The following is a 55376-nucleotide window of genomic DNA, read 5'->3' on the forward strand; positions in this document are numbered from 1 at the left end:
ACGATTTCCTGTGTATAAAAATGGATAAGGACTAATGTGTGCTGATTTTGGCGTCATAAACAGGGCAATACTTACGTCTATAGGTGTACTTTCGACCAGTCGCGGAGAGACGCGATCGAGAGGAAGAGCGTCAACGGAAGTCGTAAATTCCCGTTACGATTATAAGAATCGACACCACGAACAGATCGATCCCCATATTTCTTTTGGGATAATAGGGGTGATTGATGCGGTATAACACTGTTAACGTGTTATCATATTTATATTTCCAACAACTTATTACAATGAAGACTTACGCCGTTACATGTGATATAAATGTTGTAGACGATTGTTTGACAGATGAAAATCCGATAAAGATACGTTAACTGATCTGTAGGTGAGATCAAGTACGAGTAGATGTGTTGATGACTTGGCAGTTTTCAACTTGATGCCGGAGCATTGACAGAACTAATCTCGGAGAAACAGTTGAGTAAACTCTCCTTGTGTCGTAGAAGAAGTAGTTGACCCTCCTGGTGTAATAAAAGAAGTAGTTGACTCTCCTGGTGTAATAGAAGAAGTAGTTGAGTTTCCTAGTGCAGTAGAAGAAGTAGTTGACTTTCCTAGTATAGTAAAAGAAGAAGTTGACTTTCCTAGTGTAGTAGAAGAAGAAGTTGACTTTCCTAATGTAGTAGAAGAAGTAGTTGAGTTTCCTAGTGTAGTAGAAAAAGTAGTTGAATTTCCTATTATAGTAGAATAAGTAAAGTCCGTTCTCGTGTTATTACGGGGGAGAGCTCGCTGTGGGAGTGCCTTTTGAACTAAGAAAGCGGATTTATTGCTCAGACTTTTCGTTAGTAAAGTGAAAGTAACAATCTGCGATGCTCATTGGTTACAGTCAATGTTAATGAATGATGATAGGAGGAGGAAACCTCCTACCAACGTTGCTAATAGGTGTCATTGTTCATGGGAAAAACCGGCTTTTCCGTTAGATAAATATCCACCATTTTCGTTAGGTAACTATCCGCTTTCTCCGTAATTTTTAAGATCGCCTAATAAACCTAAGGACTTTTCTAAGAATCAGCCATAAACCGAAAACACTTCTTGGATTAGAAAATCCTTCAGGACAAACAGTGTTTATTAACTTGAAAAACATGAGTTAAAAAGTTAAAGTTTATGGTGGGTCCTTAGGTTTATTGAGGGTCGGAATGACGGTACGTGGACCGTAGGCTGCCAGGTAATGAAGGACGTCGTGCGGACCAGCTCACGCGATATAACATAGGATTGTCGGAGGTGTAGTTGCTACCAGGTGAAAAGAGAATTCGCGTTTCGTCCCGGGACTACCGGTGGACTCGTTAGTAAGGTTATGCCCGGTGGTCCCTGCCTTAGACGTAGAGGAAGTCTCGCTAGGTGCGGTATTTGTATTGTGACACCGCATATTCGATCGCTAGTGAGACAGACAGACTCGTTGTCGTCGTAGTAGCCCTCTGGTATTGACGGTTGGTACCCGCGGATCGCCCAGGAGGTGTTACGACCGCGTTGATGCCTCGACCTGTCGGCGTCCTGTTGGTACCGATCCGCCACAGGATCTTTACCTACAACTAGTTTATTTACAATAAATGGATTAAACAGATGTTGGTTAAACAGGAAATGATGGTTGTTTAACGTGAACTAATCACAATAACGTATTATTATTCAGATAACTAGATAGTTAATTTGCAACTCTCATTACCACGGATCACACTCTCCACAACTCTCTCAACAATGCTAGCAACACACTCTCGACAATGCACTCTCCGACTTGTCAACTCACAATTCGTCTTTGTTCCTTAGCATCCCCTTATCTTTTGTCTCAGTCTCACGTCTTTTGTCTTAGCCCCATCACGCATATGTTTCGCAACCGCTTGTTTATAATTCGCCCGACACCCCCAGATCCCTCATCCACGATACTACATTGTAATTACAATTTAGGTAATCGTAAGCCAAGATATCAGATTGTGAAGAAGAATTAAGTTAGATTCAAGAACAGAATTGGATGCGTTTGATTGTTTCGAAACTACGGGAGCTCGTTGGAATGAAACATTTTAAAATTGTATTTCATGAATTTTTGCGGAAACTTATGCATGTACTTTACGTGTTTTTGGTCCTGTTTGAGATGTCGTAACATATAGACGCGCGTTTTACTCCGTCTCGAACGCTACACGCAGTGCCCATTAGATTTTCTACATAACTATGCGAAGGACTTATGTAAATCAAATCTTTTAGAATGTTTCATTGAAATATGCGATTTCACCTATTTTCGCCATATTTTGGGTTGTCGCGACAAATAAATGCACGTTTTACTCCGTCTTGAATGCCCAATGTAGCGCTCAGTAGACTTTCTACATGACCATATGAAGGACTTACTTATGGAAATAAATTCTTTTAGAATGCCCCATTGAAATACATGATCTTAAGTATTTCCGCATCTTTTTGAAAATTCGTGACTAACAAACTCTTTTTCTACACCGTGCTCAACGCCAAGAGTGGCGCAAACATTTCTGTTTATTTGTTTATACGCAATGTTTACTCAATACTGTGTTTATTCATACTTCTAGAATGCCTCTTTAAATTTGAGTTTTTACACATTTTCGTGTGAAGTTTGGAACATCATGACGGATGAACGCCCATTTTACTTCGTTTTTCGCACCAAATTCAGCGCACACCGTCCTTCAGTTCTGCTTGAGCAGCCGAGCTAGACAGACGTGAGAAACTGTGCTTCAGTGAAAGTGCGACAAGCAGTGAATTTAGGTGAACGAAAAGACATCAAATACTGCCAAATGGTAAAGCTCTAAAATGCAACAGCAAATACCACTAATCAAAATAACAAACAAAGGTGAAATATATTACATAAATAAAGCTACAAATACGTTAAGTAGAAAACAACCAATAAACAAAGAACAGGAAAGCTCATCTACAAAAGAAATGGAAACGATGCAAAACCAAGAAGAAAACAGCTACAATGACGAACTATCATATCAAGATAAACACTGGAGGATAACAACAGCGCACAAAAAGTGTAAAATAATACCAGGCACAAGTTCCATGAAAACTGCAGATACAGAAAGGCAACAATGATTACGACACAACCCACTCCGAAATTCATTCGGTTCACTAATAGAAGCAATAGATACGGACCCAAAAGAAAAGGTTACAACTTATATCGTTAAACCACCACCGATCTACATAGATGCCCAAATAATAGATCCCCTAATCGAATTATTGAACAAGACTGCTGGAAAAGAAAACTTCAGTATAAAGCAATTAAAAGTAGAACAAGTAAAAGTACAAACAAAAACTCCAGAACCAGTTCTGCCCGAGCAGCCGAACTAAACGGGCGTATGAAACAGTGCTCCAGAGAAAGTGCGGCAAGTGGGGAAGAGGAAACTACTAACGGTTACGCCTACAGCCAAACGGTGGAAACCCGTGTCCTATATTAAGAAGACTAGCAAACCTACTATGGAAAATATTCCACCGATAAGAATTATAAACAAACAAGATCAATACTACATACACAAAACAACAGATACATTAAAAACAAGTCAACCAACACACCAAGGACAGGACTGCTCAGCCACAATAGAAGTTGACATGGAAAACAACAAAGCAACAACTCAACAGGACGAAAGCTGGAAGATAGCCAGCTATAACAAAAAAAGAAAAATAACAGGCAACCTAGATATGGGAAAGCAGCGATGGCTGCAGGAATTACCGCTAAGAAACTCCTTCAGCTCGCTAACAGAAGAATTAGACGACGACCCAACAAGCAACACCACAACCCAATCAACACACATCACAAAACCTCCACCAATATTTGTTGAGGCGCAAATAATAGACCCGCTTATTGATCAACTTAACAATATTGTTGGAAACGATAGTTACACAATAAAACAAACAAAATTAGAACAGGTAAAAATCCAAACAAACACACCAGAAAATTACAGAAAAGTTATAAAAGAATTAAGAGGAAAAATGCCATATACCACGCGTACCAGCTCAAAACGGAAAGAAGCTACAAAGTAGTTATAAGAGGACTGCACCCAAAAATTAACACAAAAAAACTAAGTGACGAATTAGCAAAGATGGGCCACCAAACAAGAACTATAAACAATATTACAAGGTACGATACGAAGCAACCACTACCGCTATTCTTAATAGAATTAGAACCTAAAAATAACAACAAGAAAATTTTCGATATTAAAAAAATCTTAAACACACTAACCACAGTCGAGCCACCCAGGCACAAAAAAGACATACCACAATGCATCAGGTGTCAACAATATGGACATACTAAAAATTACTGCAACAGGAATCCGGCGTGTGTCAAATGCGCAGAAAAGCACCTAACAGCGAACTGCCCACACACGGGAAAAATAAATGACGTAAAATGTTACAATTGCGGTGGAAATCACCCAGCGAGTTACAAAGGCTGTCTAGTAAGAAAGCAACTTCAAGGTAAACTTTTTCCGCCGCTTCGTAACAGGACACATAACAATTTCCACACGCAACAGGACAACACAGAACCTACGTCAACACCAAATACACAGCACGCAAGGAACAATAACCACACTAACATCAACACCGCTAGAAACCGAAGCTATGCGCAAGTAGTCAACCGGTCGTCACCCTTAGACAATCATGAACAGAACAACCACAGCAACGACGCTACACAAATCAAAGAGTTAATAAAACATTCCATAAAAAACACCAAAATTCTCACAAAAATGATAAGCGAACAAAACGAACTCCTCAGACAGCAAACACAGCAGATAACAGTCATGTTACAATTACTTACTAACATGATGAGCAAAAAATAAAAATAGACACGCTTAAAATAGCAGCCTGGAACTCAAACGGTCTACAACAAAGGGCCCTAGAAACTAAAACATTCCTGTATAGCAACAACATCGATATACTACTCGTCTCAGAAACACACCTCACAATAAAAAGCTATATAAAAATACCGCACTACACCATATACGACACCAAGCACCCTTCAGGGAAAGCACACGGAGGGACGGCAGTAGTAATAAAAAACGACATTAAACATCACTTACACAGCCAGGTCAGTAAGGAACATATACAAGCAACCACCGTTACCGTACAGACTAACAGCAACCAACTGCAGTTGTCAGCAGTATACGTACCGCCGCGACACAAAATTACATCGCAAATATAGGAAGACTACTTCCGACACTTAGGTGACAAATATATTGCAGCGGAAGACTATAACTCAAAGCACACACTATGGGGATCAAGAATCACCACACCTCGAGGCAGAACCTTGGAAAAATACATTAGAAATAGTAACCTCAATATATTATCCACAGGAAGACCGACTTACTGGCCGACAGACCTGAGCAAAATACCTGACCTACTAGATTTTGCAGTTACGAAAGGACTAAACGCAAATAAACTAAACATAGCACCCAGCCTCGAGCTTACCCCCGACCATACGCCCATAATAATTATATACAAGAACAAACCAATACTTTACAGCAGCACAGAGAAGCTATGCAATAAAACCACCAAATGGCAAATATTCAAAGAAATAATAGAGAACAAAATCAATTGTAACATCCCATTGAACACCTGAACACATCGAACAAGCAGTAACAACACTCACAGAAACTATCCAAGAAGCAGCAAAGGCAACCACTATACCTGAAACAACCAACAGACAAACAAAAACAGTTCCACTAGACATCCTCGAAAAAATTAGAGAAAAAAGAAAAGCGAAAGCAAAATGGCAAAAACACAGAACAAAAGAAAACAAAAAACACCTAAACAAACTCACAAAAGAAATAAAAAACAAAATAAAAGAGCACAACAACAACGAGTTCACAAAGTTCGTCGAGTCACTATCTGCTCACGAGAACTACAACTACTCCCAATGGAAAGCCACAAAAAAAATAAAGAAGACAACAAAAATGGTACCAGCAATCAGAAGAGCAGACAACACATGGGCAAGAAGCAACGAAGAGCAAGCTGAAGGATTTTCCAACCACCTATGCAACACATTCACCCCACATAACATCAACAACAGCAACCACAATACAGCATACGGACGAGGATGCGCTAACTACTAGTACACCAACTGACAATCACTACATCATACCCAAAGCGACAGCACAAGAAATCAGAAACATAATTGAGAAAACATAAAATAATAAAGCACCAGGAATCGACCTATTAACGGCAAACTCTTGAAAAACCTTCCGCCAGAAGCGATAAGACAATTCACAATAATAGTAAATGCAATACTAAGAATACAATACTTTCCAAAAGCTTGGAAACTGGCACAAATCATAATGATACCCAAACCAGGCAAGGACCCACACGAAACCAAATCCTACAGACCAATCTCATTACTTCCTGTGTTCTCTAAGATACTAGAGAATGTAATTTACGACCGCATAAAACCTATAATAGAGAAGAATCAACTAATACCGGATCACCAATTCGGATTCAGAAACAAACACTCCACAATAGAACAAATGCACAGACTCGTCAATGAAATCTTACAGGCGCTGGAAACAAAACAATATTGCACGGCACTCTTTATGGACATCGAAAAAGCATTCGATAAAATAAACCACACTAGCCTACTTCAATCAATCAGAAAACAGTTCCCGGAGCAAATATACCAATTAATCAAATCATACTTAAGCAGCAGAACCTTCTGAGTAAAAATCAAAGACACATACTCTGAAGTCAAAGACATCAAGGCAGGGGTTCCGCAAGGAAACGTCCTAGGATCAATTTTATACACGTTATACACGGCCAACATACCAACAACTAACGATAGCAAAATACTGACATTCGCGGATGACACAGCTGTACTAGCCAGGCACACTAAACCTGCAACAGCAGTTACATTATTACAAGAACATATCACAAAAATAGAAAAGTGGCTCCAAGCAAAACAAATTAAAGCAAACCCCGAAAAATGCAAACACATTACATTCACACTGCGAAAACAGAAACCACCAAACATTGTACTAAACGTCACACACATAATACAAACAAGGCAAGTCAAATACCTAAGACTCCACTTAGATACACGACTCACATGGAAACAGCATATTAAAGCAACAATAGACAAAATACAGATGGCAAGGAGACAAATGTACTGGCTAACAAGTCGAAAATCCAAACTAAGCATAGAAAACAAACTAAAAATATATAAAATGGTCATAAAACCAATCTGGATGTATGAAATAGCACTATGGGGAACAGCAGCAATGAGCCATATAACCAAAATAGAGGCAACGCAATCTAAAATACTCAGAACAATAGTAGACGCGCCATGGTACGTTAAAAACGAGGACATTCGGAAAGACCTGGGAATACCAACGGTCAAGGAGGAGATTAACAAAACTGCAAGAAGATACGGAGTAAGAATAGCAACGCAACCAAACCGGCTGGCGGCGGAAACGGTCGACACATTAAGCATAAAAAGAAGATTAAAAAGGAAACACCCAACGGATCTCACAAAGGACATAACCCAACAAACACGATGATGGTACCCCGCTGGGGGTAGCCACCCACATGTTATACTAGTATACAGCTACAACATTTTACCAAATGTCCTACTGGACAAATTGTAAAATTCAAATAAATAAATAAAAAAAAAAAACTCCAGAAATCTTTAGAAAAGTGACGCAAGCTTTAAAGGAGAAAAACGTTAGGTATCATACATACCAGCTCAAAACAAAAAAAAGCTACAAAATGGTAATTAGAGGGCTACACCCAAGGACAAACAAAAAATATATCTGAGAAATTGGCAAAAGTCGGACACCAAGCAAGAACAATAAATAATATAACCAAATATGATACGAAACAGCCATTGCCACTGTTTCTAATAGAACTTAAAGCCAAAGCTAATAACAAAGAAACCGTTGACATTAAAAAAATCCCGCTACCCCGTTATGAGAAGGGCATACTGCAATGGTATAACTGTAATGGAAACCACTCAGCGAGCTATAAAGGCTACGAAGTCAGAAAACAACTGCAACGAAAACTGTTTCCATCGCTTCGAAGCAGAACATACAGCAACTATCCCTAACAACAAGAAATTGCAGAATCAGAGTCAACACCAAATGTACAAAATGTATCGAACACTAACCATAGAAACATCAACACCTTTGGTAGCCGAAGTTATGCATAAGTAACTAACCAAACATCACCCTTAAACAACCAAAACAACAACAATAACGACGCTACAGAAATCGAGGAACTGCTCAAGCAGTCCATCAAAAACATCGAAATGCTAACAAAAATGATAAGTGAGCAAAATGCAGTACTCAGAGAGCAAACACAACAAGTTACAACTACTTACAAACTACTTAAGTAAAAAATACAAATGGACACGCTGAAAATAGCAGCTTGGAACTCCAATGGTCTACTGCAACTGGCACTCGAAACTAAAACATTTTTGTATAACAATAATATTGACATATTACTTGTTTCAGAAACACATTCCACAAAAAGAAGCTACATGAAAATACCATATTACACCATCTATAATATCAAATACCCCTCAGGAAAAGCACACGGAGGGGTCGCAGTGATAATAAGAAACGATATTAAACACCATTTACATAGTCAAATTAGTCAGGGACACGTTCAAGCAACCACCGTTACAATACAAACTAACAACAATTACAGTAGCGGACAAAAGTTTAAGACGATGATTTGTAAACCGGTTTACAAGCATCTTATACGCATATTATTCTTCTATCCGGTTTGTCTCTTTGAAATAACATACCTGTATGTTTGACCTTCGTAACCTCAGACCGTCAGTTGTCAAATACAAACGATGTAGGAGTTAAAGCTGCGAAAACAAAGTAAAATCTTCACCGAAATAGCAAATACAGTGAACAGGTCAGAAAGGGCTTGTACACAAGCTTGATATAAATTTTTAAAGGCAGGCATGTATTGTGATCAACCGAAAAACGGATTCATCGATTGAGCGAAAAGGATCGTTTTCGTAGTGCAAATAGTATTGCTGCGGAGACCTTAACTTAAAAGGACGAAAACCCCAAAAGAAACCACTGCTGAGTTTTAAGAATCGAAAAAGACGACTTGCATTCGCTAAAGCTCATAAGCATTGGACAAGCGAAGATTGACAAAGGTATTGTTTTCAGACGAATCGAAATTCAATCGCGTCTCCTCTGACGGGATACGGTATGTTAAACGTCGAATTGGCGAAAGTTTGAAAACACAGTGCGTTTTAAAAACTCTTAAACATGGTGGTCGGAACGTTATGGTGTGGGCGTGCTTTTCTCGAGGCGGCCGATATGTCGTATCAATGGAATTACGGGCCGTTTTTAATACATGAACATACTCAAGAACACAATGTTACCTTTTGCACGCAACAATATGAGTGATGATTTTATTTTTCAAAATGATAATGATCCGAAGCACACGGCTCGGGTTGTGAAACAGTTTTTTGAAGAAGAAAATATTACTGTGCTACTGTCACGTAAAATTAATGATAAAAAAAGGAGTAGCTGAGTGTTACGTTGCATGGAACATCTGCACTCCAGCCGACGCTACCTGGCAGCCAGCGGCCCACCTACATTCCTCCCGACCCTCAATAAACTCAAGGACCCACCATAAAACATCAACTTTTAGAATCATTGTTTCCACATGTTTGTCAGTCAAACTGTTTGTCTAGAAGTATTTTCGGTTTATGTCCGGGTTTCGGAAAAGTCCTTGAGTTTATTAGGGTCTTAAAAATCACGGAGAAAGCGGGTAATCACCGAATGGGAAAACCAAGCACATGTCTACCGAGAAAGACTGGTTTTCCCCAGGAACGAAGTCACCCCCCCCCCATCTACGTTGGTGGGAGACTTCCTCATATCCTTTTTTATTAGCATGGGTCATATCCAATCGGAATCGCGGATGGTTACCCTCACTTCCTTGACGAAAAGTGTGAACAACGAATCCGCGTTCTTCGTTCAAAGGACACACCCACACCAAGCTTTCCTCCGGAAAAACATAAGAGCGAATAGTCAGTCCAGCAATTCTAGTCTCTCAAGTGGGTCAGTACATCAACTCAAGATTCTAGTCCATCAACTCAAGTCAGTCTATCATCACAAGCAGTTCAAGCATCCTCAAGAAGTCAACAAGTCGAATACAGTCAGTCGACAAATACATTATCATACGCGACAACACGAACAGAGTCTCAGGTCGTACTCATTCGTAGTCATCTTGTATCAAACATTCATTTTGTATTACACCGAAGTTGTTGGATCGTGCAAATATATATAATAACCTGTTAATACCAGCGTTATCTTCAATTTAACTACCCTTATTATCCCAAAAGAAATAAGGGATCGAACGATTCGTGGCGTCGATTAGTCAATCATAACGGGAATTTACGACTCCCGTTGGCGCGCTTCTTCGGGATCGCGTCTCTTCGCGAACGGTCGAACATTGTTATTTAAATAAAATAATCCATTCGAAATATTCATTCTAATTTCCGTATAAGGAAATTAATAATATTGGATATTTATAAAGAGAAAATATATAAACGAACCGTTTGCTGTTGTATTCTTTGACCCTGCTGCGGTTGTAAAATCACAACGGATTACGGTATCTTCAATAACTGAAGACGTCTACAAGTTTTGCGCAATTCTCCTTCCACTGTTAACGGTTAACTGTCTGCTCATCTTTGAGCAAGATTTGTGAAGCCACATCGGTTCCCGTAAAGAATACTGTTATAAATAACCTTTCGTTTGTATTCGTTTCGTTGGTTGAAACGACTGCTAGCCGCCGAAATTAAAAGAGAGGAAGGGAGACTACGTAAAGAACTAGCAAGATTACGAGATCAAAGTGAAATTAAATTTTCACCTTCGAACATTGCCATATTTGGGCGCGAGAATATTCTTTGACCCGAAGAGTTGCACCCATTTTCAAGGGCTGCACCGACCGTAGGTTACAACAACGACGAACAATCATATTCCATAAACTTCATTTAATGTAGAATAGTAAATAAATATCAGCATTTGTTAAAAGCATATAACTAATAAGAATCAAATAACTACCAATTTAAGAAAATATTGAGTATATTTATTTTTCGAAAGCAACTCTAATCCTTCCCGCGATAGTACTCTTGCCCATAGCAGGTAAGGCAAAACGTGGAATTTATTTGCCAGTCGTACTAATACAGTAGTCAACGCTATTTACACGTATATATTAACGAATTTTCATATCAAGAACACGACCGTTTGGGATATTCAAAATAGTAGCGCGCTTTTTGTAGGCGAGTCAACTTTTTGAATTTATTCCATTCAGTAGTCTTAAGTATTCGCCTTTGTTTGGGAGTAACGAACTAGAGTTGAACCACCCGAAATAGGCTAACAACTATTTCTGGTGGCAGCAACTACCGTTTTAGGGATGATATTGGTTTAACACGTTGACTGCCATGCGTGTTTTCACTGAAATCTCCGTCAGGCCACGTTAGGTATTCCCATCGATATTTTAGTAATGCGAGTCGCTCAAGTGGTGGTCTCAAGAATGATTTCTCGTTTCGTTTGTTCGCAACATTAAAACCACTGGCTGTTGTCGAATATAATGCAGGAAAGTGTGGTATAGATTATTCCGACTAAATGGTTTCTTATGCCACCACAATTAGAAAAGGAATCAAATGGTACAGAAAACTTGAAATTCAACTCCTTCTGGGAATTTCTGTTGTAAACGCTTTGACGGTTTACAAAATTGCAACAAGGAAGAATATAAATATTAGAATATGTCGAGTCAAAGTCCGAATCTGGGCCCGAGTCGTCCTCGTGGCGGGGGCTTGGGACAGGTAAGAATTCTTCACTGAAGCTATCCATTTTCTTACACTGAAGTTACTTTTATTGACACACACAAAAATGTTACAGAGTTGACACAAACTCACAATGACCACACACTCGCGACAATGGTCTTAGATTCGATAACGAATCCGCGGACAACGGGATGGTAGTCGTACGCACTCGCAAAATCTAAGTCGGATTCTTTGTTAATATTCACTGACCGTAAGGCGTTAATCTTTTTGTCGATGAGATCGCAAGAGAGAATGACTTTCCGTCCCGGTGATACCTCAGAGGAAAACTTTGATGGGGTGTGTCTAAGGACACGAGATCATCGGATTCGTCGGGAATAGCCTACGTTCGGAAAGTAAGGGAAATTGACGTTGCTGCTAATTGGTCAATCTCCATATCGGTAGTTAGAAAAGGATGCTAGCCGCCCTCGAGGGAAGGTTGCTAGTGGGAGACGTCGTTCGTGGAAAAATAGGTCTCCTCTATTTTCCTCAAGTAGTTGGGACAAAGACTGTTTGTCTGTTTGAAGGACTTTAGTTGATTAAATCTTAAGATTTATAACGGGCCCTCGAGCTAGCTGAACATGTACTGTGTCACAGACGAAATTCGAGCAACTGTATATAACAAACCGAAATTCCGAACGCCTTATCGCGTGTGACCGTCCGGTCAGCACCCGTTCTCAGCCGCCTGAGTGGCATTCGATCACTCCAGCCGTTCTCCGAATTTTACACTAAGTATAAACAAAACCTTCTCCCACTCCAACGAATGGAAGAATATAAATGCTCCCTTCAAAATCATCCAGTCAGTCTAATAAAAAAATTCTTAACTAATCTAAGTATCGAAAGTGTATCATCGCGAACCGAAAAAATTGTATAAATTGAGTAAAAAATAAAAAGAACTTAATCTCCTTTTCGGAAATTAACAAGTTCCTTATTTTTACCTTAATTTTACACGACAACTGCGAAGACGTATCGACATCTGGCAATCATCTTACTCGAAGAATAGGGTCTGCGTGTGGCGAGCTACGGGACAGAGGCCGTTGGAATGTTTACTGTCGAGTGTTACAACTATTTTCTTTTTAAGGAGAGCTATAGAATTATTCCATGCCTTTGTTAGACAAAGCGTTCATCCCGTGAGCGCGGCTACGTTCGGCGACTGACTGTCGCCTCGAGCCCAAGCTCATTATCACAACTCTCGAACAATTACAATCGGATTGAATAACTACAATTGTTCAATTACAGCTATAGTAGACTCTAGGTTACAATGTTGCGGGATTATCCAAAATTCCAAGGGCTCCGGTGTTCTTTCATCTCCGACATATATAATATTGTTATATCAGTAAATACGTTATTTCCGTTGGTTTGTAGGCATGTTTTTGGATTGGCAGCTGCAATAATTAAAGATATGTTTGAAACTATATATGAAGCATGTCCATCAGCACTATTGAATTCTCTAAATGATGATGTTACACCACTTTGCATTGCTGCTATGAAAGATGATAAAAATTTATTTTTCAGATTGATAGAATCAGGATTTAATGTTTCAATATATAGTAAGATATTACATTTTGTTTAAAATCGATACGATTACGATGCATGATTAATGCATGCATTAATTTTCAAATAGATGACTATACTTACAGTATGATAACGCTGTCAATAGTACTAGAAATAAAAAACTTGGCAAAATATTTTAACACAGAAGATTATTGGAATGGTAACTCAGATAATATTCTTATAGAAAATGAACCAGATAACAAGGACTGTTTAAGTCTTTCCAAACTTGTAAATGAAAATAATAGTAATAAGTCTCCTTTAAATGTTCATAAGATACCGATAGTTACATTTGATACTACAATGTGCAATAATGTCAACTGTAACAACAATGTCATAAAAGATCCAAATGAACTTTCAAAACCTTGTGCACTAAGTTTAGAGACAAATCATTCAGAAGGTGTTCGGAGTTGTTTAATTTCGCTCACCTTGACTTGCAATCTGAACGAACTATTACCTACTTCTCCAAATATATATGTTTCACAAAATAAACATAATGAGGGAATGAATTTGAATATAGAAGATGAAACAAAAGATAAACAATTATTTGTAAATGAAGATGAAGATGTAATAATGCTAACTTGTTCAAAAAGTAGTAAGAATGTAAGCGAATTACCTTTGCAGAGGTATGTTAGTTATTACTCTATATTATATAGAAAACAAATATGATATTTTATTGTAACTGTTTTTATTTTAATTCAACTATTTTATTTTAATTGTTTGCAAAGATTACAGTCCATTCGGCCACAAGATTTAAATATTCAACACAAAAAAGATCTTGATACTACTTTTGAATATGTGCCTGAATTTAGTCCATTGCGTCAGCAAAACATTCCTCCAAATATGAATGATGAAAATGTATTTGGAGAAATTACACCAACACCGCCACGTTACAGGACACCTCCAAGAGGAGTAATTTTAAATTCAGAAGAAGCAAAGATGTTTGTTTTACTAAAACATTACGGATTAGGTGATAATGCTAAAGCATTAGCGGATGAGGACTGGCTGACGCCACAAAAATCATGCCGCTTGCGGCTTGATGAAACATAAAAGCAGAGCGCAGAAATTGCTAAACGTAGTTAACGATCGTTTTAATGAACAGAGCAAGGGAAAAACAGTATGACAGGAAAAGGGGATGAATTCTTATCTGTAAAAAAATTTCTTAAAGTAAACGATAAAAAAAGACAAAAAAAATCTTTAAACGAGAAAGAAAACTAGCTGGTACCGTTAACAAGTCGGAGGTATCCTCTCGTCCAGTCTGTAGGGTAATGTAGTGTCTCTCTCGGCTTGAATTAATAGATAGCGCTGCCGTCACAGTAGTGTCAAAAGCTTCAGTAATGAAACACGAATTCCGGCATACGCGGACCACCATGTGATCATCAATGACAGTTTGTAGCGTAAACAACCAATATTTTGTGTGTTGTATCGTCCAAAAAGGACTGATTACGGAAGACACGAACGAGTTGACGCATGTGGAACAAGCTCGTGATTTGCACCTTCCGCCATTTAATTGACGTTAAACTCCTTTATCGACGATAAACTCCTAAAAAGAGAAAAAAAGGAGCGAAAGAAAAGATTCATTATTTTTGTAGTTTGCGCTTAACAGTGAAAATTAATAAGTCGAAAACGTAAAAAGAAACTGTAAACGCGTTACTCGCAGCGCGGACCAGCGACCATCGAGTAATCGTGCTGTATAAATGATAAATAAGAGATATCGATAAACACGTGCACATTCGTGAAGATTATATAAAGTAAATTTAACAGAAAAAAAGTTATTATAAACGAAATTCAACAATTAGCTAGTTAGGTAGGTATGTTATAACAAAAAGTTACTCGAGAACGATTCGAAATTCGGCGGCAAGGCGAAAACAGACCTTCAGAAATTCAACGATTCCGCGTTCCAGAGCAACTGTTTACTCGACTATCGTGAACCACGGAACTGAAAGATCCACGTGTCTTAATCCATTTTCCGCCACTGCGACGACTTCTTCCTTCGGTTATTATATTTATTATCAGACTCGAGGCCAAAAGACAAATCATGCAGATATTTTTATAAAAGATCAGCCGTATGCGCCGAGGGGTGTCGACCGATGCTGTTGGCGTGCCGATCTCGCGATTAAGATAAAACAAACGTAACACACGATACAATAAAAAAAGCAAGATAAAAGAATATGAAGGGATGTAAGGAAGCGACGACTGGACAAAGCGTCATCCAGCAATCGATCGACTCCAATCAATCGTGTCGGGTCTACCGTGGTTTTTAACTTATACCTTAGATTTTTATATAATACGAATACCATAGAACCAAAGGGAAAAATCTCGACTTTAAGACGCTTAAGCAATAAATCACTAAGCTTAGGAAAGCGAAGAAACAAACCGTTTATCCCTGCGTCTCTCTACTGTAACTCGCTCTCAGCTATTCAGCTTGTGAGCCACGAATTCGTAACAACGAAGGGGTACGTAGATCGGAGAGAAGGGACACGACGCGAGTTTTAAGAAATCGATAAGAGAAAAAGAAAAGATGGAATGAATCGGTAAATGGTCTGTCCGACGTCCCGAATTTCGACTTGGTCAATCTAACGAAACAAAAGAAATAAAAAAAAAAAAGAACGAAATTGAAACAAGTGTAAGCAAGAAACAAGCGTAAGCATGTGTGGATACGCTCGCGCGTACGAACGAGAGAATGTTAGGAAGAGAGAACGAAGGTGAGCGAACGAGAGTCTGCGAATAATGAGAAATTATACAACAAGCGAGAGACGAGAAAAACAGATTAAACAATTCGTAGATAGACACATTGCACAAACAGCACGAAAGTTAGATTAGAGATCCGTCGAGTTCCCTCCTAGCGAACGCGTGTCCTGTCCTCCGATTGAATCTTTCAAAGGTTATCTCTCTTTGTGTAATTCCGTCGGAATCGGAAAACAAAATCCCTCAGCCTTTAAACCGTTGCTATATATGTGTCGGAGAAGGGTCAGGAATAAGGTTGTGGGCGTTTGATAAATTTTCATTGGAATTGGCCATCGTCGTGTTATAACGAAGGTACGGTCTGTTAATACGAGTATGGATACTACCGACTCGACAATCAACAGCGGCGGTTGGACACTCGCGATACTAGTGATGTTGGTCTTAGGTTCAATAACGAATCCGCGGTCAACGGGATGATAGATGTACGTGCTCACAAAAATCTAAGTCGGACTCTTTGCGAAAACGTGGAATATCCACCGAGCGTACAGACACTAAGTAACTCGTTAATACGACCTCACGAGAGAATGACTCTCCGTCGCGATGATGCTGCAGAGGAAAGCTATGATGGAGTGTGTTTGAGGACACGAGATCATCGAATTCGTCGAGGATAGCCTTCGTTCAGAAGGTGAGGGAATTTGGCGTTGCTGCTAATTGGTCAATCTCCATATTGGTGGTTAGAAAAAGATGCTAGCCGCCCTGGAGGGAAAGTTGCTAGTGGGAGACGCCGTTCGTTGAAAAATAGGTCTCTGCTATCTTCCCGTAGTTGAGACAAAGACTGTTTGTCTGTTTGAAGGACTTTAGTCAACTAAATCCTAAGATTTATGACTGGCCCTCAGGCTAGCTGAACATGTACTGCGGAGACGCATCGACATCTGGCAATCATCTTGCTCGAAGAATAGGGTCTGCGTGTGGCAAGCCAGGGGACAGAAACCGTTGGAATGTTTACTGTCGCGTGCCGCCAGAAATATTTCTTTTAAGGAGAGCTATAGAATTACTCCATTACCTTTGTTAGACAAAGCGTTCATTCCGTGACCACGGCCACGTTCGGCGACTGGCTGTCGCCTCGAGCCCAAGCTCATTATTACAACTCGCGAACAATTACAATCGGATTGAATAACTACAATTGTTTAATTACAGCTATAGTAGATTCTAGGTTACAATGTTGCGGGATTATCCAAAATTCCAAAGGCTCCGGTGTTCTTTCATCTCCGACATATGTATATAGTAGCGAACAAAGAAACGAGAGAAGAGATCGTTAGAAAAGAAACAGGTTAGGGATTAAGAAAAAATGAACGCGAAGACTGACGGCGGTTTAACAAGTATAACGAGGACGAAGTAATCCCATCTGATTTGCCTATCTATGATCCCCGCTTTAGACCTTCGTAACTTGTCCATACTTACTCCATGCTTCGTCTCTTTCAGTTTTAAGCACGATCCGATGCTTCCGTATCGTACTTCTTCTGTTTCGCCGTCGACCGTTCGAACTCACCCTTTGATAGACGCCCACTCTCTCTCTCCCTCTCTCTCTCTTTCTTCCTTGATAACAGGAGGTTTGACAACAGAAAAATAAAAGAGAACAAGAATTTATAGCGTTATAATTTGTATTCAAAGTGTTAGTTGCATTCTGTGAGTTACCAGTCAGACCGTAATGACACGACAGATCATTTTCGATTTCGTACCCTGATGAATCTCAGTTTATTGGATCTCCCACAATCTTTCTTCCTTCAATTCGATTTGCAATCTTGCGTCACTAAGGTTCTGTTCTATGGCAAACTACTTCGCGATCGCGATTTCTTGTTCTCTAGCTAATCTTTTACGTAGCGCTTTCTCTTACCGTAGATCGTTCATTAAATTCTGGGTTTCTGAATCGAATTTGCGCTGTTTCTTTTCCAGAAGATTATTCCTAGCTGTCTGCTCTTCCAACAGTAGTCACAAGTTGTGCATCTCGCCATTCAGTTTTTGCACGGATCGTTTCCATTGTCCAACAACCTGACATTGTTCCTCGACCTCTTCGTAAGCATCAGTTAACTTTTTCTCCAATTGCTTCTTAAGTCCAACCAGTTGCTCAAGATCATCCTCATGTTGCTGAGTACTTACTACATTCCCAAATTCATTCTACAGCGCCTTTTTTGCTTTGCCCAGGACTTCGTGCATCGTTCTAGTCGCACGAAGGATTGAGCGGAGCCTGCGAGCAATTTCTTGGCATAGACCACCACGTGGGCGCCTGACCAACCCCACACTTCTGCCATTCCTTCAAAGTCTTCTACCCACTGATTTACACTCAGCAGATCATCCCCGCTGAATTTCTCTAATAAATTCTCTACGACTTCAATATTTGCCATTTTTATTCTTTTCCTTTCTACTCCAGCACAAATAGCTCCGTTAAAAGGTGTCGTTCTCTGTCTTATTCAATCCCGGACGAGCCCCCACTTGTAGTATCGTGGAAATTAAGATATAATGCAATCATTCAATGATTTTGCCTGTGAAACACTGTGATTTCGTTCCCGTTTGAAATATCTCGACGTTTACCAGGTATGTAAATATGAAACCGGAATTTTGTATAGAAAATACACGTTTATTGTATGAAAATGATTAAAAATATTTTATTCGAAGTATTGCCCATCACTAGCTATATATTTTTCCCACCTGTCTGGCAATTGGTGGATGCCACGCCAAAAAAACTGTCGCTCTTTTGAGGCAAACCAGTCATCGAGCCATTTTCGTACATTTTCGTAAGAAGTGAAGTGCTGGTCAGAAAGTGCGTGTCCCATCGATGCAAATCAATAGTAATCGGACGGAGCCAAGTCTGCCAAGTAAGCCGCGTGCGAAAGTATTTCCCAACTGAACGCTTCAATCGTTTCCATGACCGGTTTTGCTGTATGTGATGGTGCATCATCATGAAGCAAAATTACTTTGTGTTGCCTTTTTTGATAGTCTGGTCGTTTCTCACGCAAAGCTTGATTCAAATCGATCATTTGTTGTCGGTAGCGCCCAGTATTAACGGTTTCGCCAGGTTTTAACAGCTCATAATAGATCACACCCTTCTGATCCCATCAAACACAGAGCATTGTCTTCCGTCCATAGCGATTTGGTCTTGTAGTCGATGTCGGTGGTTCGCCTTAGCTACCCATGATCTTTTACGCTTAGGATTCTCAAAATATATCCACTTTTCATTGCCAGTCACAATTCGGTGTTTTCCTGCTGTCTTTTATTCAGTTCATGTGGAACTCATTTTCCCACCTTCTGGATCTTTCCCATGGCTTTCAAACGTATGGAGACGGCTTCTCGTGTCACGTTTAATTGATCAGCGAGTTGTTGTTGCATTTGAGCGTCATCCTCATTCAACAATGCTTGCAATTCGCTGTCTTGAAACTTTTTCGGTGGTCTTCCACGTTCTTCGTTCCTCATGTCAAAATTGCCACTTCTGAATTTTTTAAACCACTCAAAGCACTGTGATTTACCAAGAGCATGCTCGCCGTAAGCTTCGACAAGCATTCGATGCGATTCTGCAGCAATTTTCTGCAAATGGTAACAAAAAATCAATGCTGTCCGCAAATCGTAGTTTTCAGGCACAAAATTTGACATGTTCAACGCTATTACAAACTATGCAGTTGTATGAAACTTGTATTGTTCTGAGTCGAAAATGTTTGTGAGATGTCAACGAAGACTTGTGACATCAATGACGCAGGTTTGTGATAATTACATTATCAGCTAGGACCATCTATAGGCAAATTCCGGTTTCATACTTACAGACCTGATAAACGCTACTTTCACTGCATTTTGCACACCAAATGCTGTGCAGGCCTGTTTGAAAGTCGGAACAAGCCCGTTACAACGTAAAATGCAATAATTTGAGGATTTTACCTACGAAACGTTGTGATTTCGTTCCCGTTTGAGATATTTCGTCTTGTAGTATCGTGGAAATTAAGATATACATTTTTTTCCGATTACTTACAATTTATTAATAGTGAATTAAATATACAAATATAAATTGGACAGAAAACAATGTTTATTTAACTGAAACTAAATGCGATACTCGTATTTATATCAAATAACTTTACGGTTATTTGGCAACTCTCGTCACAACGAATCCAACACTCTCTGTCTCTCTCTCTAGCAACTCTAACAACTGGCAACTCGATCAATTCTCTCAACTCTACTCCTCAATGTCTCGATCAACTCTGACTCTCACAACACACACACTTTTCGACTCGCATACTCTGACCTCTCGGTCGTCCCACTTTTGTTCCAAGGACAAACCGTCCTTCTGCTCTAACATTATTTGTTGTTTTTCTCATATCTCTGTAAGAACTAAGTGACTTTAGTCACATAGGCACTCTTAAATGTAAACGAACCACAGAAGGACGACGTACACGGTTTTGTCTAATTTCAACCGATCTCTAATTTAAATTACTTTACGATATTACATTCGGTCTTTCCTGACAATCACATCTGCCATTTGCCATGAGATGTGCTCATCATCGCTGCTCGCACTTACATCACTATCGTCAATACTCCACAACTTCATGTGATCGGCTGCCGTGGAAGTTGTACGTGGCCCTTCGTGCTCGCCCTCTCGCTTGCCTATGTTCCGGTCATTTCGTAGGACTTTTAGTTAAGGAACTTCGGATGCAGCTTTAGCCCGGGATCGCCCTGCGTCCTCTCGATCGCCACTAGGTCGTCATCTTGCGTCTCTTGTTATACGTCCACTTGTCTCGGGCTTGGATCTCCTCGAACCGTCTCTTTGCCTCTGCACGCTGAACTGATCTCGTTCCTTTTGGAACACCGCAGCCTGTTCGTCCTCGATGCTACTGCTCCTCTTTCGCTCTTCCTCTATCTTCCTCTCCGTTGTTTGTTTATCCGTCTCACTCTTGTCAGGGGCTTTGATCGTCGTGGCAGCATCGTGACATTTTCGTAGGCTCGGTTCGTACGTGGAAGACGTTAACAACTTACCATCTTTCAAGACCATGACCTCTCCTCTTTCGAAGGTCCTCACGTTCATCGTGTCCTCGACAATCCCATCCAGATTCTTCCTCCTCGTGATGTTCGCCAAGTCCTTCTGCTGGCCGCAAGAATCTGACGAGGACACCATCTCGTGGTCCACTTTGCCAATCACCACGTGCCTTACCACTCGTCTCCGTTCCTCCGACACTTGCCGCACAGCTGCCCGATACTTCTACAAAACTTCTGCCAACTCTTCCTTATTTTCTTCCAATTGCGACAGTAGCTAAGTTCGTTCGCGACTACCTACATTAGCACGATCTTCTGCTTCGGAACGTTGCCGCAGTGCTTCCTCCAACGAAGCCGGCGTCTCAGAATTTTTAATGCTCGAAGCTAAAAATTCAATTCAAGGAATCCCCGCTGCTATTCGCGACACATAGACAATTCGATGCGCGTTGTGCTCCTTATTCGTTACTTTATACAGCGCACATCAGTCGTTTTCCACTATGTCAACCTTTTCCTTGTCAAAGCCGATGAAATTAGAATTTATATTTCCTCAAGCCTAAAAATTAAGGAAAATTAGGAATTTCTAAGATCCTTCAAACCGAACCAAACATCTGCACTAAGTCACCGTCTAAACGTTATTGTTTATTACGGAAAGATAGGAGAAGTTCGTTTTTCTCATGTACGATGTTTCACACTAGCAACTTTCTCTCCGGGGCGGTTAACACCCTTCCTCCACCCTTCCACACCAATCCAGAAAATTAACCAATTACCAGAGAAGTCCTTCCCTCACTCTCCCAACAAGAACTTGGTCTTAACAAATCAGCTTTTCTCGCATCATTAGACCCACCCATCGCAAGTGTCCTCCACTGCATCATCGTTACAGAAAGTCAGTCTTCATACATTTTTTGAACCTTCAACATCCAAGCGTGCGTCCCGTACAACACCTTGTTACTCTAGCTATCAATCGCATTAATTGTACATTTCTAGTTAAGAAGTTGTTGGAATAAACATTAATTATATCTGTTAATTCAGTGTAAAGTCAATTCAACCACCCCTATTATCGGAACAGAAATCAGGAGATCGATCATTTTGTGGCGTCGATTATCCAATCGTAACGGGAATTTACGACTCCCGTTGACATGCTTTCTCGCGATCGGTCGAAACACATGGATAGATCGAAGCTCGTTGTACTCGACATTTGCTGCTTTATACAGCGCACAGCACAAGGTTTGCTCTGTGTCAACACTGGTCCCTGTCAAATCCGATGCAATTTTAATTTTTTTTAATGCTCAAGTCTAAAAATTCAATTCGGGATTTTTCGGGATACATGGACACTCTTTGGCCTCTCAATTCATATTGCTGTTAATTCATTTATTGTCCCTTAGCAACCCCTTGTCTTTTGTCTTAACCTTATATCTTTTTTCTCAGCCCCACCACGCACATGCTCCACCAAGCAACCGCTTGTTTATAATTCGCACGTCACCCCTCCCCTTCCTATGCCCTTCGTCCACGATACTACACTCGGCCGTACTGACAATCACATCTGCCCTCAGATGTGCTCATCTTCGCTAGTTTCACTCGCGTCGTTGACTACGACAGTGTCACGTAATTTTTGGGGTTGATTGGTGAAAATAAAATAGCTGAGTCGTAACACAACTATTAACTTTGTTTTAATTAAACTTTATTATTAATTCAGCAATCACAATGTAACACACACTGAATTAACATAAATCACAACTCACTCCAACCACGTTATGTAAGATTTAGTTACAACAATACGTTAAGTACGCGATTGTTATAAGGATAGAGACCGGTATAGATATATTGACTATTCTAAGGATACAGAATAAGTGAGTTTTTCTGGCGATACTATGTCTGAGAAAGGCTAGGGGTGAGTGTGTCTAAGGACACAGGACTATCGGATTCGTTGATGACAATTTTGGTTAAGGAAGTGAGGGCAGTAGACACCGTCTCCGATTGGATAATAAGACGGTTGGTGGACCAGGAAGGGTTTTAGCCGCCCTCGTGAGAAAGTTGCTAACGCAACATAGCAGACGCGAGGAAAACCTACTTTCCCTGTTAACCCGTAGTAAACAATAAACGTAAAAGGAAATCTAAGACAAGAGATACTCGCTTGGCCTGAAGGACCTTAACTATGAAAATTCCAAGACCCCTGGTGGGTACTTAGGACTACTGAGGGCACGCGCCAAGGATGTGCAGACATCTGGGCGCCATCCTGCCCGCGGTGTGTGGCCTGGTCTCTGATGTGCATTGAGGTTACAACAGCGTCCCACCATTTCATGTGATCAGCCGCCGTGGAGGTCGTTCGCGGCCCTTCGTGTTCGCCTTCTCTTTGTGCCATGTAACGGTCATTCCCCAAAACTTTCACCACGCGGTACGGCCCAAGGAACTTCGACTGCAGCTTTAGCTCAGAACCGCCCTGCGTCCTCTCGATTGCCACTAGTTCTCCCGTCTTGTATGTTGTCGCCTCATTACGTCTCTGGTTAAACGTCCGCCTGTTTTCAGCTTGAATCTCCTCGATCCGTTTCTTTGCTGATACGCGCAACTGATCTCGCTTCTCCTGGAACATCGCGACCCACTCGTCTTCGATCAGCTGCCTGATCTGCGGATCATCCCGCATTCTCATCCGCGTTCCAAACAACAGCTGGAACGGAGTAACATTCGTACTTTTGCTGGGAGATGCGTTCAAATACCTCTGCGCTGTCTCTAGGTGTTTGGACCAATCGTCTGGTGTTTGTGTTACATGCGCAAAAAGGCCACTCGTTCGGAAACAGTAATCAGGTACTATACTATTTTCTATTCAAAGAATGCATGTTTTTTATAGTGCATGTTAGAAATTTTTTCGTGGACGGACACGTCAGAGCTCCGACGATACGCCAAACGGAGAGTTAACGGCGAGAAATGATCTCGACACTCACGACGTCGCAATTTCATAGTCAAAATTTATTTAAAACAAAATTCAATAATGAAACAATACACGAGAAATGATTACAATCAGATATGCCGAGCGTGTCTATGAAATCTAGTCAAGGATTACAAGGAATGAAGGCAAATAGGCATTTAGAACTTTTCTAATTGTTCAACCGCAGATGACAGATGATTCGTCAATGACCGAATACTTTGCAATGGCGCGAACAGAGCACGGCTCGCCGATTTATGACCCTGCGTGCTCCTTTTTCGTTGATTCCTCTAAATTTTCCGGAATACGCAAACGTTTAAACCGTTTAAAGGATTGTTATATAGAAAGTTAAAGGCAGACGCGGAAGTTTAAAAAATTAACGGCCGGCGCTCTTTGCTAGTTTAAAGAACTGTCTGTACAAGACCAACAACTGTCTGGAGTTTGCCACGAGTTATCGATATGAGTTATCCACATTACGTTATAAATATTTCCCAAAGTTATGGATAAGCCAGTGACGTAATTATCGATGAGCCGCTAAAATAAGAAAAATAAAGCTTTTATACTTTTGATTTCATTGTCTTAGTTAGATTGTTGAGATTCTTACGAATAAAGTGATACTGAACATGACTATATTTAAAATAATTTCTATTTCTTAAGCTTTTTGCGTATCGCGATCTATTCGTCATTAAATAAGTCATGGCAGTATCTCGGATGCCAAATGAACCTAGTGTGAATAGTTGTAGTTAAGTTACCGTGAAAAAGTTATTTTGTTATGTGTTAAAAATAAATTGTATAAAAAATATTACAGAACAACGAATGTCTCTAATTTTTAATTAATTTAATTTTAATTAAAAATATATATTCATTTTAGAAACTTTGTAATAACTTAATGAGATACTTAATGAAGGCATTTTAGAAGGCACTTCAAATGCAATTACGAAAAGTCCTACAAAGTATAAATTTATATTGTAGAGATTATTGTATTGTATTTATATTGAGAATATTGTAATGGACGAGTTAAATATTGAAATTAGATCATTAGCACTTTCTATGCTTTTGACAGAAAGCAGCTCTGCAGACTCTTTGTACCTGATGTAGCAACTTTTACGGCATAAGAGGTAATTTTTGAAACCCCTTTGTAAGATTTCCATTAAATGATTTATTAAACAAACATAAACTTTTAGCTCGTCATAAGTAATGATATGCTTACTTGTTGTTTTGTATTTAGAATAATACTATAAATTAGCTTACAGTGATTCCGGTCCAAACTATAGCGACCGAACCGTCCAAGTCTTCCGCATCCTAGGACGCGTCGGGTACAGGAAACGGCTCGGCCACCACCGCCAGACCAACCCCCTCCTCCTCTCCTATCCTCAGCCCTCTTTCTTTCTCTCTCCATAGTAGTAGTAGCAGTAGTCGGCCGCACAGCCATCGCTTGGTTACGGCTGATCTCGTTCTCGAGAAAACGCATTCTCTCTCGTACACGAGCGTTCTCCTCCCTCTTTCTCTATTATTTCCTTCTTTCTCTCTCTATTATTTCCTCCTTTCTCTCTATTATTTCCTCCTCCTCCTCTCTCACACACACACGCTCTCCGTTTCTCTATCGCTATCGTGGAGATACTGTTGTTGCTGTTGAGAAAGCTAAAGACTGTCCGCAGTCCCGAGATAAGATGGGACGACCGTACGCTGCTGAAGCTTAGCGCCGGCCGCCCTCATCTTCCGGGACGCTAACTTCAACCTACGCATACAGCTGTCTTTAAGATTTTTCGAGATGGAGGCAATCCTCTCGACCTCCTCCATCTCTCTCATAATTTCAGTTCCAATGTCGGCGGTCGTCATATCGATCGTACCGAGTTTGATTTGCGCCATCGACTCCAGATATCCCGAGCCGGTAGTAGTGACGGCATTAGTATTGGTATTGGTATTGATATTGCTGCCGATGCCGATGCCGATATTTTCACCTCCTCCACCCTTCTTCCTTTTTCCAGGAACTTCTTCCATCTGTCCGATACCCCCCCCGCCGCCACCGCTCGTCGTCGCAGTATCGTAGTAACCATCAGTGCAAGTAGCAACTTGTGCAAGAGAATAAATATGAACCTAGCGCGGAACGTGATGCGAAGAGTAGCGGCGAATCGAACGAAGCTCACGGTGCTAATTATTAAAGTTGAAGTAGTGCCGACTATAAAAGGATGAAGAACACGCACTCAACTTATTTATTATTCATATTAACTCTTCCGAATTTTTCGAACGTAGATGATTGATTAATTTATCAAAGACTAAATAATTCGCAATGACGTAAGCTGAGCGCGGCTCGTCGATTTATACCCTTGCGTATTCCTCTTCCTGTACATTGGTTCCTTTGAATTTTCCGGAACACACCGAGATCTAAAACTTTTGAACTAATGTACAAAGGGCTAATGTACAAGAAGTTAAAGACGGACGCGAAAGCGTAAACAATTATCGACTGTCATTTTTGGCTATGATAAAGACATGACCTGTAGAAGAGTAACAGCCGTCCGGAGCTTGCCAATCGGGTCATAACATCGGCACCAACACAACCGAAATCTGCCGAACGGGATCATCAACTCACAGATATTAAAAAAAGCAAGCGCGATGCGAGAAGCGATCGAGACATAAGAATCAAAACAGAAACCCTGATATAGTTCTTATATCTGAAATCAATCATATAATATAATCAATAATATCATAAGTCATATAATAATAATCAATCAATAATCAAAATTAGAACTGCTCTTGTTCTAAACATGTGTCCATTTATAAAAAGGCTCATGTTTTTTCCGGCGTAAACACCTAAATCATACGTATAACCGCTCGGTAAACACAGTTTGTATTATTTGATGTCGTATTTATAACATTTCCCTTCGGTATATTAGCGGAAATTTATTACTCTTATTTTTATTCTGGTAGAAATTTACAAAATTCCAAAGAAGATATTAGAAATCCATCTTCAGGAATATATGTCGCAAAAGTATTAATGATAAATTCTGTAGTAGGTTTAAGATCCTGCATGGTTCCAAACCTGTTGCTAAAATCCATGTTGATGTAATCCTAATTTCCCCAAATTTTCATCTTTATTTTTACACTGCGATTTAAGGCAAGGAAAATGATTGAAAGTTTCTTTTGTTCTTGTTTCAAATCATTTTTCCTTCTTAAAAAGGATTTTAAGAAAGATAAAAGATATATTTTTCTCAAAGTATGATAGCGTTTGTGATAGATCATGTATGATCTTGTCCTTTCTTTGCAATGCTATATCTAATGTCCTTAAATGTTCCATATCTTTTCATTTACTTATACTCTCATCTTATTCTTCTGGTCTGAAAGTATAACTGTTACAGCTATTAATGGTGTTTTGTTTTTATCTCTTGAATATATCCCGCTTCATTTATCACTTTTAATTTATCGTCATCCCTTCGAATTCATCTATCTTATCTTGTACTTTCAAGTTTTCTTCTTTTTTCTATCCATTTTAATTCCTTATCTCCTGTTATTTCTCTCTAGCTTAACATCTCGTATTAGGTGTAACTAAATATATTATTTGCCTTTCTTATCTTCTTTAATTTGTCTTTCATATTTCTCATTTCCCTAAACATATCTATCTTTTTCAGGATTTCAAATTTCATGCCTTTATTCCCTGTGTTCACAACTATATTTCCTTTGTTTATACTTGTTATCTATTCTTTGTCTTTTGTTGCCATTTTGCTGTTTATGATGTGTTTTTCTAATTTTCCTTTTGTGTTTCTTTCCTCTGCCATTTTAGTTGTAACTGTCTACTTTCTTGAGCTTTCTTTGTTCCGTTATAGTTTCCTATTATCTGTTTTATCTTTTTCTGTTTTTTTATTTATTTCACTATCAGAATTTCTTGTTTCTTACAACATTTTATCGTATTGTCTTGTTTTTCTTTTATTACAGTCTATATGTGGGATTCAGCCAACTGTGGATATTGACAACTATATGTGGAAAGTAATGAAATAATTCTGGAAATCAATGTTTCTGAAATTTTCTTTCAGATATTACATTTTATGCCACATTTAAGTATGACTGTGAAATAAATTTTTATTTTTTCTTGTAAGTGTACTTTTACGCATCATTCCTGGTGATAGTAGTATAACAATATTTTATTGCACACACAAAAACTTGACTTATGCTGCAATAAAATGAAATTATAACACTAACTTTTGTTACAATGATTATAAAAAATTAAATAAACTGCGGAGGTCTATGCAGTAAATATGCAAAGTATATACGATGTTATACCCGTTGAGTCCAACAAGAACTTCGGGATATTTTGGGACGGAAAGTGTTTAAAGAATTGAAATTGATTGAATATCAAGTGTTTGTTTTTGTAATATAGCACGTGGTCTTTATGATACCTCGCTCGATACGTACTTCTGATTCGGATATTTCTCAACCTTTTTTCTACCATATGTGTACTTATGCCAATAAAATGTACAATGACAAAGACAAATAAACAATAGAATAAACAAAAAACTGGAAGAAAACACAAGAACACCCGAAACTCGACGGCCCGCCGCGATCGAGTGGTGTAATATAATCCAGTGGCAGTTAGCGCGGAGACAATGTATCTAAGTGCTGAATCAAAAGTAAAACTTTTTTATTTCTAACTTTTCCAAAATTAAACTTTTACTAATATATTTGTGATGTTAGATTTACTTATTGATATGTATTTAATTATCATTTACTCAGTAAGCAAATATGCTCCAAATTATATCGTGTTTGGTCTCATTTGAATGAGAAAAGTGTGACAAATATGTTGGTAAATGATTTCATTTACTACAATGAATCAGAAATAAAAAGAATTTGATTTATGAGTTGAGGGTCTCAGCTTGTGGGAAGTTTTTAATGTTTGCGTAATGTAGGCGTAGTATAGGTGCTCACATAAACGTTGCACTTCATACTACCATTTATTGACTTACAATGTAACCATTCCTTAGACTATGAACTTACAAACTAGTATAGGGAGGCCCGATATTGTACTATGGATCGCTGACATTTTAGGAGGGGGAAGAAAGAGAATAAACGTATGAGATATATAATTACGTATATATGATTACACAATTGCAGGGAACATTTTCTGAATTTAACTGTGTTTGTATAACGTCAATTCACATCAGAGACCAGGCCACACACCGCGGGCAGGGTGGCGCCCAGATGTCTGCACATCCTTGGCGCGTGCCCTCAGTAGTCCTAAGTACCCACCAGGGGTCTTGGAATTTTCATAGTTAAGGTCCTTCAGGTCAAGCGAGTATCTCTTGTCTTAGATTTCCTTTTACGTTTATTGTTTACTACGGGTTAAGACGGAAAGTAGGTTTTCCTCACGTCTGGTATGTTCCGTTAGCAACTTTCTCACGAGGGTGGCTAAAACCCTTCCTGGTCCACCAACCGTCTTATTATCCAATCGGAGACGATGTCTACTACCCTCACTTCCTTAACCAAAATTATCATCAACATGTCCGATAGTCCCGTGTCCTTAGACACACCCATCCCTAGCTTTCCTCAGACACAGTATCGTCAGTAAAACTTCAGTTATTCCATATCCTTAGAATAGTCAACATATCTTTACCGGTGTCTACCCTTATAACAATCGCGTACTTAACGTATCAGTGTAACTAGGTTTTACATAACGTGATTGGAGTGAATTGTGATTTATGTATACTAATTCAGTGTGTATTCCATTGTGATTGCTGAATTCATAATAAAGGTTAATGAAAACAAAATTAATAGTTGTGTTACGACTCAGCTATTTTATTTTATCATCCAACCCTCAAGTTTACGTGACATTTGCATTGTTCTTTTGTGGTCTTTGCTTCAGAAAGATTCTTTTGAACCTTTGGTTCATTTACTATCTAAACATATGGTTCTCTTATTCCTAGAATTTAATTCTCTACTGTGGTTAGCCACCAATATTTATCTTTATTGTCTTTGAGTGTCTCACTTAAATCTACGGTTGACAATTTATACATAAGTCTTATATTGCTATCCTTATGGTCTATGTCGCTACCGTACAGTATTTTTTATTATTCCATTTCTGCTGTAGTGATAGATTAATGCTAAGTTATTATTGTTTTGGATTAATTTTACGCTATCTAAGCAGATGAAGGATTCCGGGGGAAAATAACCTGTTTTTTGAACGTGTTTATGGTATAACGGGTTTGACTATAGATTGTGGGCGACGATGAAGTTTATGATTATTTTGTGTATCTTTGACCAGTAGTCTGACTAATTTAAGAATGAAGAATCGATGTGGATTAATTTGGGCTCTTCGTATAGCTTGTGATTTGCTATATTTGGTAAATTTCGATTCTGGCAATATATATGTCGGGTTTACATTAGAATTAGAGTTAGGGGCGTGAAACGAATCTTCGTTCGGATTATACGTTGTCGTTATGCAGTAGAGAAGACATCGACTAGTGCAAATACGATTATTATAGAATTAGACAAGTAACCGTGGTAATTAGGTACTCGAGAAACTAGTGACAATGAACCTAGGTTCAATAACGAATCCGCGGTCAACGGGATGATGGATGACCATGTTCACAATATCTTGGTCGGACTCTTTGTTAAAACGTGGAATATCCACCGAGCGTACAGACACTAAGTAACTCGCTAATACGACCTCACGAGAGAATGACGTTCTGTCGCGATGATGCTGCGGAGGAAAGCTATGATGTCTAAGGACACGAGATCATCGGATTCGTCGAGGATAGCCTTCGTTCAGAAGGCGAGGGAAATTGGCATTGCTGCTAATTGGTCAATCTCCATATCGGTGGTTAGAAAAAGATGCTAGCCGCCCTCGAGGGAAAGTTGGTAGTGGGAGACACCGTTCGTTGAAAAATAGGTCTCTCCTATCTTCCCGTAGTTGGGACAAAGACTGTTTGTCTGTTTGAAGGACTTTAGGTAACTAGATCTTAGTGTTTATAACGGCCCTCGGGCTAGCTGATCACGTACTGTGGTAATGCGTCGGCATCTGGTAACCATCATACCCGAAGAATAGGATCTGCGTGTGGCGAGCCACGGGACAGAAACCGTTGGAATGTTTACTGTCGCGTGCCGCTACAAATATTTCTTTTAAGGAGAGCTATAGAAATACTCCGTACCTTTGTTAGACAAAGCGTTCATCCCATGACCGCGGCTACGTTCGGCGACTGGCTGTCGCCTCGAGCCCAAGCTCATTATCACAAATCTCAAACAAATACAATCGAATCGAAGGACGACAATTGTTTAATTACGCCTATGATAGAATCTAGGTGTTAGGGGATTATCCCGAAGTTCCAAAGGGGATGCTTCGATGTCCTTTCATCTCCGACATATATATTCCTAAACATGCTGCGATGTATTTTCTTTCAATGATTCTTAATTTTTCCGTAGTGTCGACACTTACGTTGAAACAGATTTAACGACCATACATTAGAATGGTTAGTCTAGTTAGTGTTTTGTAGCAGTGAAGTTTTATTGATCTGTGCGAATCTTTCGAGTAACATAGTCTTATGAGGTATAAAAAGAATTTATCTGCTTTCTATAACTGTGTCTTTATGTTGTCGTTGTGATTTAACCTGAAGTTTAGATGGACTCCGAAGCATCTAACTTTGTTTGCATCGGAAATTTTTCCGTTGATATTTTCTGTTGTATGGAAGAATATTTTCGAATTTATTCTCACGTCGTACTTTGCTTTTGAAGTTTTTGAAATATATGGACTGAACGAGATTGTTTCACATTTATGGGTGTAGATTTTTAGCTTCCGTGTTGGAAAGTAATTTTCTTCTTTCTTGACTAGGTCTTGCAGCTGGATTTTTATTTGTGACGGCTTATTGTTTCTGATGTAATTAACATATCATTTACGAATGCTATTGCTGATTTATTATTTTGATTGCCGCTCTTGTTCATGCCATACATTTATAATAGGACACTAAACATGGATATTGAACAGGATAGGCCGGTTTACCGTGTCTTACTGTAGATCTCGATGCGTTTGGTCCTTTTGCTTGATCCCTCTGAGAGGTAGAAGTATCTATCATTTCCGTTTTAATTTTTCTTTATTAAACGTTCTTATTTGTTTCTACAAATACTTACATTTTTGTATCATTTGCTAACTACTATAGCATGGGGATTTCTGTGCTATTACCCATAATAAAAAAAAAACAAAATAAAATAAGGAAGGTTTTTAATGTTTTAATTAGAATGTATGAGTGTGTGATTTGTTAATAATTGAGGATGAGTAAGGATAACTATTATTATTATTATTACTATTATTATTACTTACTCCGTGTCTTTCGGCTTTGGACGAGCTTTCGGTTTTACATCTCGTTTACCTATTACGTTTTTTACATTCTATCAGTCTTATGGCGTTATCACCTTATTGCCTCCTCTCGTATATCTATCTAAACACTTTTCCTTGTCTACCTCTTTTATCTTATATATCTACCTCCCCTGTTATCAACTCCATTTTATTGCACTCCATTGTATGTTCTGTCTCTAAAACTATGGCAACTTTTGGGCTCTTGCCTCCTTGCTGTGCTTCCTTATTGTCGTTCTTTTCTTTATTGTCTCCCCGTCTTGTATTGCCCTTCTCCTCTCCATTGTTGTTTTCAATTCTATTAGTCCTTTTCCAATCTCGTTTAGTATTTTTTCTGTGCCCTTTGGTTCTCCTGTTATTTCGCATTCTTCTATTACGTGTCACAGGTCTTCTTTCTTTTTACATAGCTTGTATCTTTTTTCTCCCTCTTCTTTCCAGTATTCCCTTGCTTTGCTCTCGTTTCCACATCTGAATCTTGCTAATATTTTCCTGTCCTTCCACTTCATCCTCCCTTCTAAGTATTTTAGTAACTCTTCTTTGGCGATTTTTCTATAATGTTTGTTATATTATTTTGATTCTCTTATCCTTTCCCGCCTCTCTTCTGCTTCTCTCTTTCTCCTTTCTTCTATAATTTAGTCTATTGTCATCTTTTCTTGCTCTTCTCTTGTTTCCATCTGTGTCCCTCCATTTCTCATCCTTTCTAGTCCCTTCTTTCTCTTTCTCGCTCTTTTCCGTTATTGGCCATTTCCCCAGTTTCTCTCTTTCCTTTATGCACTTCTTTACTAGTTCCTTTTTTGACTCTATGGCTTTTCCTTCATACCTTGCTGCTCTTCCTAATACTTTTTCTTTGATTTCTGTTAGCTTACATTCTTCTATCAATATATAATTCGGTGTTGTCACATCTAAACCTAAGCTTCATTTCACATATCTTCTTTGTATTCTATCCAGCCTTTCTTCCATGTTCCAGCCCCATACCTCTGCTCCAAACAGCGCCACGTTCTCTACCAGCGTTCCAAACATCTTTATTCTCCTCTTGTTGTCCTGTTTGGAAATTCTTTCTTCCACGCTCCATGTTTTCTTCATTGCTATTGTTGCTCTCTTTTCCCTGTCTTCTATGTGTTTCTCATCACTGCCGTTTTTCAGTAATATGTACCCTAGGTATCTTATTTCGTCCACTTCTTCTAATTCTCCCCATTTCCATTTTCTTTGTCTCCTCTTGTTCTTTCGTTTTTTTCGAAAACTACACTCTTGACCTTTTCCGTGCTCAGTTCCAATTCGGTTCCCTTTAAAAATATTTCGTATCTCTTTAGCATTTCTATCAGCCATCAGCACAATATCGTCTGCATATGTCAATGACCATACCTTTCTTTCTCCTACCACTAGGCCCCCCCCGACTTGTCCTTTCCTTAATTCTTCTTCCAGCCCCGCCACGTAGATGCTAAATAACGTAGGGCTCGACGGGCATCCTTGTCTGACTCCCCTCACTGTCCAAAATTCTTTTGTGTTGTTATTCTTGATTCTCACCACATTCTTTGTTTCTGCGTATATCTCTTTAATCCTTCAGGTTAATTTTTCGTTAATCCTCATTTTTCTCATTTTCTCCTCCAATTTCTTTCTGTTTAGCCTATCGAACGCCGCTTTTAAGTCCGCAAAGCAGGCATGTAGTTTTTCTTTTTCTCTACTCAACTGTTTGTCTATGATATGGTTTATCACAAATATCGCGTCTTTCTTTTCTGAATCCGAATTGGCTCTCTTTCAGTTTGTTTTCAATCTCTGCCTTCAGTCGTTCGTGCAGTATTCCTGCACAGATCTTGTATGCTATATCCATTAATGTTACTCTTCTGTCACTCTTCGCTGCTCTCTTGTCCCCCTTTTTATATATCGGACATATTACTCCTTTTTTCCAATCTTCTGGTATCCTCACCCCATTCCATATTTTCCTTAACAGAGCCCATAACGCTTCACCCACTTCCTTCGCTGCATACTTCCAAACTTCATTTTCTAAGCCGTCTTCCCCCATTGCTTTCTTCTCCTTCAAGTTTCTTAATTTGTATATCACCTCTTCCTTCTCTATATATTATCTTCTCTCTCCTCCATTATTTTCTCTTCTGCTCGATGCTCCTCTTTTTTCCTGCCCTCTTTGTGCTCTGTTCCTTCTAAAATTTCCATAAAATGATTTTTCCACTCTTCCTCGCTTATTTCTTCATTTATATTCTCTCTTCTTCTTCTGTATTTATTTATGTATTTCCACGCTTCTTGTTCTGTTTTGATCTTCTTGATTTCCACCATTTCTTCTTCTTCGTATCTTTCCTTTCTTTGTTTGCACCTCTATTTGAATGCCTTTTTTTCCTCCATAAGAGCTTCTCTACTGTATTTTCCTTTCATAAACTTTGTCACCTTCCTTCTCATCTCTCTTTTACTCTCTTTTCCTCTCTTTCCATTCCTTATCTTTACTTTCTTCTTTTGCATTGCTTCATTTATCTTCTTGTTGATTTCTATCCACATTTCCGCTACTGTTCTTCCGTTGCAGGCCCAGTCTTTACATTCGTCCAAGTATTTTTCCACACTTTTGTTTGTCCATTCCCTTTTCTCCTTCTCTTCTTCTTCCTTTTCCTCATTTTTTTGTAATTCCGCCCCCCTCCCTATTTCTATTTCTAATGGCATGTGGTCTGACTCTGTTCTTTTTCCTATTTTCATGTCAATTATTTCTTCTGTCGCCCCCTGATTGCCAATCACATAGTCTATTACTGAGTTTCCTCTCTCCCCAATATAGGTCCGCTCCTCTCCTTCTTTATCTCTGCCATTGATTACCGTCCAGCCTCTCTCCTCCAGATACTTTAGCAGTGTTCTTCCTTCCATGTTTATTGTCTTGCCTTTTGATCGTCTGTTTTTTTCTTTCCCTAGGTCCTCGTTTATCGGCCCTGCCTCTTCTCCTGTTCTTGCGTTCCAGTCTCCGCCGATGATCACCACTTCCTCTTCTCTTCCGTCTACCCTTTCCTCTATTTTTTTTCCATGTCCCTTATGTATCTTGATTATAAATCATCATTATCCTATACGTCTTGTCATTGTATATTATTTTTCTTCCAACTATATTATCACTAATTTCTTTATATCCTATTTCTCTTAGTTTTGTGGCGGATCGGTACCAATAGGACGCCGACAGGTCGAGGCATCAACGCGGCGCAACACCTCCCGGGCGATCCGCGGGTACCAACCGCCAACACCAGAGGGCTACGGCGACAACGAGTCTGTCTATCTCGCTAGCGGTCGAATATACGGGCGAATGATACAAATACCGCACCTAGCGAGACTCCCTCTACGTCTAAGGCAGGGACTACCTGGCATAGCCTTACTGACGAGTCCATCGGTAGTCCCGGGACGAAACGCAAAACTCTCTTTTCATTCGCCACAGTTTTTTATTTACACCCGTTGTTATTCTTCCCTTTGCTCTTCCTTTTTTCCTTACTGTCATTGCTGCCCTGCATTTCCAGTCGAATTCTTTGGGTAGTCTATATTTTAACTTTTCTCTTTTGCTTTCCTCTATCCATGCTTCCGTGAGTCCGATCACGTCGAATTTTTTCAGATATTCTCACACCTCCTTGTCCTTACTTATTAGTCCTGCTACATTTCAGAAGCACGTTTTCATCCCCATTGTAGTCCTCCCTCTTTTTCCTCTTTCTTCATTTTCCTTCCCCTCGCTTTCTTTCTTCCTCTAGCCTCTCTTCGTTTTCGTTCCACCTGTACCATTTGTTTTCTATTGTTAGTTTCTTGTATCCCGTCTTTACATATTCGCCCTTTTCCATTCTTTCTCTGGCTATCCTTCTTATGTGTTGCTTCCCCTCCCTTTCTTTTTTTATCAGATCATCGTCCATGTATATGTAGCAGCACTCGACAGCAAACGTTCCAATGGTTTCTGTCCCGTGGCTTGCTACACAAGGACTCTATCCTTCGGACAAGATGATTGTCAGATGTCGATACATTCCTTCGGAACATTTTCAGCTAACCTAAGGACCCGCTATAAATCTTAGGATTTATTTAGCTAAAGTTCTCCAAAGGAACAAACAGTCTTTGTCTCAACAGTCCCTGTACCTATCACCCACTACGAGAAGATGCTGTAAGTCTGCTTTCCTCACGTGCGACGCTTCCGGCTAGCAACTTTCTCTCAAGGGTGGTTAGCATCCTTTTCCAATCAACGACTCAGAATTTAGCCAATTAACAGCGACATCCATTTCCCTCACTTTCCGAACCAATGCCTTCATCAACGAATCCGATGATCTCGTATCCTGAGACATACCCCATCATAGTTTTCCTATGCAGTATCATCGCGAGGAGAAAGTCAGTCGCGAGTCATCTGTCCGAATCGATAGTTGGTAGCTAGACTTTATCCGAGTTCCTCGACCTCTCAGGCAATCATCGTCCGAACTCGTAGCGAATGTCGAATCGTACCTATCCGAGCTTGAACTTGTAGCCGCGAACCGCGGACCGAATGTACTGAATGTTTTCGCCAAGTGTACTCCTTCGATATTATCGTGAATAAGTATTTATTGTTAAGCAAGTTTGAGTGTTCCTTCAATCACTATCACGCCCTATCACCTCATACACACCCTTTTACCATTTGCTTTTCTCCTTCATTATCCTTATTGTTTCCTCCATCGATTTCATCGTTGCCATTATTATTGTGTTCTTGCCCCCCCCCCACCCCTGACCTTTATCATATGTGCTTTTTCTACTTCTGCCCCATCCTCATTTTTTGTTTATGAACTCCTTTACTGTCTCTTCATTGCTTCCTTCGTTCCAATCCACTCCCTTGATTACTACGTTTCTTCTTCTTTCCTTTCTCTGCCCTGTCCTGCCCTCTTTCATTTCTCTTTTCAGCTCCTCCACTTGCTTTTCGAATATATCTTTTATTTCCTCGATCATTGCCTCGAATTCTCTTTTCATTTTCTCTATTTTTGCCACCACTGCCTCCATTCCTTTCTTTCTGGCTGGTGTCTCTTTTTCTGTCGAGCTGTATTTGTCCAGTGTATTTTTGAAGACTGCTTTACCAGTACTCCTTGGTCTTCCCCTGTTTGTCGCCATCTGCCGTTTCCCTACCTTACTTTGTTTTGCCGCGCTTCTAGCCTCCTAACCTCTTCTTTTCTAGTTTTTCTTATTTGTAGCTTTCTCTCGTTCTTGTCTCCTTTTTCGCTTTTCTTTTGCCTTCTCCTTGTATGCTCACTCTTTATTTTCCCTTCTTCATGCCTCTTTATGCTTCCTGTTCCTTTTTCCCTTCACACTTCACTTTTTCCACAGAGATCTCCGTCCGTGTGTTACCCTCGGCCCGAACCGAACCGAAAGCCCAAGTAAGGATTACTATTTTTGGCAAGCGAGTTTATGTAATTGTCCATTTTGTTGTGATATGCTTTGAAGAATCTTGTGTGCACTTAGTATTGATGTTAGTGTAGTCGAGGTGAAGGTTTCCATTTTCTTCATATTTGATTTGGCAACCATGCCCCATTTTTGTAGTTCATAAGACCAGACTGCATATGTCTGATTTAGATTTTCTTGCTACGAGCTACATGGATTTTCTGATTAGATGTACGTATTTAGTTTTTTCTTGTATGTGTTTCTTCCATTTCAACTTATGATCCAGATGTAACTCCAGGTATCCAGTTGCAAATCGATTCATAAGATTCATAAGGGAAAGATCTTTTTATTGCAAATAGACTAATAGAAAGTTTTTCTCTAAAATCAATTGCAAATAATAATTTTGAATAAAAACGGAAAAATAGATGTCTTTCCTAAAGGAAGAAAAATGAATGAAATAGTAATAATCGTAATAAAAGTAATAGTAATAGTAATAAAATAAATAGTAATAATAAAAGTATCTAATAATGAAAAAGTGAATAATCTAATAGCTAATAAAATTTGTTTCGTTATTCCTTATTAACTGTCGATATTAGACCTTGATATTTCGTGTCAGGTATCCCTATCTCTGAAATTCAATAAGAAAGGAGAACATTTGTTTAGAGCTTTACGTCCTCGAGAATGTTTCTAGTCCTATAACAAACAGTTATTGTAAACAAAATCTTATTTTTAAAATCACAGCCGCCACTAGAGACTGCGGAGCGCGGAACAAGTCTCGCTCTGACAAAATAATATTATTATACACATGTATATGTCGGAGAAGAGGCAGGAACCGGGTTGTGGACGTTTGATAGGCCTCCCTTGGAGTTGGCCATCGTTGTGTGATAACGAAGATACGGCCTGATGCTACAAGCATGTACACTACCGATTCGACAATCAACAGCGGTGGTTGGGCACTTGCGATGTTAGTGACGTTGGTCTTAGGTCCGATGACGAATCCGCGGTCAACGGGATGAAAGATATACTTGCTATAACTCAAACTCACTGATCGTCAGGCGCTGCTCCCTTCGTCGGTGGGATTTCAAGAAAGAATGAATTTTCGTCCCAATGATGCCACAGAGGAAAACTATGATGGGGTGTGTCTAAGGACACGAGATCATCGGATCTGTCGGGTATAGCCCTCGTTCCGAAAGTAAGGGAAATTGACGTCGCTGTCAATTGGTCAGTTTGGGGACAAAGACTGTCTGTCCGTTTGGAAAATCTTAATTGCCGGAAAAACCCAAGTTTTATAGCGAGTCCTCGGGCTAACTGGACTTGTGCTGTGTACGTGCCTCAACATCAGGTATTCATTGTCCGAAGGAACCGTTGGAATGTTTTACTGTCAAGTACCTCTATTGGTATTTCTTTTAATGAGGGTCATACTATAATTCCACACCTTTGTTAGGCGAAGCGCCCGTCCCGTTGACCGCGGCTACGTTCGGCGACTGATAGTCGCCTTGAGCCCAAGTTTATTATCACAAATCGCAAACAAGTACAATTGGGCAGGATGACGGCAAATTGTTTAATTACGATTGTAAACTGTAATTACGATTTTACGGATTTTCCCGAAGTTCCAGAGGGACGGCTCCGGTGTCCTTTCATCTCCGACATATATATGTGTGTTCTACATTATTAAATCAAATATTAAAATATACAATATTACAACTAGCTCTAGCGAAACATAACCTACGCCACGAAACATATATATACATTCCAAACTAAACCTACTAATTTAAATAAATAAAATATGACACTATAGTATTTGTTACGCCGGGCGACTCTCTGCCTGGCCCAAGTCACACACCGCGGGCCAGACGGACACCAGATGTCCGCTCTTCCGTACGGCGTACCCTCAATAGCCTTAAGCACCCGTCATAAACCCGAGTCACTTGCCTGCTAAGGTCCTTCAAACCAAACAAACATCTGTTTCCGAAGAATTTCTAAAGACTATTGTCTACCACGGCGGGACAAGGGAAAGTTAGTTTTTCTCACGTACGCTGCAACTTTCCTCCCACTAACCACTTTCTCTCGAGGGCGGTTAAGACCCTTCGTTTGACCAATTAACAACGAAGCCTATTTCCCTCACTCTCTTAACTAACATCGGCACCAACAAATCCGATGGTCCCGTGCACTAGACACACCCATCCTTAGCTTTCCTCCGACACAGCATCGTCACTCGACTTCACTTCTTCTACATCGTTGGAAAAGTCAACTACTAAGTCTACCGCTAATGCCCATCGGGCAGTCTAAGCATAACGCGAGAGTCGGTCTCGGTATTGTCGAGCCTACATTTCCTCTCCTAAATATCTTATAGTGCTACGTCCACTAATACATTGAATCCAATTACAAGATCCTTGCTCTAACGTACATATCTATCTTATCTTCGTGCGATAAGTGATTATCTATCTATCTATGCTCATCAGTGTAATCTAAGTGTTGGAAGCATATAATTTATAACTCTGTGAATCACAGTGTTATACAACCTCAATCACCCCTATTATCTCAACGGAAATCAGGGGATCGATCAATTCGTGGTGTCGATTGTTATAATCGTAACGGGGATTTACGACCCCCGTTGACGTCTCTTCTAGCGACTACGTCTCCCCGCGATTGGTCGAATAAACAGTATTAAAAACAATTAACATGTAGACAAACTTAAAGGATCACGTTGTGAAATAAAATACATATATATATATATACTACTATGTCAAACAACTAATAATCTATGAACGTAACGAAATAAATATACAAAACCACCTCATAAAATTTACATTACAGAGGATTTAACCAACATATATATATGTCGGAGATGAAAGGAAAGCCGAAGCCTTTCCTTGGAAATTTTGGAAACATCCTCTAGTACTTTAGCCTAGATTTTATTATAGCTGTAATTAAGCAATTGTTGTCATCCGATCTGATTTTAATTGTTCGAATCATTCGATGTCATTCGATCTGATTATAATAGCGAAATTGGGTTCAAGGTGACAATTGGTTACTGAACGTAGCCACGGTCACGGGATGAACGTTTTGCCTGACGGAGGTGTGGAGCAGTTGTATAGTTCTCCCTAGAAATGTGGTTGTGGCGGCATACGGCCTCAAGAACGGGCCTGGCCACATAGGATTGTACTTTGGAGGTGTCGATATAATGAGACACACGTTGTATTAATAATCAAACTCCAGACAGAAACTGCCTAGCAACGGCGTTTGGAACTTTCTCGATGCTTCCAACGAGTATACATCAAACTTTTGGTAGAAACTGCCTAGCAACGGCGATTGGAACCTTCTCGATACTTCTGTCACGTAAAATAACAAAATAAAAAAGGAATTTGAGATGAAAAATAAAAAAAGAAAACTTTATTTTTTTTCTAACATCAATACACTTTACAATCTACTTCCGAACTCTAGGCGTGACTTTCTAAGACTGATTCTTATGATTTTACTTTCGATCGGATCCGATTACTTTCTTTTGTCATCCCTCAACATCCCCACCGTCCATGCATTTGCTAGACGTCCGCGATCGTTGCCACGTGCTCTTTCTTCTAGAACCTTCGGTGGAAGGACCGTTGGGATGTTGATGGTTCATTAGGCACTTCAGCGATATACATTATCGCCGAGTACCGCCACATCTTTATCTCTATCGTCAGTCCGTCGGATTTGAAGGATGCCGGTCGTGACACTTCCAACGAGCATATAACAAACAAATGCAATCGTACAGCGAGAAAGATTTCCATCAGATTATTATTCGTGTGATCAACTTGGAAAGTGATACATCGAGCAGTTTATCGAGCGTCTCAGCAATCGTATTTTTGTGCCTAAAATTATTCTACGCATAGGAAAGAGTTATCTTGTTGACCGTGGATTCGTTTGAACCCAAGAACATTGTTAATAGCGTTCATTAAACTCATTATTCGTTAAACTTATTATTCGTAAAACATATTATTCGTTAATCTTATTATTCGTTAAACTTATTATTCGTTAATCTTATCATTTGTTAAACTTATTATTTGTTAATCTTATTATTCATTAAACTCGATATTCATTATACTTTGTAAAGTCTTGTATATACGCGTAAATATAATCTCTGTTTTGTAAAACGATGGCTAATTCAATGGTTGGCTAATTCGATGGTTACGCCCTAAATTCTAATGTTAATCCGACATATATATATATATATATATATGTCGGGTTATCATTAGGATTTAAGGCGCGTAATGATTCTTCGTTTGAATTAGCCATTGTTTTACAAAGCAGAGAATATATTTACGCGAATAAACAAGATTTTACAAAATATTATGAATAATGAGTTTAATAAATGATAAGATTATCAAACGATAAGTTTAATTAATAATTAGATTAAAGAATAATAAGTTTAACGAACAATAAGAGGAACGAATAATATGTCTTACGAATAATGAATTTAACGAATAATGAGATTAACGATTGATAGGTTTTACGAGTAATGAATTTAATTTACACTATTAACAATGTTCCGGGGTTCAAACGAATCCACGGTCAACGGGATAACTCTTTACTATGCGTAGAATAATTTTAAACACAAAAATACGATTGCTGAGACACTCGGTAAATTGCTCGATGTATCACTTTCCAAGGCGATCACACGAATGAATATCTGATGAAAATCTTTTTCGCTATACGACTGAATTTGTTTGTTATATGCTCGCTGGAGACATCGAGAAGGTTCCAATCGTTGTTGCTAGGCAATTTCTGTCAAAAGTTTGTTGTATACTCTTTGGAAACATCGAGAAAGATCCAAACGCCGTTACTAGGCAGTTTCTGTCTGGAGATTGATTCCTAATACAACGTGTGTCCCATTATATCGACATCTCTAAAGTACAATTCTATGTGATTTCTAGGGAGAACAATACAACCGATCCACACCTTCGTCAGGCAAAACGTTTATCCCGTGACCGTGGCTACGTTCGGCGACCAGTTGTCACCTCGAACCCACTTTCGTTTTCACAAATATCAAACAATTACAAATGACAATTGCTTAATTACAGTTATGATAAAATCTAGGCTAAAGTATTAGAAGGCTTCCTCAAAATTGCAAAGGAAGGCTCCGGTTTTCCTTTCATCTCCGACATATATATATATTGTACACAACCAAAAACAACACAAGTGTCACACGACTCCCTCAGTAACCTCGACCCTTCGTTCCTGCTCACAACACTTCACACGATGACTACGTCTTCTGGGGCCACTCACGGGTTCTTTATAACACTTCTTTTTCTTGTGCTGAAACACCACATGCAGCGAACAAAATAAACCAAAAAGAAAAGGAATAAACTAAATACAAGAAAACAAAATAAGATACGCACTAGAACAGACTGCGTGGGAATCTCTGACGACGATACCTTAATCCATCATCCAACGCTAATATCAAAATCACCAAAACCTATAACAGTAAACTAGATCAAACACCAGGGGCAATGGAAATAATAATTAAATCTACGTAACAAGGATTTACCAAATCAATAATCAAAAGGCACAAACCACCATCCGGAAAGCCGACCACACTTACAGCACGCCAATGCAAGAGGGAAAGACAGTAAACAAAATATATCTTATTAAACAAAATCAAAGAATATAAACAAAAACACTTTAGTAAAACAGCACCTGTTCGGAACACATGTAGGCACATATACACATATAAATAAATAAAACACTGCCACTAAATAAACTCAGAATTCATACACGGAGAGCATCCGGATACATCTCACGAAACCTATCTAAACACCATGAGAGTACGTCCGGGCAAGTACCACCCTGATCTGAGGAATGGTGGCGTAGATAAGCCTCCAACACTTGATCAGGGATCTCCCCTGGAAAACGAACCTTCGCACCGGTATCTGTATCGATCACTTCGACCATAGAAGAACCTGGCGGCAACTCAAGGGTGTTCTCATCGGAGAAAGTTAGGTCGACAACGGAAGGATCCTCAAGACTCGACAATGGGGTTGGAGCCACACTACTGCTACCCTCCGTGGAAAATGATTTCGCCAACCTCCTTAACTTCTGTCTGCGAGTTTTCACACCGCCACGACGACCAGGTTTTCTTGAACGTTTCAAAGGAGGTATGAACGGCCTACGCCTTCCTCTATTTCTTTTCTTCCTCTCACACTAAAATAAAACACACAAGTTTAAGGAAATGAACAACAATATGAAACAGGATGAAGTCAAAACAAATCAAAATAACACATACTTCAGATACATCGGTATCCATGATCTAACATAACCTGCATTCATAAAAAGAAAACATGGAAATGCAGTAAGGAAAATCGACACTACCAAACATACAAAATATTGAACAATCGAAACCACTCATTACTGTGAATTATTACATAAAAAGGAAAACTAACCTAAAAACTCACTAAGCAAATTAAATTCGCCAAGTAAAACGAACTCGCCAAACAATTAAGAACTGTTACGAACTGCCACTTCACACCATCCCTTATGAAGTGACGTGTTATTTTTAATGGTTTTTTGGGGGGAAGATAGTACGGCGTCCCACACGTGCAAAGATTCGGCAAAACACTAAGTTGCCACGTGCCTTGTACGTTCCATTCACACCAGCAAAGAAATTACTAGACATATCACAAATGCAACCTCCGCAAGGACAAGCTGCCACGCGCCTGGCACATTCCACTGGCATCAATAGGGAAGGCCAGGGAAGGATCGCAGACGCAACCTCAGCAAAAGACGAGCCAGTACAATATTTACATTTTATCACGCACCTTGTATGTCCCTAACACCAAATGATACATGAGAAATTAAGAAGACGAAACTTCAGCAGCACCTACGTGTCTCACGGATATGATAAATTAGAAATAGCGTAAACAAGATAATCAAGAAGGCGAAACTTCAGCAGACTCCGCCTGTCCCAAAAATATGAGATAATCAAAAAGACGAAACTTCAACACAATCCGCGAAAGTAGGCAGTTACAATTGTTACGTTCTTGTTTGTTTTAAATCGATTCTAAGTCGTTGAATTTGCAGAATTTTTTTTTTGTTTATGGTGATTTAATTTAATTTGATTTGATTTAATTTGAATTTAATAGGAAGGGAAAATTTAAATGATATGATTGTATTTAAGATATTGATTTAAGATTTCAGATTAAGTTCTATTTCTAAAGTTTAAAAAATTCTTTTTTATCGAAACTTTCGATTTACACGGTAGTTGCTGCCACCAGAAATAGTCTAAGGACTATTTCGATTAGAGAAATTTCTTTAGATGGTTTATTAATGAATTAATTGCTCGTGGGTAGCGTTAACTAATATTCAGGCTACTGATAGATAAATTCCACGTTTTCGGCTAACCTGCTATGTGCAGGGATACTGGCACGGGAGAGGATTAAAGCTGGGTAAGATAAATATTTGTGCTCGTTGCACGGATTTTATTTGAATGTTGAATTATTTAGATTGTTACGTATATATATGTCGGGTTTGCATTAGAATTAGGGTTAGGGGCGTGAAACGAATCTTCGCTTGGGTTACACGTTGTCGTTATGCAATAGAGAAGACATTGACCAGTGCAAATACGATTATTATAGAACCGGACAAGTAACCGTGGTAGTTAGGTACTCGAGAAACTAATGACAATGATCCTAGGTTCAATAACGAATCCGCGGTCGACGGGATGATAGATGAACGTACTCACAAAATCCAAGTCGGACGCGCAATATTCACTGGTCGTAAGGGGTTACTCTTTTTCATCGATGAGATCGCGAGCGGGAATGACTTTCCCGTCCCGATGATGCCACAGAGGAAAACTATATTGGGGTGTGTCTAAGGACACGAGATCATCGGATTCGTCGAGAAAAGCCTTCGTTCAGAAAGTAAGGGAAATTGGCGTTGCTGCTAATTGGTCAATCTCCATACCGGTGGTTAGAAAAAGATGCTAGCCGCTCTCGAGGGAAAGTTGCTAGTGGGAGACGCCGTTCGTTAAAAAATATGTCTCCCCTATTTTCCCGTAGTTGGGACAAAGACTGTTTGTCTGTTTGAAGGACTTTAGTTAACTAAACCTTAAGATTTATAACGAGCCCTCGAGCTAGCCGAACATGTACTGCGGAGACGCATCGACATCTGGCAATCATCTTACTCGAAGAATAGGGACTGCGTGTGGCGAGCCACGGGACAGAAACCGTTGGAATGTTTACTGTCGCGTGTCGCCACGAATATTTCTTTTAAGGAGAGCTATAGAATTACTCCATACCTTTGTTAGACAAAGCGTTCATCCCGTGACCGCGGCTACGTTCGGCGACTGACTGTCGCCTCGAGCCCAAGCTCATTGTCACAACTCTCGAACAATTACAATCGGATTGAATAACTACAATTGTTCAATTACAGACTCCGGTGTTCTTTCATCTCCGACATATATATATATTTTCACGACGTAATCTTCCAATGGGATAAACAATGCATTTTTAAATTTTTTTTTTTTATTTATTTATTAGAATATTGATCTCATACATACATATATAACTTGTAATGTGATAATAAAAATTTTTTATTAGAATGTTAACTATGTATAATTACTTGGTTTGTTAACAGGTTTATTTAGTTATTTTATTTATCCATTTATTTTTTGATATTTAATAAAATATAACATGTATTCTTGTCCCTTTTCCTAATTATTTCCTTGTTGTTATTTTATTTCAGATCATCAGGTGAGTTCCCAGTTCACTATTAATTAGTTGTTTTATAATTTCTCCTTTTCTTGTTGATTAATTAAAATGTGTCTTCCATTTATTCTCTTTTGCTATTATGTGGTATATAATTATTTTAACTTCTAGATTTTACCTGCTTCTTCGATTTACTAGTTGGTTTTATTTAATAGTTTGTTTTGCATTTGCGTATTCCATCTTCGTTAATTAATTGTAGTATATTTTCCTGTCGTCGGATATAATTGTTCTTGTTCCAGATTGATTCGCACCTCGCTCGGGTTGTTAGTTGATATAGGTTATGTTACATTTTCCATATTTATTACTTCGTTAGAGTATTTATTTCTATTTTATCATTTACCCTCATATGTTAATTTTCTATATATAACTACGTTTAATTAATCTTTTATCAAGAAACTTCCATTTTCGTTGTACCGTGCGTTTGTTTTGGGGTGTTCGAACTGTCACTCGCGTTGTTTGTATATTGCGATATTCTGTATTTCGGACCCCCTCTTGAAGTTCAAATTTCCGGAGGAAATTTGACTGATCGTGTCCCTTAATTCATTTAGAGCAGATGTAGTGGATGTTGGTTGTTGATCTATTACATCGTTTGATGTGATTGATATTCCTTGTGGTTGTGTTGTCCGATCTTCGACGTTACGTTTTCCTCTGATGTACAATAGTAGGTGGGTGACCGAGCCGCATATTGCTCCGAGTAAGGCGATTCCACATCCGTAAGTCTCGCGTAATTGGTACCCATGTATAACTATGTCAACTATCGTCTTTATTATCTTTAGTATTATGAAGATTCCAAGTATTGCTGCGCTAATCGTTCCAAATTCAATAAAGCCATTCCATAGTTTTGACGCTGTATTTTTTGCTATTGTTGTCAATGTGTTTTCATCCATAATACCTAGAACATTTACTGTTTTCGGTACAATTGCCTTTCCTGCTGCTCTTCTGGCTATGGTGTTCAAGACTGCAGTTTTTTCTGCTGGAAACATGACATGGTCTCGGAGTGCGTCCAGGTCACTTTAAGTGTATATTCCACTCGTGGCTAATGACGATGGCGCAGAGTATTGCCACGTTTGGTGTAGGTTTGGGCAGAGCTCTAGTGGTGCCATTGCCTCTATTGGTTTTGGCATGAGCTTGTGCCATATTCCATCGATGTTGTATAGTGTTGGCAATATTACGCTACACTCTCTGTGGTTTCCGTGTTTTGTTATGACTCGAGTCTTAGGCATTAAGTATGCCGTGTTGTTTCCTTGCCAAACGGGTAATTCCATGTAGCATTCCGTTGTATGACGTACTTTTGCTTGGACTGGAATGCATTTAACTATATGTACTGCTTCTCCTGCGACCAAGGCCATGTGTCCTGGAGTTTTGGTTATTGCATACGCAAATTCATCAGGTAATATAGTTGCTAGACTTAATGCATTCTCTATTATTGTCTTTTCCGAGATGCATCTTTGTGTCAATATATCCTGATAGAGTGCAGTCATTTGTCTTCTGATATGTTTTTCCACGTAAATGAATTTTGAGTTTACGTATGCGAATATATCTAAATTTTCGACTGCTGTTTTACGTTTGGATATAAATGTATTTCCTTTAGTTGTTTCTAGGAGAAAGAGCTTAGGGTGTTCTGTGGATAACAGGGTGTATCCGCACAGAGGCTGTTCTCCAGTTTTGGTTAGCACAAAGGTTATTTCTTGAGTAGTCAAGGCAAAAACCGGTGCCGTCGGGTTGCTATTGGTTTTTATTTCTTGAATTTTTGTGGAGATTCCTTCGTACAGGACGTCGTACTGATCGAACTTACATAGGGATGGTGGATGTGGTTGCCAATAGGTGTATCCATCTTCTGAATCCAAACAGGTTCCTTCATTAAAAGCGCAGGTTGTTCCTGACCTTAGTATGATTTTATTTGCTTCGATCCGCATTGGTACTGTTCCTGATCTTAGGCTTATCTTTACCGTGGCTTGCATGACAACTCCTTCCCAGCTTCCGTAGGGATCTGCGTATTGTGTTCCCTGGCAGCTGCCATCGTTTGTTAGTTTTCCGGCTAGGACAAGGGAGTTTGTCATCGTCATATTGTCTTTTGGCAGTTCGCTGTGGAGTGCCGAAGCGTACAGACGTGTCTCTAGTGCCCAGCGTAGTCCGAAAACAACACGTGTCGCCCAACCGTCGAAAGTGAACACAGCTAAGTGTCCCTTACCCTTTAGGGAGAAGAAAATCCCACGCACCTAACCCCAACCCGAATACTAGCCTCACAGCCTCACGACTAGTTATTCATTCCGAATTAACTAGCTCGATGATGGCCCAGCAATCGCGACCAGGCTCTCCGGAGCAGACTCGCAGCTACCCCGCGCTACCTCCCCCGTCGCAGAAGTGTAGCAGAACTCTCCGCACCAACGACGCTAATACTACCAAGAAACGGAAAATAGAAACAACAATACAAATAAACACTCACAACAGGTTCGCCGTATTGGAATCCTCAAACGACGCCATGGAAATCGTAGAACCGCCACCAAACCAACACTCACAGAGAATCCCCCCTCCCCCACCAATATTTGTGGATGACGTCATTGACATACAGACAATGACCAGGTCCCTAGAGAGAGATATCTGCAAGGAGGAATATAACCTCAAGATAAGCAACAATAGAGTAAAAATACTGCCGACGAACCCAGAAGCTTACAGAAAACTCACCAAGACACTCAGGACCCTGAACGCCAACTTCCACACCTACCAACTCAAACAGGAAAGGCCTTTCCGGGTGGTCCTACGAAACATACACCACTCAGCAGACATAGACGAACTCAAATACGAACTCTCAAAACTCGGCCACGAAGTCATCAACGCAAGTAATATAAGGCATAGAGTCTCGAAAGACCCGTTATCCTTATTTTTCATAGATATAAAACAAAAGCCAAACAATAAGGAAATCTACAATATCAGTCGCCTAATGAACGCAATAGTAAAATTCGAACCACCGCTTGTGAAAAAAGAAATAGTGCAATGCAAAAGGTGCCAAAGGTACGGTCATACGCAGAAATACTGCAACCATACTTTCCGCTGCGTTAAATGCGCAGGCACTCACTCCACTGACCAGTGCGCCAAATCACCGGAAACTCCAGCGAAATGCATCCACTGCCAAGGGGACCACCCCGCCAACTACAAAGGCTGCCCAGCATATAAAACACTATACACGAACAGGTACCCTAAGCTCAGAGCAAAAGAGGTATCCAACCAAACACCCAGCCCGCCGAAATTCACGACTACCCCAACCCCCTCAACCAACCAAGCACCCAGTCCTACCAAATTCATCTCCACCTCAACCTCCTATGCCCAAGCAGTACAAGGCATCCAAAATAACCCGAACAGCCAAAGGAACCTTCCCCAAAACAGTGACCCCAACCCACCTAACACAGACAACTCCTCAAGGCTTGAAAAGCTAATAGAGAAACAATCAGAGCAAATAAATCACTTGCTATCGCTACTAACACTCATCGTGGAAAAATTAGCACGCCCCGACTCAAAATAAAACCAAGGCGCATAGCACTCTGGAACGCCAACGGTCTAGCGCAACACAAACTTGAACTAGAACTCTTCTTAAAACACCAGCAAATCGACGTAATGCTCGTATCGGAAACCCACTTCACCGACAAGAGCTACCTGAAAATAAATGGTTACAAATTCTACCATACCCAACACCCCAGCGGAAAGGCCCACGGTGGCACCGGAATAATAATCAAAGCAAGTATTAAGCACTACGAACTTCCATCATTCCAGAAAGACTACCTACAAGCAACAAACGTAGCAATAGAAGACTGTCATGGCTCAATCACCACCTCAGCAGTATACTGCCCTCCCAGACACTCCATCGCCAAAGAAGACCTTGATAACTTCCTGGACACCCTGGGCAATAGATTCATAGTTGGAGGAGACTATAACGCCAAGCACATTCAATGGGGCAGCAGACTGGTTACAGCAAGAGGCAAAAACCTCTTAAACAGCATAATAAACAACAACCTCAACTACCTCACCACATACGAACCCACATACTGGCCCACTGACACCAACAAAATACCCAACCTTCTCGACTTCTTCATAACTAAAAATATCCCATCAAGACACGTCCAGATCAACTCCTCAGCTGATCTCTCCTCTGATCATTCTCCCGTGATAGCAACAGTCAGCTCAACAATCATCGAGAATACACCTAATGGCTCCATTCACAACCAACACACCAACTGGCAGCTCTTCAGAGAAGTCTTTACACACTCAACCTCAGCCTTCACCCCACTAAAAACAAAGGAAGATATCGAAGCAGCCACGGAATACTTAAACACAAGCATAATAAACGCAATCCGCCTCTCCACACCGACAAAGCCATCTAACAGCAAACAAGAATATCCCCAATACATACTAAAAAAAATAGCAGAAAAACGTAGACTAAGAAGAGTATGGCAGACCCATAGAACACCGGAGGACAAACGCAAACTTAACAACGCAACTAGGAAGCTATCCAGAACCTTAAAAATCTATAAAAACGACTGCTTCCATAAATACCTCGCCAGCTTATCCCCCACAGCCGACGCCAACTACTCACTATGGAAGGCCTCCAGGAAACTCACACGCCCCCCACAAATAATCCCACCGATCCGCCGCCCGCAAGGTGGATGGGCGCGAAGCCCTACAGAAAAAGCCGACCTGTTCGCTAAACACTTGTCAAAAGTATTCAAACCCCATTCCCCCAAAGCCGCCGCGGACGTTACCGAATACCTGCACACCCCCTTCCAAATGTCCCCTCCTATCGAACCCTTCTCCTCTGCAGAGACTATAGAAACAATCAGTCGCCTAAACCCCAAGAAAGCAGCAGGACACGACCTAATAAGCAATAAAGCAATCAAGGAACTTCCCACAAAAGGGATAGTACTCATCACATCGATTTTTAATGTTATCCTTCGCCTGGAACACTATCCTAAAGCCTGGAAAATCTCATTGATTACCCTCATCCCTAAACCCGGTAAACCGATATACGAAACCAGCTCCTATCGCCCAATCAGTCTTTTACCTACCCTGTCCAAACTATTCGAGAAGATGCTCACGAACCGACTCCTTCCAATCCTAGAGAACTTGAAAACACTCCCAGATCACCAATTCGGCTTCCGAAAACATCATTCTACAGTAGAGCAAATCCACCGCTTAACTCATACGATCAGCCAAACACTTGAAAAGAAAAAATATTGCTCAGCGGTTTTCCTAGACATCCAACAGGCATTCGACAAAGTATGGCATGAAGGGCTACTATACAAGATTAAAAAGATCCTACCTCACCCCTACTACTCCATCCTAAAATCTTACCTAACCAATAGACAATTCATGATTAAATGCCTAGACGCCACTTCCGCAACATTCCCAATGGAAGCCGGCATACCCCAAGGTAGTGTCCTCGGACCCCTACTGTACTCCATCTACACTGCCGACCTACCTATATCAAACGATATAACAATAGCGACATTTGCAGACGACACAGCGCTATTAGCTACCCACGCAGACCCGGTAATAGCCTCATCCACTCTCCAGCGAAGTCTCGACTCCATGGAAAAGTGGTTTCACAAATGGGGCTTCAAAGTCAACGAAAAGAAATCCTCACATGTAACCTTCACGCTCCGAAAACAAACCTGCCCCCAGGTCACCATCAACAATGCAACAATCCCTAGCAGGGACACAGTCCGATACCTGGGCATGACCCTGGACAGGAGACTAACGTGGAAGACACACATCTCAGATAAAACGAAGCAACTAAAGGACAAACTAAAAAAACTCTATTGGCTCACGGGCCGACGCTCCAAACTAAACATAGAGAATAAAATTACCCTCTACAAGACCGTAATAAAACCTGTCTGGACCTACGGAATCCAACTATGGGGAACAGCAAGTAACTCCAACATTGAAATACTCCAACGCTTCCAATCGAAAACGCTAAGATCCCTAATTGACGCACCTTGGTATGTAACCAATGAAACAATACACCGCGACCTCAAGATACCCACCGTCAAAGAGGAAATAGCAAAATATAGCGACAGATATAACAAAAGAGTCAACAAACACCGAAACCCCCTAATCACTGGACTACTCGATACGACGGACCAGATTCGCAGGCTGAAGAGGCACTGCCCGCTAGACCTAAACGTTAGATTCTTTTAATTATCCAAATTAAGCATTTGCACTTACTTATAATACTTATAAATTATACCTATCTATAATAAGTATTAACTTATTGTAAATAATCAGCCATGTCACTGCGCCACGCCAGAAAAATTACTGAAAATTCTCAACGCGAGAATTGATTGTAATTTCAACAAATAAATAAAAAAAAAAAAAATATTGTCTTTTAAGTCTACTATGAAAGTTTCAGGTTCGAGGGAAAAAGTGCCGTCTTGGTGCATCCTTGTGCATTGTTGAGCCGTTGTCTCGTGGGGGTATTCGGCGAATCCATTATGTACTGCTGACGTGTGGGAGTGCATGCCGCAATAGTATATCATTCGCGTAATTTGCACCTTACATTGTCTTACTCTAGCGATGTCAAATTCCGAAAGTTGCAATAGTTGTATATATGTTTCCTGACTTTCCGTCTGTACGGGTTTTATATTACAATCTCCAATAGAGTTTAACGAGATGGTGGTGACATTCAAATGGTTCCCGTTGCAATCATATCCTATTAAACCGTTTGTTGTTCCGAATAGAGTGAGTAGGATGACCAAATAACTCATTTTCCCTGTCAACAATTTATTTGATATGTTCTTATATTCTAGTGTTCATTATTATAGTATAAATTACAAATATATATATATGTATGTATTTATGTATATTTATATGTCGGAGATGAAAGAACACCGGAGCCTTTGGAATTTTGGATAATCCCGCAACATTGTAACCTAGAGTCTACTATAGCTGTAATTGAACAATTGTAGTTATTCAATCCGATTGTAATTGTTCGAGAGTTGTGATAATGAGCTTGGGCTCGAGACGACAGTCAGTCGCCGAACGTAGCCGCGGTCACGGGATGAACGCTTTGTCTAACAAAGGCATGGAATAATTCTATAGCTCTCCTTAAGAAGGAAATAGTTGTAACACTCGACAGTAAACATTCCAACGGTCTCTGTCCCGTAGCTCGCCACACGCAGACCCTATTCTTCGAGTAAGATGATTGCCAGATGTCGATGAGTCTCCGCAGTACATGTTCAGCTAGCTCGAGGGCCCGTTATAAATGTTAAGATTTAGTCAACTAAAGTCCTTCAAACAGACAAACAGTCTTTGTCCTAACTACGGGAAAATAGGGGAGACCTATTTTTCAACGAGCGGCGTCTCCCACTAGCAACTTTCCCTCGAGGGCGGCTAGCATCTTTTTCTAACCACCGGTATGGAGATTGACCAATTAGCAGCAACGCCAATTTCCCTTACTTTCTGAACGAAGGCTTTTCTCGACGAATCCGATGATCTCGTGTCCTTAGACACACCCCAATATAGTTTTCCTCTGTGGCATCATCGGGACGGGAAAGTCATTCCCGCTCGCGATCTCATCGATGAAAAAGAGTAACCCCTTACGACCAGTGAATATTGCGCGTCCGACTTAGATTTTGTGAGTACGTTCATCTATCATCCCGTCGACCGCGGATTCGTTATTGAACCTAGGATCATTGTCATTAGTTTCTCGAGTACCTAACTACCACGGTTACTTGTCCGGTTCTATAATAATCGTATTTGCACTGGTCAATGTCTTCTCTATTGCATAACGACAACGTGTAACCCAAGCGAAGATTCGTTTCACGCCCCTAACCCTAATTCTAATGTAAACCCGACATATATATATATATGTGTGTGTGTGTCAATAAATATAACGGACTTATTTTATAAGTCGTATGCATCATTGATGGGAGTGGGTGTTATAAATGTCATCCGTTTTATTTATTGAATGTGTATATAATATATATATATTTTTTTTTACATTATTATAGTTATGTTATATATATATATATATATATATGTCGGGTTATCATTAGGATTTAAGGCGCGTAACGATTCTTCGTTTGAATTAGCCATTGTTTTACAAAACAGAGAATATATTTACACGAATAAACAAGGTTTTACAAATATTATGAATAATGAATTTTGTAAATGATATGATTGATTAACAAATGATAAATTAAATTATTAATTAGATTAAAGAATAATAAGTTTTATCGAACAATAAAAGAAACGAATAATATATCTTACGATTTACTAATTTAACGAATAATGAAAATTAACGATTGATAAATTTACAAATATTGAATTTAATTTACGCTATAAACAATGATCCGGGGTTCAAACGAATCCACGGTCAACGGGAAAACTTTAAACAATTTTATAACTCAAAAATACGTTTGCTGAATCACTCGGAAAAAATTACTCGATGTATCACTTTCCAAGGCGATCACACGAATGCCTCTCTGATTAAAATCTTTTTCGTAATACGACTGCATTTGTTTGTTATATTCTCGCTGGAAACATCGAGAAGGTTCCAATCGTTGTTGCTAGGCAATATCTGTCAAAAGTTTGTTATATACTCCTTGGAAACATCGAGAAAGATCCAAACGCCGTTGCTAGGCAGTTTCTGTCTGGAGATTGATTCCTCATACAACGTGTGTCCCATTATATCGACATCTCTAAAGTACAATTCTATGTGATTTCTAGGGAGAACAATACAACCGATCCACATCTTCGTCAGGCAAAACGTTTATCCCGTGACCGTGGCTACGTTCAGCGACCAGTTGTCACCTCGAACCCACTTTCGCTTTTCACAAATGTCAAACAATTACAGATGACAATTACTTAATTACAGTTATGATAAAATCTAGGCTAAAGCATTAAAAGGCTTCCTCAAAATTGCATAGGGAAGGCTCCGGTTTTCATTTCATCTCCGACACGGCCATACTGACTATCACA

General features: G+C 39.7%; 1 protein-coding gene, 1 long non-coding RNA gene and 1 pseudogene across 2 annotated transcripts; all 3 read right to left on the reverse strand.

Moving 5' to 3' along the window:
• Window positions 1-14422: 14422 nt before the first annotated feature.
• LOC117212654 lies at window positions 14423-30659 on the reverse strand. Its single transcript, XR_004488508.1, has 3 exons — window positions 30648-30659; window positions 26283-26287; window positions 14423-14570 (listed from the first exon to the last, which is right to left on the reverse strand). It is a non-coding gene; the product is annotated as an uncharacterized LOC117212654 (long non-coding RNA).
• A 1777-nt stretch (window positions 30660-32436) lies between these two features.
• LOC117212656 lies at window positions 32437-33422 on the reverse strand (annotated as a pseudogene).
• Window positions 33423-34098: 676 nt separating this feature from the next.
• On the reverse strand, window positions 34099-36618 carry LOC117212657. Its single transcript, XM_033457608.1, has 4 exons — window positions 36558-36618; window positions 34954-35354; window positions 34214-34351; window positions 34099-34119 (listed from the first exon to the last, which is right to left on the reverse strand). The coding sequence occupies exons 1-4, from the start codon at window positions 36616-36618 to the stop codon at window positions 34099-34101; spliced, it is 621 nt and encodes a 206-aa protein (XP_033313499.1).
• Window positions 36619-55376: the final 18758 nt, after the last annotated feature.

This window comes from Bombus bifarius, unplaced genomic scaffold (assembly GCF_011952205.1).
Source record: "Bombus bifarius isolate JDL3187 unplaced genomic scaffold, Bbif_JDL3187 scf7180000008335, whole genome shotgun sequence".
Classification (NCBI taxonomy): domain Eukaryota; kingdom Metazoa; phylum Arthropoda; class Insecta; order Hymenoptera; family Apidae; genus Bombus; species Bombus bifarius.

Bases quoted from the DNA above. Each gene is read 5' to 3' on its own strand.
- LOC117212657 (XM_033457608.1), bottom strand. From the start codon at position 36,618: ATGGGGTATGTCTCAGGATACGAGATCATCGGATTCGTTGATGAAGGC. The intron at 35,355-36,557 runs GTGAGGGAAATG...AATGATGATTTA, and splicing joins TGAAGGCATTGGTTCGGAAA to TAATCAAGATACATAAGGGA. The intron at 34,352-34,953 runs GCGGAATTACAA...AGAAACTTGAAG, and splicing joins AAATAGAAATAGGGAGGGGG to GAGAAGAAAGCAATGGGGGA.